Source organism: Mustela putorius, unplaced genomic scaffold (genome assembly GCF_011764305.1).
Source record: "Mustela putorius furo isolate JIRA1106 unplaced genomic scaffold, ASM1176430v1.1 tig00003834_pilon_pilon_pilon, whole genome shotgun sequence".
NCBI classification, from domain to species: Eukaryota; Metazoa; Chordata; class Mammalia; order Carnivora; family Mustelidae; genus Mustela; species Mustela putorius.
Genome location: NW_025421987.1, coordinates 44,033,739 through 44,086,808, shown reverse-complemented (window position 1 = coordinate 44,086,808; position 53,070 = coordinate 44,033,739). Strand labels below are relative to the sequence as shown.

Here is a 53,070-nt window from a genome sequence, read left to right as displayed (position 1 = left end):
TTCCTGTAACCCTTTACCAATCTGCCAGGCGCCTTTTAACACAAAAGGGAGGAGATGGGGGAAGGGAGTGCTGAGGAAAAACATCCCTATAAATAGCCCTCTTGAACAAAATTGTTTTCCCAATACACAGTTGTTGTGAAGCCTTGATGTGCCTTAATCTACCTCTCACTCTCCTCCCAGCTCATTCCAACCTTCCTCCACATGCCCCGTGTTGCTACTCCATCCTCTCTGAGAAGGAGATGCTGTGGAGGCACTGAATGAGAGCCTCAGACCCCCACAGGCCCCTCACCAGCTCTGGGCACATGGGCCGTGGGTTCAGGCTGACTCCATTCCTGCCTCTGCCGCTTCTTTACCCCATGGCCTTGGTTGGGCAAATCTCGTAACCACTCTGAGGCTCAGTTGCCCCATCTGTTAAATGGAGGCGAGGATAGCTTCCTGAAAGGGTTGTTGAGAGGATTCATTCAGGAAAGAGCCCACCACTTTGCCTGGGCATAGCTGAGTGCTCATACATAAACAGTGATTATTATTATCTTACTGAGCAATTCTTCCCTTGCCTTCATCATTATCCAATTTTTCGGGGTCTTTTCCTGTTTCCTATTACAAGGATGTCCCATGTAAAACACATTTATAAGACTTTAAGTTTATTTTATTTTAATTATTTATTTTATCTTTCCTAGTTCCAACATGATTTGAGAGAATTTACCTTTGTTAGAAAAGTGGAAAAATTCTCAGGAACGGTAAAATCGTCTCTTGTCAGTTTTTCTAACAGGGAAGGTATATTGTGGTTTGTGGGCTCTTGGGGAAGTAGTTCTGATGGTGGCTCAGACTGTTAAATAACAAAAATTCAAACAAATAAATTGTAAAGCTCTACCTGGCTTTATTAAATGATTCATGGATCGGGAAGCATCCCCATCTAGCAAATAGAAAGGACCTCCTTCAAGTCGCCTAAAAGGAAAGGTTTTTAAAGGTAGAGAGGGAGCAGAAAAAAGGAAGTGATTAGCAAAGAGGCCATTGTTTTAGGCAGGGTTGCCCTCCTAAGGGAATAGAAGGGGTCTATCAGTACATTTCCTAGTGCTGACCAGGAAGTTCTCCTGTTAACTGGTTAAAGGTTGCATTCCTTGGGGGCTGAAACTGCCATTAGCTGAGTTACTAAGTGTAGGTTTGCTGGCCTGGGTCCTTAACATACGGAGCTCCATTAAGGCCTTGTGGTTTTCTTTTTTGATCGGGTCGTCAGCCTCCTTGAAATGTGATCGAAATTTAAGGCATTGATGCACCCTCACTTATTGCTTCAGAGTTCTCCCAGCTTTTGCTGTTGTGTGTGTGGGTGTGGGTGTGTGTGTGCGCGCACAAGCACACACACACACACGCGCGCACACGTGCATGCACTCATGTCCCTCCCAGGTCATGACCTCGTTGCATCATTGCTGTGATGTTCACAGGTTATGACTTCTAGCTCACAAAGTTTAGGTCCATCACCCTCTCCATTCCTCTTCTGATGTTCCTGTCTTAGGGAGACCATTTGCTTGGATGTTAGCAGCTGCAAACATACATTTAAAGCTTTTGAGAGAATACAGTGCATCCAGGAAATTAACATGACTACTAAAAGCAGGGTAATTCCCAATGTCTGGAGTACATTTTGTAGTCATGGTCTCCAAGACCCAAACCAATCAAAATCAAAGAAGTAAAAGAAAGACCCTGCTGGAGTTTCTTTTTTAAGCCCAGTGGCTTGCTTGGCAATCTTATGTGTTTGAACTTCCCCAGAAGTGTTCATTCAGGTGCAGCCGGTGGTGCTGGCCAGAGCACAGACGCCTCCTTGCTCAGCTAAAAGATAATCAGATGCTCTCCAATATCAAGAACAACTCTGGCCAGAAAAATCTAAGGATCTTTGTCGGGCAGCTAGTGTCTCAGCAATGGATTCTGCAATATCTGTAACTGTGAAGGAGAATTTCCTAACCCTATTCTCATTTATATTTATCCCTCACCAGGGAAATAGGGCCCTTCAGAAAGGGAGCAAATCCCGAAGCATGAATATGTCCTAGTAGGTCTTTTTTTTTTTTTTTTTTAAACAAGACAATGTAAAATCCAGAGGAGTTGACCCATGAGATGTCTTAATTTGCTTGTGACAATTGAGGGTCACAACAGAGGACTCACTGCCGAGTCTGGCCACCAGCAACGGGACATTCAGAGGCCAGAGGGGAACGATACCCAGCAAAGACACAGACAAAACCCTGTCAGGGCACCTTCACTAGCGTGGTTCTGTTAGTGGAGGGAGAGAAGTTTTTGATAACAAACCCAACCGTATGAAAGGCAAACCTCACCCCCTTCAGCAACAGCCTGGAAAATGCGGATGATGGCATTATCTCTCCAGGGCAGGGTCAGAGTAAAAGAAAGAAGGGGAAGGAAGGGTTTCATGTTTAGTTAATATGAAGTTGATTCAGCATCTTGGGCAGAAGCACATTGATGTCAGCTACTTCTCTTCCTAGTCAGTTTGATTTGGAGATTTTCAAATCTTGTGTACTAGCAGAAGTTAGGGGGAGCCTTCTTCAGCTGTGAGGTGTATGGGCAAGTTCAAGTCCCTGAGGTTGGACTGCCATATGTTAGTAAAGAGGACCTAGTAGAGACCCTTCCAAGGAAATTCCAGAGCTGTCTTTGTTGGAGAGTTTCTAAATGCCAGCTCGTTCTATAAGCTTAAGGTGATCAGAAAATCTGTTTTCTAGATTACTTGTCAGATTCCTTTCCATGAATCTTGCTGATAAGGCACATTTGCAAAAGCATTTTAGAAGAAAGCAATAACTGTAAATGATAAGGACTTAAAAGTGGCCATGGCTAAAGATCTACTAGGAGTTTACTATAATGAAATTGACATGGAAATTTGGTTATTTCTATGACACACAACACTTTAAGTTAATCACATATTAGGAAATATCAGGTTTCTAGGAGTTTCATACAATTTCTAGAACACTTATTTTAACAACACAAATATAGTCAAAGAAGGTTTAGCATCATTTCTTTGGCAACATTTCCCGTGTAATTTAACATACTACATAAGCCTATTTAGCTTACTATCTCTCATTTATGATGAAAACAAAACTTGGAAATGTTCCAGGGGCCCTCTGGATCTCCTCAGTTAGACTGTGGTCAAAAGACTTTGCTTTAGAATTTGATTTTTGGAAGTATGTCAAAATAGCAAAAGATCTGAACATTTGATTAAATAGGATCACAGATCGTTATGAAGCAATACCTAAATATCCATTTAATCTAAGTGACAATAAAAGATTTTATTTTATTTTTCTTTAAGATTTTATTTATTTATTTGATAGAAAGAGATCACAAGCAGGATCCCAGCCAAGCAGAGAGCCCCATGCGGGGCCCGATCCCAGGACCCTGAGATCATGACCTGAGCCAAAGGCAGAAGCTTAACCCACTGAGCCACCCAGGCGCCCCACAATAAAAGATTTTAAAGGCAAATGCAGATGGTTATATATTTGTGAACAAAGTTTAATTCTTTTAATATTAAGACTCAATTTTCTTAAGTAATCAAAGACCTGATAAACATAAGAAATTATTTTGACAAAGCATAGAATCCTTGTTTTCTAAGCAGGTAACTTCAAAGGTAAAGAAAAACTATTGTTTACAATTTTTTTTTTTAAAGATTTTATTTATTCATTTGACAGAGAGAGATCACAAGTAAGCAGAGAGGCAGGCAGAGAGAGAGGAAGGGAAGCAGGCTCCTTGCTGAGCAGAGAGCCCCATGCGGGACTTGATCCCAGGACCCTGAGATCATGACCTGAGCTAAAGGCAGCGGCTTAACCCACTGAGCCACCCAGGCGCCCCTGTTTACAATTTCTTATTAAGAGCAGATCAGTAGTTCAAGAAAACTCTGTCCTCTTATCAAAGAGAAAACAAAATTATAATTTTGCATCAGTGTACTTTTGATATTAAAACTCATGTACCTAACTAAATTTAGTTTAATCCTAAATTTTAATTTTTAATCTTAAATCTTAAACTTTTTTTTTATGTTCAGATTTTGTCTTAAGTGTTCCCTCTTCAAACAGCCAGCTTCACTTTAGGACAAAATTACTTTCTTTTTACTCAACAAAAATGCATTTCCATTTCTCATACACTGAAAACACACATCTTACCTTTCTTGCATACAGAGATGTTTCTATCATTATTTCTAATAGCTTTAACCACATGAATTAATTAGAATTCTTAACCCTTAGAAACTAACTTCTAGTGGAAGCTAAGAAGTAAGAAATTGTGAACTGTTATACCAGCATTCTTTGGATAAATTTATGAATACATTTTATAATTTCTAGAAATGTGCTTCTTCATTATACATCTCTGAATAAAGCACAGAACATGTTTATCAACAGATAAAGATTTAACTTTAGTTTCTTTATAATAAGGAAACCAAAAGTAAATAATGTTCAATAATCAATATTTTCACTATATTATCTTTTTGGGAAATTATTTAGATACTTAATGAACTTAACTCATCCCTTAATAAAACTTAGATTTCAGGTTACCAGAAAGATTTGGGGGAAATTATTTAGAAAGTTTATCTAAAATCTTTTTATCTTATTTGTATCTGTTTAGTTTACTTGTTCTTATGTCTAGGTTACTCATAAAAACTTCATGACACATTAGACAAAGTCAACCATTATTCTAAGTTATTTTTTCTGGCAAATTTTCAACATAAATAATATGAACTTTTTATGACTTTCAGTAAATCCAGGCAGAATAAATGTTTTATATTTAAAGCTGATAACTCTAAAGACATGTCAATTGGAGTCAAACCAACAACCTTAAATTTGCTTTGATATGGAATATTTTTCCAGATCATGTAAACCTGAAGAACATTTGGATTAGTTTAGATCTTTCTGAAATTTTTAGAATGCCCAAACCTTCAAGTGCTTGCTTTCAAACCAACTACAAAGGCTGTTTTACAAATTAACTTTATCAATACCACCCAGAGATAGAAAAACATCTCCCCTTTATAACATACATACATTGTACCATGTATGTGTACACACACACACACACACTCACACACAAACAGATTTTTAAGATCTATATTTATCCCTGGAATTAATGTTAAGAGATTGTGGTACATATCAGACACAAGAGCCCATTTAGCAGTTTGTATTTTTAAAAATTTCTATTTTTTCCCTTTTGTCTCAGATGATTGTGGGTTGCGTTTACATTTCAAAGACATAATAAGATATATAACTTTAGGAGACCAAGAAAGAGGGACACCTGGGGGCCTCAGTCAGTTAAGCAGCTGCCTTCTGCTCAGGTCATGATCTCAATGTCCTGGGATCAAGTCCGTCATCAGGCTCCTTGCTCAATCGGGAGTCTGCTTCTCCGTCTCCCTCTGCCTGTCACTCCCCCTGCTTGTGCTCTCTCTCTGACAAGTAAATAAATAAACAAAATCTTAAAAAAAAAAAAAAAAAAGGAGACTGAGAAAGAATATAAATTACCCCACGAAGGACTTTGGTTTCTTAAGGCCAATAATCTACAAGATGTTCTGGGTAAGTAGGGGAAATATGTGGATTGGTAAAAGATAGGTGAACTTTGAATGGCCTTTATGGTCATGTAAAGTCAATTCAGGGGACAGCTTAGAATGAGTATTCAAATAAAGGAGTGTAAAAAGGGACGCATAAAGAGTTACATCCATTTTACAGCTTTTTGTACTTGGTACCTCTTGTGTCTTTTACATTTGATCTTAGCCAAAAGGCTGAGAAGCGAGGCTCTTGTGTCTTTTACATTTTTATTCATCAGCTTTTTGCAGCAAAACTTTCAATGAAGCTATTTTGGAATTTCAAAATCTTTTGGAAGCTTCTGTTTGCTGATTAAAACAGGTATTTCATTCTACCTCCTTTGGGAACACTTGCTTTTAGTGCCCTTCTTAAACATTCTTATCTAATTTCAACATTCCCCATAATGTTTAATGTTTGTTTAAAATTATAATTTTAGGTTGTTTTTAGTAGGATTTTGTCATTTTTGCAGATGATCTTCAACTTCCAGGACTTTAGTTCTTGGACAGAACATAAACAGGGGTGCTGGAGAGTGATAGGCTCAGTTCTTTGGATGTAAAGGAGCCCATTTCTTTTAGGTAGACTTTAGGATTTCTCAGAGCCAAACTAATACCTAGAAGAGGGACAAGCTGTAGGTTGGGAATTGTGGAATGTTTTATAGCATACCTCACTGCATGAGGTTTTCATGAGGTTTTCTTGCAAATCAACTCAACCTGTTTTCTGGCCAAATTATCCTATCATGGGAGTCTTTATGAGGTGGTAAGTACTCTAACAGGCTTTAAATGTTTGACCCTGGCCCACCAACTTTTGCTCCTTTCTGGTTTCTGAGATTCCGTTAGCAATACCTTTTATTTATACAAAACAAGACAAACAAATATATATTTGCAGTAACCAGGAGATGTTAGAGCACCCTGCCCACAGGAAGGCCCTCTGCATACCACTACTGATTCCCGTGGCATGTTGGGCTGCACAAGGGATGGATCCAGCAAACCCCAAGGCATGAGAACTGTAGCTGCCACCAACAGTTCCCAGCATGGAATCCAGGGACAGAGCTATGGAAGGTCTTGGGGTTTTCTACTTGGGGAATTGGGGTCTGAACGTCTGGCTTGGTTTCTGGCTGTCACTTCTGCCAGCTGCACTGGGCTCCAGGGAGAGCCATCTGCCAGCTTGAGCTGCCCTTCCCTGTAAAGGAAAGCCAATTAGATCTAAAGCTCAAAGGCAAATAGAGCAGAGCTCAACCAAGAGGAACTCACCAAGGGTCCTTGGGCTGGTGAGAAAGACAGCAAACTCAGACCTATCCACAGAAGGCCATACCTGGGTTTCCTGATCCTGAATGCTGCCAGGTGAGTTCACTCTGGATCCTGTTACTGCCACCAAATCGGGTAAGTCACAAAAATTCAAACATTAAAATGTAAAGATCTAATGGACTTTATTAAATGATTCATGGATCGGGAAGCATCCCCATCTAGCAAATAGAAAGGACCTCCTTCAAGTCGCCTAAAACGAAAGATTTTTAAAGGTAGAGGGAGAAAAAAAAAAAAAAAAAAAAAAAAAAAGGAAATGATTAGCAAAGAAGCCATTGTTTTAGGCAGGGTTGCCCTCATAAGGGGAATGGAAGGGGTCTATCAGTACATTTCCTAGTGCCGACCAGGAAGTTCCCATGTTGATTGGTTAAAGGTTGCATTCCTTGGGGGTTTGGAACTGCAGTTAGGTTGGGTATTAAGTCTTGGTTTACTAACTTGGGGCTTTAACTTAAGTGGCTCCATTATGGCCCTGCGAGGTGTTTTGTTTTGTTTTTTTTTTTTTTTTTAAACACACTTTTCTTGCATCTCTGGTGTCCCCAGACCTGTTTTTATTTCTATCTTGGGAGCACGATATGCAAAAATTAGTTTGAGGACAGGAGTTATAATAGGTTACAGATATAAGTTATCCTCAGTATATAATTCTACTCCTAAAATTGTGAATATTTGGAAATTGGATAATGTATTTCTTTGTTTATTATGCATGTATTTATATATAATAAAATATAAATTATATATTTATATATATATATATTATGAAGTCATGGGGGTTGTTGGTGGTGGGGAAATGTTACCAATTTGTAACAAAATTCACTTTTGAAAAATCTTATCTTTCTTTCAGGGAACATTCTGCTTTATTCAATCCTTGATACACAAGTAGTTAATTCTCCATACTGATCTTAAAAGAAGCTAGTAGAATGTACACAAATCTCAACGTGTGCACTCTTTCAAAGATGTGTGTGTGTGTGTGTTTGTGTATCTACCTATCTATCATCTATCCATTTTATATTGATTGGATTGCATGGGAATCCTCTCTGATTCCATGGGACCTGATTATTTATAGCAGTTACAGGTGTCTGCTCTAATTCTAGGTCTTTAGCAGAACTTCCTCAATTGGATATCTACTTAGGGATTAAAAAAAAAAGATTTTATTTATTTATTTGACACAGAGAGAGAGAAAGAAAGAGAGAGAGATGACAAGTAGGCAGAGCAGCAGGCAGAGAGAGAGATGGAAGCAGGCTCCCTGCTGAGCAGAGAGCCCAATGTGGGGCTCGATCCCAGGACCCTGGGATCATGACCTGAGCCGAAGGCAGAGACTTTAACCCACTGAGCCACCCAGGCGCCCTGGGATGTTTTAAAACCCTTTAGATTAATATGCACTTGCCTGGATTTACTTTTAAAAAAGAAGCTCCCTAAGCCCCCACATTTCCCAGACAGTTCTGATTTCAAACATTCTGTCCCAATGTCAAACCATATGCTAAAAGAGGGATCCTAATTTTTTGTTGTTGTTTAAAGATTTTATTTATTTGTTTGACAGAGAGAGAGATCACAAGTAGACAGAGAGGCAGGCGGGGCGGGGGGGGGGCAGGCTCCCTGCTGAGCAGAGAGCCCGATGCGGGACCCGATCCCAGGACCCTGAGACCATGACCTGAGCTGAAGACAGAGGCTTAACCCACTGAGCCACCCAGGAGCCCCGGGATCCTAATTTTTGCTTTGGAAAATATGGCCAATGTTCTGAGTTGAATAATGTCCCCTCAAAAATCAGATGTTGAGCTTCTAACTCCCAGGAACTCAGAGGTGACCTTTCTTTGGAAATAGGATGGTTTTGATATAACTAATTAAGTTAAGATGTGGACAGACTGGCGTAAGATGGGTCCCTGATCCAATATGACTGGCATCTCCTACTTGAAAGGCAGAAATGTGGTCACAGACATGCACACAGGGAGAATGCCAAGTGAAAACAGGGCAACAATTGGAGTGATGTTAGGACTGCCAAGGATTGCCAGGGAACCACCAGAAATGAGGGAGAAGCATGGAATAGATTTACTTCGCATCCCTTCCAAAGAACCAACCCTGCCAACACTTTGATCTTGACTTCTAGCCTCCAGGACCCTTAGTAATGTCTGTTGTTTAGTAAATGTCTGCTGTTTCAAGCACCCAGTTTGTGGTATTTTGTTATGGCGGCCCTCCCTGACTAATGTAGCTGACATAGTAAATGAGCAGCGTTAACCCCCAAGTCCTGCCTTGAAACCTGTTCCTCTCGGGGCCAAGTAATCTCAGAGGATGTCTCTTGGTGGAGTCCCAGAAAATATCTGAATCTCTAGCTGGCATTCGTATCAAGCAATGAAGGCTCATTTCAAAGGGGGTCTACAAAAATACCTGCTTGTAGATGACGGTGGAATATAGAAGGTGGGGGGACTTCTTCCCATGAATTTTAATGTTTTTCAAGAACTATTCTTGGAATACCAGAGAAAGGGAGCTCTGTGGGCCCCCCTGTAACAGCACTGCCACCTCCCTGAGCAGGTCTCTCTGGCTCTGGCCCCTTGTTTCCCCATCCCCATCCACACCTCGGCAAGGGATTCAGTGTAGGAGTTACCTCCCCATGACCCAAAGGCTGGAATTTTTAAGAGAGTCTGCAGTCTGACTGTTTACCCTCAACATTTATTCACTTATTCAAGCTGTCAAATTCACTGTGTGTCCTCTCTACTCCAGACATGAGGTTTGGTGCTGAGGACACAAGGCTGGAAAGACACCAACCATGGAGGGCTCACTCTGGTGGTGGGAGAGCCAGGCACACAGGCAGTTGCCAAATCGTGAGATAAATAGCATAATGGGAACATTGAAATGGGAGGGCCTGATTCCTGGTAAAGTCGGAGTAAGCACCTTTGATGAGGTAATCGTGGGGGAGACTTGAAAGCTGACTACTTGTTCTTGCAGATAATAGGGGTGAGGATTTTCAGGATAGCGAGGATAACGTTTCTAGAGACTTGGAGGTGAGTGAACCCAGAACGTGTTTGGGGTATAGAAACAAATTACAGTGCTTGGGTATGGGAGAGACTTGTGGTGTATCCAGGTTGCGCTAGTTCAGAGCTGATCCTGTAAGGGGTGGCCACTGGAGAATTTTGAGCAGGACAGTGTCACCTAAGGTTGGCAGTGATGTGGGAATCGAGGGAGGAACAGAGGGAGGTGGCAAAACTAGGGGGAAGGGCACTAGCATTCCTCTTTGGCTTTTTCCCTTTCATCCTAGAGAAGGATAGAGATGCATCCCAGTTAATGCCTAGCTTCTGGAGTTAAACCACTTGGGGTCAAATCCTGGCCTTGCCACTTGCTTTAGTCCTGCAATTAATTCATACTGCAGCCTCATTATGAAATCAGATGATCTAATAAGGGAATTTAATATACCCGCATTATTATTGTATTTTGGCTGGAAACTAAGTCCGATTTTAGAAACTGTGGACCTATAAATTCAGACTCTATTTCTAGAAAATATTGTAAGACAATCACTACAAAGTCAACTTGTATACTTCTTAACCTGTATATAATATCTTGGCCTTACAGGAATTTGGCTTGCATTATTAAATTGCCCAGAAGGGGCATCACAGTGATCGTTAGCATTTGAAATGTGGGTTTGCCATCTAGTGGGCATCTTTGAGTGTGTATGCATTATATACACACGTACGACATAGACACAAACACAGAGTTTCCATCCGTGGTTCTTCCTCTCAGTGCGTTCTCAACACTGAAGGCCAAACAGTATTTTGGACACATTACTGTTTGTAGAAGTGTCTTAGTTTATATCTGTCAGGTCGTGTGAATGTTTTATTATGTGTGTGCTTATATACAGAGTCAGGAATAATAGCATGATATGGAGGGTTCTTTCAAACTACACGTACTCTTCCACTTGGCTATTTCCAATTTGAAAATTACTGATCCAGAAAAAAAGGTAGAAAGATCTATCGTCACCATAAAGGCTTAGTGCCTGCTCCCTAGTAGATACTCAGTAAACATTAACTTCCTTCCTCTCCTCCCCCTCTCTCTTCCACCATAAAAGCTCAATTCCAAATTACAATTCAACAGTAATATGTGCATTTGGTGGGCAAAGTGTTACTACGCGTGAAGCACGTCATTGTCTACCCCAATACAAAAACGTATAAGACCCAGCTCCTATCTTTAGGATGCCTACAGGAGGAAAAGCAAAGCTTCATGAGAAAATTCCAGCAGAATAGGTTTCAAATGTTTGTTCGAGGCAGATCGTTTAGAAATTAGAATTGGATTTTCTTTTAGGAATTACATTTCAGTGATGCTAGTTTTCCCAGACTAAGAAGAAAGACCCTTGTGGCAAGTTCTGAAATGGATATAGGCGAAGCTTGATTTATATTTGAATGGGCAGATATTTAGAAGAGAACGGACCCACAAAGGAAAGGGGGGAGCGTGGTGAGTAAAGGAGACCAGGAGCAGTGTGGGTTGTGTTTTGTGGAAGTTTCAAGAGAAGGAGGATAGAAATTTGGGAGCAGCTACCATATGGAGTGCGAAATTGAGAGAAGGTCAGAGAAAGAAGATTTTAAGAGGTTTTGTTATGTATTATGAATGGAATCCCCTTTTGATGTTTTCATGACAGTGCTGTAAAAATTTAAATTGCTTTACTGTTATTTTTGGATGCGGGTTAGTGTTTCTTTGGAAAATACCACCGTGTGGCAGGCTGTGAAGTGGCTTAGCTTTATCTGGAAAACATAAATGGTCAGATCATAAAACTTTAAAATAGATACATTATATTTTCCTTATGTGCCTGAAATCTAAAATCAAACAAAGCTAAAATGATGAAATTATATAAAGAATATCTATTATAAAAGTAATACATGTATTTTGTTACCAAATTCAAAAGGTACAGAATGGTATTAAATGGACAAAAAGTAAATGTTTCCTGCTTCATTTCTCAAACCTCTCTTTCACACCCATGTCTTACCACCTTCAAGAGTTTGCTTTTTAATTCTTTCGTTAGTTAGGATTATAACTGTGAACTCTGTGCTCATAACACTTTTTTTTTTTAAGATTTTATTTGTTTATTTGAGAGAGAGAGAGAGTGAGAAAGAGAAAGCACGAGAGGGGGAAGGTCAGAGGGAGAAACAGACTCCCTGCTGAGCAGGGAGCCTGATGCAGACTTGATCCTGGGACTCAATCTTGGGAGTGGATCTTTGGACTCGATCTGGGACTCCCGGGATCATGACCTGAGCCAAAGGCAGATGCTTAACTGACTGAGCCACCCTTCACTCCCCCATCCCCATCCCAGGCACCCCAACACTTTCTTGACTTATTTCCTTTATTCGGTGTTCATTAACCTCATATTATGAATGATGAGAAACACATCTTGTTGAGATATTCCGTTGCTCTCTCCCTCCATGTGCTTTCTTAATTAAATTATTTCCCATTCTTCTATTGTTTATCATTACAATTTTTTTTTTTTTTTTAAGTAGGCTCCATGCCCAATGTGGAGCTTGAACTCACAACCCTGAGATCAAGAGTCTCATGCCCTACGGAGGCCAGCCACATGCCCCAACACTGTAATTTTAAATACTGTGCTTAACCTTTGAATTCTTATTCTATCAATATAGGTTGTAACTCTTGATTCACTCTGAAGTAGTATGAGAAAAATAGCACCCTCAAAGTAGTCTTTACCCCCTCACTGCCACCCAATGCTCCTAGCCACCACCCAGTTTCTCTCTTCTCTACCTTTACATTTACAATGTTAGGGTTTATAGCATTTGCCTTTTTTTCCTGTTAATATAATTAATTTTTTTGCATTTTATCTACTGATCAATTCTAAGGATTGAGATCAATAAATTAGTTTATGATGTATAGTTTATGCTCATGCAAATATTATTTCCTACAGAATACAGGGTGATGTGCTCAGTGGATAACCTACTTCCACATCTCTAAACCACTCAAAAGAGAATGAAAAAAACATCAAGGATGACTGGATTCTTCTTTCCTATACTGCCTAACTTGCTCAAATCGTATCACATAGTTTGCCTCATATTTCATGCTATTTTTTAAAAAACTTTTTGTTTTACTTAGGGTTTGCAATTGATTCTCTTTTTAAATTTTAATTTAAATCTTTTTAAATTTAAAAATTTTTTAAAAACATGCTTTTTTCATTAACTTAGCTAAGAACTTCCAGATTTTAATTATGCGACTTTTTATTTTGTTTGTGGAGAAGTAATAAATGTACATACTACATAGTTTAAAAGGAAATAATAGATATATAGTGAAAAGTTAGTCTTCTTTTTCATACTTGTCCCTCAGCCATTTAGTTCTTCTTTCGAGAAGTAACTACTCTTTTTAGTTTTTATGTATTATCTCCGAGATATTTTATGCATTTACAAGCATACAAGTATATTTGGGTCTTATCAATGGCAATTAGTTTCTGATTCAGCTATGACAAATGATACTTTATTGAATATCTTTGTGGACACATATGCTGGAATATCTGTAGAATAAATCTCTAGGGAAGAATTGTTGGGTCAGAGGTAATGTGCATTTTTTTAAAAAGATTTTATTTATTTATTTGACAGACAGAGATTACAAGTAGACAGAGAGGCAGTCAGAGAGAGGAGGAAGCAGGCTCCCTGCCAAGCAGAGAGCCCGATGCAGGACTCAATCCCAGAACCCTGAGATCTGACCTGAGCCTAAGGCAGAGGCTTAACCCATTGAGCCACCCAGGCGTCCCTGCCCATTTTTTAATTGGATTATTCTTCTGGCTCATGAACAAAGCTTACAATTCTATTCATTTAGGTCTCTTGTTCTTTGGGTATTGAGTTGTACAAGTTCTTTGTATATTTTGGATACTAACCCTGTATTGGACATGTCATTTGCAAATATCTTCTGCCATTCTGTAGGCTGTCTTTTAGTTTTGTTGATTATTTCATTCATTATGTAGAAGCTATTTATTTTGACATAGTTTCAATAGCTTATTTTTGCTTCTGCTTCTCTTGCTCAGGAGACATATCTAGAAAAAAGTTGCTCTAGCCAATGTCGGAGAGATTATGCCTATGCTCTCTTCAAGGATTTTTATGGTTTCAGGTCTCATGTTTAAGTCTTTAATCTTTTTGAGTTTATTATTGCATACGGTGGAAGAGAGTGGTTCAGTTTCATTCTTTTGCATATAGCTGAACATTTTTCCCAATGCCATTTGTCAAAGAGACTGTCTTTTTCCCATTGTGCATTCATTCCTCCTTTGTTGAAAATTAATTGATCATAGAACTGTGGGCTTATTTCTGGGTTTTCTGTTCTATCCCATTTATCTGTGTGTCTATTTTTATACCAGTACTATACAATTTTAATTACTACTTTACAATACCTGAAATCTGGAATTGTGATAACCCCATTTTTCTTATTCAAGGTTGTTTTGGCTACTCAAGGTCTTTGGAGGTTCTATACAAGCTTTAGGATTATTTATTCTACTCCTTTTTAAAAAGTAATCTCTACACGCAATATGTGGCTCAAACTCATCACCCTGAGATCAAGACTGAGCCAGTCAGGCACCCCAGGATTGTTTGTTCTAGTTCTGTGAAATTGATCTTTTTGTTTTGATAGGATTGCATTCAATCTGTAGATTGCTTTAGGTAGTATAGACATTTTAATGATAATCTGTTTTTCCAATCCATGAATTGATTGGAATGTCTTGAAGAAATGTCTTGCCATTTCTTTTTTTTTTCTTCTTCTTTTTTTTTAATAACACATGAGGGTACTGGAGTTATATTCTTGACTCTGATTAAGCCGGAGCATCTTCCACTTTGTACATGCCTTCTTTTTTTTTTTCCTTTTTAGAACACGAGCAAGGGGAGTGGGAGAGAGAGAAGCAGGCTCCCCGCTGGGCAGGGAGCCCAATGTGGGGCTCGATCCCAGGACTCTGGGATCGTGACCTGAGCTGAAGGCAGATGCCCAACCAACTGAGCCACCCAGGCGCCCAATGTCTTGCCATTTCTTAACATCATCTTGAATTTCTTTCGTCAGTGTTTTATAGTTTTCAGAGTGTAAGTCTTTCTCCTCTTTGGTTAAATTTGTTCTTAGCTATCTTAATTGTTTTGGGTACAATTATAAACAGAATTGTTTTTCCTAATTTCACTTTTCGCTATTTCATTAGGAGCGTATAGGAATGCAACTGATTTCTGTACTTTGGTTTTGTATCCTGCTGCTTTACTAAATTCATTTATCTGTTCTAGTAGTGTTTTTTGGTGGAGTCTTTAGGATTTTCTATATATAGTATCATGTCATCTGCAAATTTGTGAGAGTGCTTGTTCCTGACCAATTTGGATGCCTTTTATTTATTTATGTTTTCTAATTGCTGTGCCTAGGACTTCCAGTACTATGTTAAATAAATGTGGTGAGAGTGGACATCCTTGTCTTATTCCTGATCATAGAGGAAAAACTCTCAGTTGCTCCCAATTGAGTATGAGCTTGGCTGTGTTTTTTTCTCATACAAGGCTTTTATTGTATTGAGGTATGTTGTCTCTAGACCTACTTTGCAGAGGGTTTTATAATGAATGGTTGTTGTACTTTGTCAAATGCATTTTCTGGACCTGTTGAAATGATCGTATGTTTTTATCCTTTTTCTTACTGATGTGACGTATTGTGTTAATTGTTTTGTGGATAGTGAGCCATACTTGCATCCTGGGAATAAATCCCAATTGATTGTGGAATATGATTTTTTAAAATTAATTGTGTTGGGTTCAATTTGCTAATATATTGTTGAGATTTTTGCATCTATATTCACGAGAGATGTTGGCCTATAATTCAAAATTTTTTATGGTGACTTTATCTGGTTTTAGTGCTTTTCCATTTTCTAAATAGTGTTTTTCTAAGAGCAGTTTTAATTTTTGAAGTCCACTTCAAAAGGTTTCCTTCTATATTTTCTTTTAGACATTTTATAGATTTAAGTTTTACATTTAGGCTTTTCATTCATTTTGAGTTAATTTTTGTACATGTTAAGATGAAGTTTTTTTTTTTTTTTTGACAGACTAGTTGTTCAAGCACTATTTATTGAAAAGACTATCCTTTCTCTGCTCAATTGCATTTGTGCCCTTGTCAAAAGTCATATTTACATGACTCTTTATCTTTGGAATCATTAAAAAAAAATTTTTTTTGTTAAGTAAAATCTACTCAAACTCATTACCCTGAGATGAAGAGTCACATGTTCCACTGACTGAGCCAGCCAGGTGCTCCTATTCCATTATTCCATTAATCTATCCATCCTTATGCTTGTATTGCACTGTTTTAATGATGGTAGCCTTATGGTAATTCTCAAAATCATATGGCATTCTTTTCCAAAATTGTTTTTAGGAATTCTAGGTCCTTTGCATTTCATTATGATTTTCAGTTTGTCAGTTTCTGGGAAAAGAAAAACATGTTGAGATTTTTGTTAGAAAAGCATTGAACACACTGATCAATTTGGGGAGAGTTGACATAATTTTGAGTCTTCTGACCCATGAACAAAGCTTACAATTCTATTCATTTAGGTCTCTTGAATTTCTTTCAGCAACATTTTGTCATTTTCAGTTTAATAACTTTCACATCTTTTATCACATTTATCCTTAAGTCTTTCATATTTTTTGGTGCTATCTTAAAATTTCAATTTCCAATTTTTCATTGCCAGTACATAGAATTCAACTCTGTTTAATATATTGATGTTGTATCTTGTATCTCTCCAAACTCATTAGTTTTTGTAGGATTTTTTTTATATTACACTGGAATTTCTACAGAGATGATCACGTTATTTACAAAAAAGACCATTTTTCTTCTGGTTTCATCTGGTTTTTCTTTTTTAGTTGACTAATATTTTGAATTACATTGATTTTTGAAGGGTGGAATCCCTCTTGGGATGAATCCCCTTTGGTCATGTTGTAGTATCCTTTTTATATATTGTTTAATTTGTTGAAATTATGTTTAGAGTTTTTCTATCTATATATAATGTTGCATAGAAATGGTGACAGAAGACTCCCCCCATCTTGTTCCTGATTTTACTGCGAAAACATTCAGTCTTTCACCACTGAATATGATGTTAGTTGTCAGTATTTTGTAAATATCTTTTATCATGTTGAAGTTCTCTCATGTCCCTAGCTTGCCAAAAATTTTTATTAGGAATAAATATTAGATTTTGCTGAATGTAGCATTTGCACCTATGGGATGATTGTGTGGTTTTTCTCCTTGGATTTGTTGATATGGTGAATTACTGTTTGATTTTTTTTAAATAACGGTTTTATTTATTTATTTGACAGAGACAGACATAGCAAGAGAGGGAACAAAAGCAGGGGGAGTGGGAGAGGGAGAAGTAGACCTCCTGCCAAGCAGGGAGCTAGATGTGAGGCTCTGTCCCAGGACCCTGGGATCATGACCTGAGCTGAAGGCAGACCCTGAACAACTGAGCCACCCAGGTACCCCTACTCTTTGATTTTTGAACATTAAACCAACTGTGCAATTTTAGGATGAACCCACCCTACTTGGTCATGTTGTGTTATCCTTTTTTATGCCATTGAATTCAGTTTGCTGAAGTTTTGTTTAGTTGTGGTTTTTTTTTTTTTTTTTTGCTTCTATATACATGGGAGATACTAGTCTATAGTTTTGTTTCTGGTAATATCTTTGGCTTTGGGATTAGGGTAATACTGGCCTCATAGAATGAGTTGGGAAGTACTCCCTTTTCTTCAACTTCTTGGGAAAACTTTGTGTAGAATTAAGATTATTTCTTCCATCTATAAAATTAGTACAAATACTAATTTCTAGAGAGTTAGTATTATTTATTTTAGCTATGTAGGCCTGGAATTTTTGTGTGGGAAGGTTTGTAAGTATAATTTAAGCTTTTTAAATAGATATTAGACTTTTTAGGTTATCTACTCTTTTGTGATCTGTGGTAATTTATGTCTTTCAAGGAGTTTGTCCATTTTATCTATGTCATGGAATTTATTGACATGAAGCTATTATTGTTCATAATAATCTATTTTTATCCTTTTTTTCCCACTTCAGACATAATATGTTGTAGTCATAACAAGGTTTGACTTGTCACAAAACATTGTGAATACTCAGTTATCACACTTATGAACTATTAAAAGACCTACTTTTATCCTGTATACCTGTAGAATATGTGGGAATGTCAACGCTGTATTCTTGATAATTGATAATTTGTCTTTTCTTCTTTTTTAACTGATTAATGTAGCTCAAGCTTAGTCCATTCTATTGGTTTTCTGAGAACCAGCCTTTGCTTTATTTGATTCTCTCTATTGTTTTCTTCTTTTCTAGTTCATTGGTTCTTGCCTCAGTCTTTATTACTTTCTTTAGTCTGCTTTATGTTTGCCTTGTTCTTTCATTTCTAGGTTTGTAAGGTAGAAGCTGAGATCACTGATATGAAACCTTTTTTTCTTTTTTATTTTTTTCCTTCTTTTCAAAGATTTTATTTATTCATTTCACAGACAGAGATCACAAGTAGGCAGAGAGACAGACAGAGAAAGGGTAGGAAGCAGGCTCCCCACTTTGCAGAGAGCCCAATGCAGGGCTCAATCCCAGGACCCTGGGATCATGACCTGAACCGAAGGCAGAGGCTTTAACCCACTGAGCCACCCAGGCACCCCGAGACCTTTTTTTCTAATAGAGACATTTAGTGCTATAAGTGTTCCTTTAAGTACTGCATTAATGGCATTACAAATTCTGATAGTGTTGTTTTCATTTTCATTTTCATTAGGTTCAAAGTACTTCTCAATTTTTCTTTTGATTTCTTCTTAAATTTGCCAATTATTTTTTTTTTAAAGATTTTATTTATTTACTTGTCTGAGAGAGAGAGACTGCCCAAGAGGGGCCGGGGGGTGGGAAGCAGGCTCCCCGCTGAACAATTAGCCCAATGGGGGACTCAATTCCAGGACCTGGGATCATGACCTGAGCTGAAGACGGATGCTTAACCCATTGAGCAACCTGGGAGCCCCTAATCTGCCAGTTATTACAGAAAGATGTTGTTAGCTTCTAAATAGTTGGGGACTTTCCAAGGATCTTTTTATTATTGATTGCTAATTTAATTTTTCTGTGGTCAGAACATCGGTTGTATGACTTGAATCCTATTGAATTTTATTGAGACCCAAAAGAGTTCTCTGTGCTTTTGAGAAGAATGTGTATTCTGCTACTGTTGGGTGTTCTATGAATGTCAGGTCAAGTAATTAATAGTATTATTTAAATTTTCTATATCCATACTGATTTTTTGCATACATGATTTAGCAATTATTGAGATAGGAGTGTTAAAATTTCTGACTATAATTCTGGATTCATCTATTTCTTTGTATAGTTTTATCAGTTTTAACTTCATTTATTTTAAAGCACTAGTATTAGGTTCATAAATGTTTAAGACACTTCTTTCCTCTTGATGAATTGTCCCCTTTATAAAATGACCTTTTTGATCCCTGGCTAATATTCTTTGGTCTGAAATTTAGTTTGTTTGATTTTAAAGTAGTTAATCTCATTTTTCTTTTGGCTACTGTTAGCATAGTTTCATTCTTTTCATCCTTTCACTTTTAACTTATTTACTATATTATCTTTTTTAAAGATTTTCTTCATTTTAATTTATTTATTAGACAGAAAGTGAGAGAACACAAGCAGAAGTAGAGGGAGAAGTGGGATCCCCACAGAGCAGGCGGAGCCCAACGTGGGACTCTATCCCAGAACTCTGGGATCATGACCCCAGGTAGAGGCAGTCGCTTAACCACCTGAGACACCCAGGTGCCCCAATATATTGTCTTTATATTTAAAGTGCACTTTTTATAGGCAGCATATGGTTGGGGCTTGCTTTTTTATTCATCCTCACCGTGCTGCTTACACCATTCACATTTAATTTGAGATTAAAGTAGTTAGATTTGGTGTTTGTTTTCTATTTGTCCTGCCTGTTATTTGTTTTCACTTTCCTGGTTTCCTACTTTCTTTTGGACTAATCAAGTTTCTTCTTGACTTGATTTTATCTCCTTTGTTGCTTTAGTAATTATAATTCTTTATTTTGTTATGTTAGTGGTTGCTTAAGGTTTATAGCATATATATTTATCTATCATAGTGTATCTTAAAATGATCTTATGCTATTTCACACATAATATAAGAAGTTTACAATATATACTTTCATGTATCCCTTTCTGGCCTATATGATGTTGTCATGTATTTTATTTTTCATTTCTACAAATTTAATTTGAGTCTTCCTTTATATTTTCTATGTCTCTAACTTTTTGAATGTGTGGAATGCAGTTATAATAATTGTCTTAATGTTCTTTTCTGGATTGCTTTTCACTAATTATTCTTCCTCCTACTGATTGTATTTTCTTGATCTTTGCATAATTAATAATCGTTGTTTGGATGCTAGACATTGTGAATTTTACCTCTTTCAGTATTGATTATTTTTATAACTACAAATCTTTTGCTTTGTTCTAGGAGATACTTAAATTATAGAGTATCTCAAAAACTGTTGTTGTAGATATTTTGTTTATTGTTTTGTTTTGTTTTAGATACTTTAGTTGGGATGATACATCTTGTCCTTATTTGTTCTTCTTGGTTGAAAGGGGAAGTCAGTTCATTGCTTTCTTTCCTCTTTGAGATTTAATCTTTTCTCTTTTATTTTCACTTTTTTGAGAGTAAAATGTCAAGGTTTAGAAAAGTTGTAAAAATTATTCAAGGAACACCTGTATACACTTCATCTAGATTTATCAGTTGTTAGCATTTTGCCACATTTATGCATGTTTTCTCTCCCTTGCTCTCTCACATGTAGACTTTAATTGAACCATTTGAAAGAAATTGCAGACATCATGATAATCATTAAATAATTCTTGAGAATAAAGTCACTTTCCTATATAACTATAATACAGTGATCAAATTCAAGAAAGAGCATAGAGGAAGAAGCAGAAATTGCCTTTTATTTTAAAGATTTTATTTATTAATGTATTTATTTTGAGAGAAAGAGAGCAGGGAGAGGGGCAAAGGGAGAGGGATAGAATCTCAAGCAGACTCTACCCTGAGAATGGAGCCTAATGTAGGGCTCAATCTCATGACCTTGAGATCATGACCTGAGTCAAAATTAAGAGGCAGTAACTGACTGAGCCATCTAGGGACTCCCAGAAATTGCCTTTTAAAGGCTGGGTTCAGAAACAAACAAACAAATAAATGTATGTATATATGTATTATGTATGTAGGTATGCTGGGTTCAGAATTGGCACTCCCTTACTTCCACTCTATTCCATTTGTCAAAGTAGTCATAGGCTAACCCAGATTTACACGGAGGGGAAATATGCACCCATTTTTTACCCAGAGGAATGTCAAAGAATTCCAGGCTACTTTTAATCCTATCACACTGTATATATTCACTTCCTATTGCCTCAGTAACATACTTTGCAGCAACTTTTTTTCAGTCCAGAAATTCAGATATCAAATCTCTTTAGTCTCCTTTATTCTAAAAACAGTTTTTAAAATTTTTCTTGTCTTTTATTACATTGAAATTTTTGAGGTGTGCAGACCAGTTTTTTCATAGAATGCCCCTTAATTTGGGCTTATCTGTTTCCTCATGATTAAATTCCAATTCTGTATTTTTGGCAGGAATACAATAAAGGTGATGTCATGTCCTTAGAATCACCTCACATGTGATGCCAATTTGTACTACTGGTGAACTTAACTTTGAGTACTTGATTAAGGTGGTACCTGCCAGACTTCTCCAAAGTACTGGTACTCTATTTCCATCTTAATTGGTAAGTAATCTCCAAGAATGTCGTTTTATCTTCTTTTCCTTTAAATTAAAAAAAAAAAAAAAGTCCTGTATTCTGTTTTAGAGAATCCCCTTAATCTGTGGTGTATCAGTTCTTCTGACTGTCACTTAAGTGTGACCTCCTACTTGTGGCAATTTTGTTATTGCTGTTACTTTTCATTTGTGTGAATCTTATGAGACTGAATCAAGCCGTTTCTTGTGAATTTCTATTGCTTCTGTTTAGAGCACGGGAGACTTGGAAACTCTTTAAAGGCCCAGTTCTCCTGCTTAGAATTCAATGACTCAGTTCTGGTTCTTCCCATGGTTTGTTCCTTCTAGGATGGGGTAATTCTTGGAGAATCTCTTACTTTCCCGAGCGTAGTAGGGTGCCCTGGAGAATCTGGCCTGCTAGCTTGCCTGCCTAAGCAGAAAAAAACACCATGATTTTTCATTTAAATCTTTAGTTATAAATATGGTTCTGTCTTGACTTTATGTTATGGTATCTTGGAAGAAGTTAGGATTCCTCACAATTTATTCAGTTAATATTCTTAATCGTCCTGCGAAATGGGAAAGACACGTAAATTGGTGCATTATGTAGTTGAGAAAACTGAAAGCTCTCAAGAGTGATGTAAGGTAAGTTTACTAATAACCTCTGAAGCCTCAGTTTCCTCCTCATCTGTAAAACCAGAACTAACCATCTCTTTGAACTAACCGATACTCTATGAGCATTTACCGGGATGAATGTGGGAAGCACCGAGCACCTAGCTCAGTATTATCAGCAACAAGGCTTTAAGAGCACTCAAAAGATAACATGTCCACCCCTCTCTCTCCCTCCCAGTTCTTCCATCGCCCGGGTGGGGTCCGTCTGGCTGGGGGCGGAGCGCCACGCTTGCAGAGACACCGGTAGACCCGCCCCCAGGACCCGGCCGACGCGACTCTCGGGGCGGGCAGGGGGCGGAGCCCGTACTCGGGAACCTCCTCCTGGGCGGCGGGGCGGCCCCCATGGCCCCTCTCGCCTCCTCCCCTTTATCCGGGAGGCGCTCACGGCGGCCGCGTCTGCGGTGAGTACGCGGGGCCTGGGCTCCGCGGCCGCCTGGGACGCGCAGTCCGGGGCGGAATGTGTGTGTTTGTGGGGTGGGGTGGGGTGGGGTGGGGAGCGGGGTGCGGTGGCGGGCGCGGCGTGGGCATCGCCGTGGGGCGCACCGGGCTGGGTCCCGCGCTGGGGCTGGGTGCGTGGGGAGCCGGCGCGGCCCGGCGCGGTGGGGGCCGTCTGGCCTCTGCCCCAGCGGTGGGGCCGGACTGGGGGCCTGCGGAGGCTCAGGTGCCCCGCGCGCTCCCTGTGCTGTCGGCTGGGGTGGGGGTCTAGTCAGGCGAGCTGCTGCCAAGTGGGGAGAGATTCAGGGGTCGCCTCACGAATCTGGGGTCGGCCTCCAGCACCTCTTTTGCCGCGGGCGCATCTACGTGGAAAAGCCCCTTCCTCCTCGGAGTCCTTTTTCCCAGGGTTTCTCCTAGGAAACCGATCAGGTGATCCCAGCCTGGGGCCTGCTGTGGCCCGCGAGTTGTCAGTCACCTGGATTTTAAAGTACTTCAGGGACACCTGCCCGGAGTCGGGCTCTCAGTCCATCCCCCGTCTTTCGGTCGGTGTCAGTAGATCGGTCTTCCGTTAGATAAGGGCGAACTCTAGTTTGAAAAGAATGGAAAAGTCCAGGAAGACTGGGACTGAGAAAAGGCCTTTGGATTGCTAGCTTTAGGAGAACAATTATCAACAAAGTGGGTGTGCGTTGGGTTGCAAAATGATCTAGAGTGGGGGAGGGTTGAGGACCTGGAGGCGCTCGGGGCCCTGGGAGGGTTCTGCAGCCCTTTGGTGATGAAAAGGAGGAGCAAGAAAATAGTAATTTGAGGATTGACGAGAGGGGAGGGAGTATGTGTGTTTTAATTTTGTAATTTCTAAGTTTTTTAAGACAGGAAGATAACATGTTGGAGATGCAAGAAAGTCCAGGAATCTTGGATAGGAATGTATATTATTTAGGGCCCAGGCTGAAATATAGGGCTTAAAAAGAGGGGTGGAGTGCTATCCTAGGAGGGAGGGCTGGGTAGGAGTGCTGGAATGTGTCTCTAGGGGAGCAGATAATGCTCCATTGGACCATAGTTTATCTTTTTTGGAATTTTATCTTCTAGAGCAAGATTAGCCTTTAAACCCCACAAAATTGCAAAAATTTTCAGGTTCCTGTCTGTGTGCCTTGATCAGATTAGAAACATCTGTTAGAGAGAAGTACTGAATTGTTTGACCTTGTAATCTTGGGGGGGGGGGTAAAACGAGCTCTGTTACTGTATTTTATATACCCCTTGATAGAGTAAGTATTTAGCATCTACTTTAAACTGAGCTGATAATAATGGGTGCTTTTTCCAGAGATGCATACAAATAATTTGAGAGCTAACCATCTCTTCGAAGATCTTTTATTCAGAGTGGGAACATCAAAAGCAAGTCAGTCGTGGTTTTGTTCTCTTTTTTAAGCCATCAAGGGACAGTGGTTTCTCAAACATACCTAGGTTCCTGTTGAAAATGAGATTCCCTAACATCACCTCAAACCCTTGAAATAAAAGTGTCTGGCAGTAGAACCTAGGAAAAGGAATTTCAAACTGAGACTGCAGTATTCTCTGGCATTGAAAATTATTGACAGCCTCTGAGGTTTGTTTGGTTTTTTTTTGGCTTTGTGTTTGTGTGTGTGTGTGCGTGTGTGTTTAGATTTGGGCATGTTGGGGCCTCTTTAGAACAGATCTTTAGGACAGATCTTCTTAAAAGTTATATGAATGAATTGCTGCCAAACTTACATAACTGAAAGTTATAATCCTGTCTATTGTGTTATCTCTAAATTTTAATGTATTTTGAAGGGACTCTATATAGTCATTTTATCAGAAAAACCAACAGACAGGGGAAAAAACACAATTTCCCTAATCTTATCATTGACAAACAGCCACCAGTCACGCCTTTTGGCATTTTATATATAAAAGACATATATGCCATACATAGAATAATTGGAACTATATATGTATGTTTTTATATTCTGGGTTGGGTTTTTTTTTTTTCACTTTGCTATCATGAGCACTTTCCCATGTAGTTAAGTTTGTTTGTTTGTTTTTGTTTTTATTTTTTAATTTATTTTATTATTTCTTTATTTATTTTTTTATTTGACAGAGAGAGAGATCACAAGTAGGCAGAGAGGCAGGCAGAGAGAGAGAGAGGAAGGGAAGCAGGCTCCCTGCCGAGCAGAGAGCCCGACGAGGGACTCGATCCCAGGACCCTGAGATCATGACCCGAGCGGAAGGCAGTGGCTTAACCCACTGAGCCACCCAGGCGCCCTGTTTTTGTTTTTAAAGATTTTATTTATTTATTTGAGAGAAAGAGTGAGAGAGGGAAAGAGTGTGTGCACAAATGGTGTGCGGCCAGGGAGAGAGAGAAGCAGACTCACCGCTGAGCAGGGAGCCCTATTAGGGGCTCAATACCAGGACCCTGAGATCATGCCCTGAGCAGAAGACAGAGGCCCAATCAGCTGAGCCACCCAGGTGTCCTCCATGTGGTTAAGTTTTTTAAACTCTTTTTAAATAAAAGCATATGTTCCAGCATATGGAGGTACTGTACTTAATTAAATCAGCTCCATATTGTTAACATTCTGATTCTTTTCAATTTTGGGTTATTTTTATAATGTTGGTTTGAATATTGTGGTCTGCCTTTCTGATTGTTTTCTTAGAATAAGTTACTAAATGATGGAATCAAAAGCTATTCAAATGCATTTTAACAGTCTCATTTTTAAGTAATCTGTACAGCGGTGTGGGCTTGAACTCACAACCCTGAGATTAAGAGTCACATTCTCCCGACGCGGGACTCGATCCCATTTCCTGAGCCAGCCAGGCGCCCCTCACAGATCTTCTTACTGCTTGTCTTCACTAGAAGGAAAATGAACATTTCTGAAGGATCTCTTACATTCTAGGCCCGTTCTCTCATTTCAGTGGTTCTCAAATTTTAATGGGTAGAAGAATCACCTGGGGAGCTTGTTAAAAATTCATTTTTCTGAGTCCCACGCCTAGGTGTTCTGACCCATTAGCTCTGGAGTAGGGCCCAGGAGCCTGCAATTTTAACAGATTTCCCACTGTATTTGCTGGGGGCATACTTGGAACCACATGTTAAACATGCTTTTTAAATAAATGCCAGGGGCCCCTGGGTGGCTCAGTCCATTAAGAGGCTGCCTTTGTCATGGGTGATGGGTCATGGGTCCCCTTGCTCAGCGGGGAGCCTGCTTCTCCTCCTTCCTCTGCCTTCTGCTCTCCCTGCTTGTGCTCTTTCTCTGTCAAGTAAATAAATAAAATCTTTTAAAAAAATTAAATAAATGGCAAAGCGGACTCAGAAATTTTGTTCACTTGCCCAAGCCATTCATGCATCTGGTAACAAAATTTGAACTCAGCTCTTTGTGACTTCAGAGCCTTGTTTTTCCCATTTCCTTAGGCCTTGTCAAGCCTTCTCATTGGCGTGCCCCTAATGACTGCAGAAAGGGAACTCTGACCCACCCCTCCCCCCCAGGCTCTCTGCGGTACCTGAACTTGACTCCCAAGTATACCTTGAATCTCCATTAAACTTCCCCATCAGAAATTCTTTTGGATTCTGTTATGCTGTGTAACATATGCTATATAAGACAACTTTAGTCTTTTGCTACAAATTTACATTTACTTCGTGTTTCTTGACCATTTGGGGGCAACTCTTGCTGCTCTAAAATGGATAATGTGGGATCATCAGGCAGCTCTTGCCTGCAGTTGGGGGCTCTGGTCCAGTGTGCCCACTGATTCCTTTCAGAATTAGGAGGGAGAAGCACTGCTTTTGAATATTCAGCAGAAAGTGGTGGACATGACCAAGAGAAAGTACCATTTATTAGAGAGAAAGCTCTTTACCTTTAGAAAAGCGATGGTATTAGTAAATACAAGGAGCTACCGTGGGGGTGAGCTTTTTTCAGTTTTTAAATGTTCCCATAATGGAATTTTAGACCCATTTAATTTTTTCCCTTTAAAAATTTTTAAAAAGATTTTATTTATTTATTTAACAGAAAGAGAGAGCACACAAGCAGGGGAGAGTCACGCAGAGGGAGAGGGAGAAGCAGGCTTCTTGCTGAGCAAGGAGCCCAACATGTGGGACTGGATTTCAGGACCCTGGGATCATGACCTGAGCCGAAGGCAGCCACCTAACTGACTGAGCCATCCAGGCTCCCCAGTTTTTTCTTCTTTCTTAATGTTTATTTTTTCTGACATCCCACCCCCCACCCAGTCTCATCACTTTTTAGAAGTTGCCTGGAGTGATGGTGAGACCTTTTGTATTTCAACTAGTATATTCTAGATAGTCAGTAGTTATTTACCAAATTCAGCACTGCTATGTGTCAGGTCAGTTTGAGGTCTAGGAATACAAAAAAACAGTGATTCTCTTTGAGAATGAAGTTAATTTTACTGTCCTATGTTGACTTGGGTTATAGTCAGTCTGACTTTTAAAATTTTGACTTTTAATTAAGTTTAGACTTAGAGAAAAGTTTCAAACATGGTACAGAGAAACCCTCAACTTCCCTTAATATTAGACCATTACATAACCATGGTTCAATTATCAATACTATTAACTAAACTCCAGATATTGTTTGAATTTCATTAACTTACCTGCTAATAGTTTTTTTGTTGTTTTACTGATATTCTCTCCAGAATCCTACATTGCATTTAGTTATTTCTCCTTAGTCTCTTCCATCTGAGACAGTTCCTCAGTTTTTCCTTGTCTTTCATTACTTTGACCATTTTGAAGGGTGCTGATTAGTTATTTTGGGGAATTTAAAAGATCATTGATTTGTGAGGTTGATAGGTCATATCATTGGTAATAGTGAGGGTGAAATCTGTGTTTCTGTCTTTCCCTGGGAGACTAGTAATTATCTTGGGCGACATACTTTGAGACTACACAAATTCTGTTTATCCTGTTTATCCTCAGATTTTCAACTACTCATGTTAATACCCATTGACGGATCTTGTCTGCAACAGTTCTTACAGTAGTGTTTGCCTAGTGGTGATTATTTTTCCATTTCCTGCTTCCTTATTAGTTGAGAGGTTCCTGGAAGAACTGCCCTTTTCCTCCCTTTTATTTATTTGATCATTTGTATCAGTATGGACTCAAGGATATTCATTTTTTTTCTGTGGGTTAAAATACAATGCCATCATTATTTTCTTGCTCAAATGCTTCCAGTTTTGATCATTCAGAGCTTAGTCTTTGAGTTTAAATGATTTGTACTTTTAAGTGGCTTTATCCTTACATTCCCCCCCTTACCCCCACCCAGGGAACCATTGGGGTCTGGGCAGTGATCACTCAGAAGCCAGGTAGAAGAGATGAATACCACAGGCCCAAAGAAGGTAGGACAATGTGTGTGCAAACACAGCTCTCAGGAACTCCACAGGAGTAAGAGGAATAGCAAAATATCAGCCTTTCCCCGTTGATGCTCCAGAGGCCCAAAGCAGTAGGATCACTTGCCTGGGGCTGCATTATGCCCACTCTGAGAGGCCTTGTGCTTGCAGATGGATTTGGAAACCACATGGGTTTGGAAGGCTCAGTTGGCACTCTTAGCTGCTAAATGAAGACCACACCCTTTCTTCCTGGTGCATAAATGTGTAGTAGTAAATATTTATGAAGTGACACCTGGTATCCTCCCTCCCTCCCGCATGATACAAAAATGTGTATGTGTGGAGATTCTCCAAAAATGATATTTATTGCTCATGCTGATTTATCTTTTGTTAATGGCTTATCTTCTTTGCTAGATGTATTTGTTTCATTATTAGGGGAAATTTCAAGCATACACGAAAGTAGAGAGAAAAGGAAAATGAACCCTTAGGTACCTATTACCTAGTTTCAATACATCTCAGTATTTTGCCAATCTAATTTCATCTATTCCTCCATTTTCAGGGGATGGGGCTGGCATATTTTAAAACAAACAGTCCTCAAAGTCTAAGAAAGGATTGAAATAAACTCTGTGTGTAAGGACGCTACCTTAACTCCCTTTTTTATCCCCTCGGTGCCTAGTACTATGCCTGTTAATAGCAGATGCCCAGAAAAGACTGGTTGCATTGGGAGTAGGAAAAAGAAAACGTGTGAAAACATCATTTTGAACTATAGGGCTGACTTCTAGGAAATACTTCTTGCCCTAAAATAACTTCTTTCACATTACCTGAATTTACTGTCTACAGTCAGCATTTTCCTATCACCTTTTTCACGGAAAAAGAAAACTCTTTCCAAGGGGAGGTTCAGGATCTCTCAATTACTTATATGTTACTATAAATAAGTCTCATCTAGTGACATTTTCCCAAACATTAGCCAAGAGTTACCGGCCTTCAAAAGAACTTTCTTTCTTTTTCTTTCTTTTTTTTTTTTTTTAATATTTTAGTTATTTATTTGATAGAGAGAGACACAGTGAGAGAGGGAACACAGCAGGGGGAGTGGGAGAGGGAGAAACAGGCTTCCCACTGAGCAGGGAGCCTGATGCGGGGCTGGATCCCAGGACCCTGGGATCATGACCGGAGCCGAAGGCAGATGCCTAGCCCACTGAGCCACCCAGGTGCCCCCAAAAGAACTTTCTTTTGAAAATCATTATTTTTTCAATTGTAAAGGTAATAGAAACCCATTAAAAGAGAAATAGGAAATAACAGAGAAATGGAAAATAAAAATTAGCTGTGTGTCAACATGTAATTCCATGTTAATGTTAATGTAACATTATCATGGTTAGCAGTCTGGTAAAGTTTGCGCATGAATCACATTGGTAAACAGCTGAATGATTACTATGTTCCTGGGAATGTACCAGGTGTGTTTGGGTGTATTCTCTCATTAAATTTTTAACGGCAACATTTTTTTTTAAGATTTTATTTATTTATTCGACAGAGAGCACAGAAGCAGGGGGAGTGGCAGGCAGAGGGAGGGAGAAGCAGGTTCCCCACTGAGTGAGCCCGATGTGGGGCTCGATCCCAGGACCCCGGGATCATGACTTGAGCAGAAGGCAGATGCTTAGCTGACTGAGCCACCCGGGTGCCCCTCTTATGGCAACGTTTTAAGATGTGTGTGTGTATTTATGTTTGACAGCTTGATAAACATGGTGAGAGGGATTGCCTTCAGTCACTTGGCCCATAAGCAGGCTGGGTTCGAGCTCTGTCTTGAAAGACTGTTGGATGGATGTCACAGACCGTTCACACCTCACATTTTTACTCCCAGGAACCAAGGAGACCTCACACATCAGCTTCCTTCATGCTGGCTCCCTGGACAGTCGGTTTTGAGAATGGCACTAAGACTTAGAAAAAGGGGGAAGTGATTATTTTTAACTAGATCCACTCAAGAAGCCACGTTACCAGTGAAGCTCTAATAAGTAATCCTTAAGAATGACCCCTTGCTTTTATAATACATTTCTTTTCTTTGGCCAAATTCCATGGGCTGCAGTTTAGCAATATTTGTCTACGATTTTTCCCAGCTTGCTCCTGGTTGGGTGGAGGTTAAATCTCTCTAAGCCATTCTTCCTCCTACTATAACAGGACAGGGTGCTGGACTTCTGGTCCTTTCTACTTTTAACACTGTATAACCTCTGTGGTCGGAAGTCTCTTCAGCCAGGGGACTGTTCCTCTCTAAGCAGCTCTTAGAAAAACAATGTTCTCAGTCTAAATTTTCCAAGAATGAGATGAAGTGTTGAATCACTGTATTGTAAACCTGAAACTAATATTACACTGTGTGTTAACTAACTGGAATTTAAATAAAGAAGAAAAACACTATTGCTGATTCCAGCAGTTAAGCCCCCTGCAGTTAAGTGCCCAAGAGGTTGTCTGATTGGCCCCAGGAACCTGCAGACTTCCTGGAGGGAAAAGAACAGATGCAGGAAGCTCATGAACATGGTGCCAAGGAAAGGGACAGGGGGTTACAGGAGAGACGGAAGGAAGCCAGAGGGAACTCTGCATATTTCAAGGGTTAGCGTTGGGTGCAGCCAGGACCTAGGTGAGGAGAGAGATTGGAATGCCCATGTGAAGGTAATCGTAGAAAGCTTTGGGCCCTGCCTCGCAGACTCAGACCCCAGCTCCACCACTTACTAGTTGTGTGGTGGAGGGTAAGTTCCTTAATCTCTCTAAACCTTCGTTTTTCTCCTCTGTAAAATGAAGAGATTAATGATTCTTACCTCGCAAGGTTGAGAATGAGAATTAGGTAAATTAATACAAGCGATTTAACCCCAGTGCATGCCACAGAGTAAATGCACCAATAAATCACTCTTCTTACTAGCCGTTATTACTGCCTTCAGCATCAATTTCTTGTGATACTTTCGCAAGACCCTAAACACGGGCCATACTGTTTAATTGCTTCCTGAGTCAAATCTTCTCTTATGTGGCTTGACCCAGGTACCTGACCTCCCTTTATAACATTGAATCTGGTGAGATATGCTTTCTAGGTATCCTTTGAACTAACCTAGAGCTAAATTTTTGGAATACAACCATTCAGTAAGTAGGGGACTATCTTGAGAGGTGCAAAGCTTGTTTTGTTTTTGTTTTGCACAGTGAATTACCACATCCTTATGTCTAATTTGAAAAAGCAAACACTGGCACCTGGGTGGCTCAGTGGATAAAGTGTCTGCCTTGGCCTCAGGTCATGATCACGGGGTCCTGGGATCCAGCCCCATGTTGGTCTCCCTGTTCAATGGGGGAGTTTGCTTTGTCCTCTGCTACCACCACCCTGGCTTCTGCTCTGTGTGTTCTCTCTCTCTCTCATTCTCTCCCTCTCAAATAAATAAAATCTTAAAACAAAACTCAACAAAAAACCAGTTTAAAAACTGTTTTAGGGCGCCTGGGTGGCTCAGTGGGTTAAGCCGCTGCCTTCGGCTCAGGTCATGATCTCAGGGTCCTGGGATCGAGTCCCGCATCGGGCTCTCTGCTCAGCAGGGAGCCTGCTTCCTCCTCTCTCTCTGCCTACTTGTGATCTCTCTCTGTCAAATAAATAAATAAAATCTTTAAAAATAAATAAATAAATAAAATAAAAACTGTTTTAATTATGAAAAGACTGAAGTACACTGTACAAAAATTCCAAAAATAAAAGAAAATTACTGTTGGCTAATCCCATACTCCTAATGCAATTATTGTTAGCTTTGGGCTATATTTTTATATATTTTATTTCTGTAATTTTAGTGGTAGTCATATACACATACAGCGTTTATTTCTGTTTTCCTTTTTATTATTTAAGATTTAATCATACCTGTTTTCATGTCATTGCTTGGCACAGAAAATATTTTGGTCTCCCTTCTATCCGTTTAACTAAGGATATGTTTGGCTATGAAGACGGTCACTGCCCTGGCTTTCTTTAGCATTTTCTGCACCCTTGTGATAACACGCTTAGAATTTGAGAAGAGAGGTGATTTTGGCAATGAAGGGAGGATGTGGGGGGAATTGCTGGCTGTCCCCACGGGGGGGTGCTTGCCAAGTATCCTTCATCATCTTTGTGCCTTCACTGTGGCCCAGGGTGGGCCCTCTCCTTTGTGGCCTCTGAAACTGGATTTATGTCAATAATTAAGTACATAGCTGCCTCGCAGAGGTGAATTCATACGATCTCACCACACGCTTGCACAGTATGAAATCAGAATGGCAGTTCGTCAGCTGACAGAATAGTACAATAGCATGATGCTTGTGGTAGCCACCTGGTGTGTCCACCTGTTGGCCAGCCTTGGTCTCGAATCACTTAATGGACGTAATATGCCAACAACAGCAGTGATGTTGTGACCACTTAGTTGGTGCTCACTGCATCAGAGGGGGGCTGACACTGCATGTTTATACATGAGGTCTTTCAGTCTCACCATAACCTCTCCGGGGAGGTACTATTTTTATCCCCATTTTACAGGTGAGGAGACTAAGGCTCAGTTAAGTGACAGGCTTGAGGTGTCATGGCTGATATGTGATGGAGCTGTCGTTTCTGTCTAAATTCAAACCCCTTATCATAAACGCTGCACTGTAGTCTGCCTGTTAGTCATACGGATTACCGAGCCCCTATGTCAACATCCTCTTATGTTTCTTGCCCTCGCCCGCAACCTGTTGGGATGTGCCCTGTGCCAGTGCCTCGTTGTGAATATAACATTTATAGCTGAAGCAGCTTTGGTTTTTATTGCCTGTTGTTGAGGAACAAGATTTTCTAGCTGTCACAGAGAAGAGCTTTTGTCTTTTTCCTTATTTTCTCTTTGGGTCAAAATAAAAGATTTTACATGTTATTAACCTTTTCTTCCTTTTTCTTTTTTTAAGATTTTGTTTATTTGTCAGAGAGAGAGAGAGAGCACAGTCAAGGGAAATGGTGGAGGGAGAGGGAGAATCTGGTTCCCTGCTGAGAGTGTAAGCCCGATTTGGGGCTCGATCCCAGTACCCTGGGATTATGACCTGGGCCGAATCGAAGGTAGAGGCTTAACTGACTGAGCCACTCAGACATCCCTGTCAACCTTATCTTAAAGTTGTGCTAGGAAGGGGCCATTAAAGAAAAAATGGGGGGGCAATATTTTGGGCTGTGCCCCCCTCAGAGCTGAGGAGGCATTTGGGGTCTCTTCTTTACCTTCATCTCCTGTGTAACATCTGGAAACGCCTTTCTTCTTGGGAGACAGACAGCCTGGGTGGTAACCTGGAGAGGATTCCTGGGGTATATAGATGGTCGGAACCCTCTAGCCCTGAAATCTCTGATTTTCTGACCTCCGAGCCCCCGTTGGAGTGTTCCCATTATTGTTAGTCAAGACCCACTGGGGGATAGGTTTTCAGTCTGTGCTGGTGTGTATCATTGAGGATAGGATTTCCATGTGAAACAACATGTCTTTGTGATTGCCTTTCAGAGGCTGCTGGAACAGAACTACTGAGCAAAAGCGGGCGTCCTGTCCCTGGTTGTTGCCAAATTTGCCATCGGCTTGGAAAAATAGAGCTTGAAGCTTCCTGCCTGCAGTGAAGCCGAGAGAGATACATACTGCTCACAGTATAACAGACATGGGCTACCTGCTGACTTTCCACCTCTCCTACAAAGTCCGGTTACTGTTGCTTTTTCTCCTGTGCCTGACAGTGGTGGGTTGGGCCACCAGTAACTACTTTGTGGGGGCTATTCAAGACATTCCTAAAGCAAAGGACTTCATGGCTAATTTCAACAAGGTCCTGGTTTGGGGGAAGGAAGAAACTCTGACTAAAGAAAACTCTGTGGAAAAAGCAGACTTGGATGACTGCCCTTCTGTGTCTCCGTACCTCAGTAAGGCTTTGCGTGTTTTCTTTTTTACAAGTGCTGTGTAGACTTTTTAGTTAAAGTAACGTTTCTACAGAAATACACAAAAATCAGCAGTGTGCAGCTTGGTGAAGTTATGCAAAATGAACCTATGTGTATGATAGGTGTATAAATTAAGAAATGGAATCCTCTAAAACCCTGGAAATTCTCATGCTTCTTTCAGTCATGACCCTTACTTCAAGATTCCAACACCAGGCATTTTCCTGTTTTTTAAACTTTACATCATCAGAAACATGCACTGTGGTCTCTCCTGTGTCTGGCTTCTGTTGTTCAGTGTTGTGTATGTGAGGTGTATCCATAGTGCTGTGTGCACGCCATCTTCCATTATATGAATATGCCCAGTTTTACTACCAAGCTGCTGGAGCCTCAGACCCACATGTGAGTGGACTGTATTTAGTTTACAAGTCTGCCAGATGAACTGGGGGTCCGTTGATCTAGGCTGGTGGCTCTGCTCCATGGGTCTCACGTTCTCCTCCTGGGAAAATAGAGCTATTTTCCAGTGAGCTAGCTTGGGTCTCTCCTTCTCCTGGCATCCACAGAGCACAGGTGGAGAAATCCACTCCTGTCACATCTGTGAACATTCCCTTGGCCAAAAGTATAGAGTCAAGGGAAGGACCGAGTGGGTTTTTCATGGTTGTCTTTAGTGTTTCTTTCTTTCTTTAATAACGTTCTGATTCCCCTTGGTGTCTTGCCTTTATATTTAAATTAACAGCAAGTTGGTGTTATTGAACACGTTGATTAGAGAGGGAAAACTCCACAGAGATATTAGAAATAACCCACAGAGATTCTATGAGGCCTCTTGATTCTCCAGACTGTCAAAGTGCTTGTAGTTCTCCAGATACTCCTCCGAGCCTTAAATTGTTTCCTCTTTCCAGAATGCCTTTTCTCAATCTATGATTGCCTGGTGGATTTCTCTTTGATCATCAAAAATCCAATTTAGATGACTTCTCTCTCAGAGAAGTCCATACACTAAAGCAGCCCTCCGTGGGGTGGCTTCTTGCTCTTAGTTGCAGAAACACCTGTAGACCTTCTTTCCTAATTGAATCCCAGTCTTGTACCATGTTCCTGTTGTCATACTGCTTCCCTTTAACTCAGTCTTGGAAAAAACAAATATTATTTCTGATCATGGGGTCCTGATCGTGCTGTGAGGGAGATTATTTTGCTCATAAGTGATACAAGTTTAGATGGGAGAATGGGTTGTTAAAAGGCAGATCTGACTGTGTTATCTCCCTTGTTCAAAATTCTCACAACATATTTAAACAATAAAAGTATTCCTAAAAAGAGATGGGCAGTGACCCAGTACGGAGGAAGTACCTGGATTGAGAGGGTGACAGAAGTAGTGATGAATTACGATGGACCGAGAAGGGACAGAATTTGAGAAGATGCTATGCGCAGGGCGGGGAGGCTGATAGAGCAGAAGCCGGCCCCGTAGGAGGTTAGGGCACCTACAAAGTTAAGACAGGGAGAAAGTGAGCAAGGGGACTAAGTTGGTATCAGACCTGTTGCAGGGGGCTCTTTCAGGGGTCAAGAATGGAGGTTTCGGTTGACTCAGATGGTGGGTTTGTTCACAGGCCACCTAGGAAGCCTTCTCAACAGCATCCCCTCCCAGCAGCTCTGGTAGCTTGCCTTTCACGCCACTCATTTTCTTTTCTTTTTTCTTTTTTTTTAAGATTTTATTTATTTATTTGTCAGAAAGAGAGCCCACTCACACAAGCAGGGGGAGGAGCAGAGGCAGAGAGAGAAGCAGTCTTCCTGACGAGCAAGGAGCCCCGGGACTCAATCCCAAGACCCTGGGATCATGACCTGAGCCGAAAGCATCAGCTTAACTGACTGAGCCATCCAGGCGTCCCCATGCAACTCATTTTCCTACTGGTGGCTTTTCAGGCATCGCTGCCTGCCAGCTCTGCGCCTCACACCTTCAGGAAAGGCTCTTCCTTACGGGACAGTTAGTCTCTCTAGGCAGCTGGAAGCAGTTATTTGCCCTTGGTGCTGCTGGGCTGAGCCTTTGAACTGCTTCAGGGACCCTGGCGCCTCGTCTAAGCAGTCATGGCCAGGCAGGGGTGGTCCCACGGAACAAGGCATGGGGGCTCACACATTGGGAGGGCCAGTGACTGCCTTGCTCCAGAGAGGAGTGCACAACATGCCAGCATCTAGAGCCTGAGATGTTAGAGCCTGAGTGGTGTATATGGAGTTTCAAAAATGCCAGGCTGAGTTCTCTGACCGGAGTTCTGTCTCCTCTCTCACCAGTCAGTATTTGCTCTTAATTCAGATTGAGGATGAGGGCTGGTGGCTTTGGCCTAATCTGTAAAGCCTTGCACGAGGTTGGTTACCATGCACTTTCATCCACTCAGGTTGTGTCCAGACTCAGTGGGCAAATGCGGTATTGGGGGCATCTGTTACCATGGCCCAGGGAGAGTTAGGGTGTTGTGTCTACATGCTGCTGTTGGGTGAGGCGTGAGGCTGGTTGCTGTTTGCTTTCGTGGTTTTACCTTCAGTGAGCTAGGATAGCTTCCTGGAGCTCAGGGACAGAGTGGGAGAATGGCCTTGCCCATGAGCTTGATCCCATGGAGTGCTCCTGATGTGTAAGGGACTTTACCCTCCTTTGGAATTTTGAGAAGGAAACAAGGATTTGAGCAATTTGAAGTTACATAGTCTAGCCCTGACCTCTGCTCTTTACCAGAGCCGTGGGGACAGAATGCTATCTCCCCCTCACACATGAGTCACAGACCCAGAGTCGGTTACCCAGCTGCAAGAGAATGCTCTTATGTGTCATTTACTTCCTTTTGCAGCTGGGAACCTGGGTCACATGACTCTGGTTATAGTTCATGACCGAACGAGCCTTTAAAGTAATAATAATAAAAGCCAGCACTCCTCTGGTCCTCACGGTGTGGCCAGATAGTGTTCTAAGTGCATTATGTAAGTGCTCATGTTACCTCTATCAGCCCTTGATGAGATAGCCACGGTTATTTCCTGTGTTGTGTTTCTACTGCAGAGGGCCCAAACAAGCTCGTTTTCAAACCAGACCTCACTCTGGAGGAAGTGGCGGCAAAAAATCCCCAAGTGCACAGAGGCCGGCATCACCCTGAGGAATGTAAGGCCTTACAGCGGGTTGCCATCCTCATTCCTCACCGGAACAGAGAGAAACACCTGATGTACCTGCTCGAACATCTTCACCCCTTCCTGCAGAGACAGCAGCTGGACTATGGTGTCTATGTCATCCACCAGGTGAGTGGTCTGGTCAGCTCTCCCCCCCACATCCTTCTCTCTCTGGGGTGAGACTGAGGGACTTGGCCATTTGTGCCTCTTGGGTAAAAGGAGCGACAAACTCATCAAAGAACAGGTCTCCTACCTCACTTATCCATGAAAGGTGTAAGGGAAATTCTTGTCTCCGAGTGTGGAATAATCAGACTAGATGCTGGGACATTTTACTGCTTCTTAAATGAACCTCTGGAGGAGGTCTGTTTTGTTTAGTTTTGTTTTGTCTCATTTTGTTTTTGTGTGTGAGCCCTTCTATGTTGGCCAATGACTGCCCGAAGATTTTCCCTGGAGTTTGCCTTATATTTCCTCCTGTCTTTGCTATATACTACACGATGAGATATTGGAATTAGTTTTCATTATTGAGCATGGCTAATCAGTGGGAATCTAGGCAGAGGATCTCACAGGTTACTGTGTTAATAGCCATGGGGTTCTATAACTGTCTCCATCTTTCTGCCTATAACTCTCATTATATATAACAGATATGTTTAGTTTTCACTTTCTTGACTCCCTTATTTGGCTTCCAGAAGCATGATTCAGTAGCAGCACAGTAAGTGATAAGCTAGGCTGCTTTTGAAGAATTTAGCTCTAAGTAGAGAGGCCAATGAAGATGCCTGTATTTGGTATTAATGTTTATTGAAATAAGAGGCATCAACTTAAATGCCCATTTCTAGCTTTCCCAGATTGTCCCACACCATTCAAATAATTCCCTTTAAAACCTCATAAATGCCAAAAGTGTAAGCAAAATCATTCACTACATATTTAATATTTCATAGCTGGTTGTATTTGTTTTAGGAAACCTTTGACCAAAGTCAGAGGATATAATTTTGCAATATATACTTTAAAGTAAATGGGGGCTCTTGAAATCAATGTGCATATATAATATGACCATTTTTTTAGGATTTGAAACAAAATTTTACTATTAGTGGATTATAATTTTTTAAAAAGATTTTATTTATTTATTTGTTTGTTTTTTGAGAGAGGAGAGCAAGCTCACTCATGGGAGGTAGGTAGAGAGGGGGAGGAGGAAGAGAGAATCTCCAGCAGACCCCTTGCTGAACACGGAGCCTGAAGTCCAACTCAGTCTCAGGACCCTGAGATCATGACCTGAGCTGAAGCCAATAATTGGACATTTAACTGACTGAGCCACCCAAGCGCCCCATAATTATTTTTCTTTTTAACGCTGTTGTTCATTCTCAGGTCCTACTCAGGACAGCAACCCCCAATGTACAGTATATTTGTGACTAGAAAAATATGTCTGCTTGGTGTTACTCTTTTCAGGAAAATACTTTAGTCACTTTTGAGAAATGCCTGGATTTTCTTTATGATAAACCGTTTATTAAAGTGGAATTTATTCTTAAGGGTTATGATCCACACAGCCATGAGAAAATTAATCCTGTAGGGGCGCCTGGGTGGCTCAGTGGGTTAAAGCCTCTGCCTTCGGCTCAGGTCATGATCTCAGGGTCCTGGGATTGAGCCCTGCATGGGGCCCTCTGCTCACTGGGGAACCTGCTTCCTCCTCTCTGCCTACTGTGATCTCTGCCTGTCAAATAAATAAAAAAATCTTTAAAAAAAAAGAAAAGAAAATTAATCCTGTAAAATCTTCTTCATGCTATAGCTTTGTTCATATTGCTGTTTGAATTGTATTCTCTTCTTACCCAGTGATGAATCCCTTTTATGAGGTCACTATGAGGATTGCCTTTTTTTTTTTTTTTTAAGATTTTATTTATTTATTTGAGAAAGAGAGAGAGAGAGAGGGAGAGCAAGCTGGGGGGTGGGAAGTAAAGGGAGAGGGTCAAGCAGGCTCAGGGCAGGGCTCCACGTGGGGCTTGATCCCAGGATCTTGACATCATGACCGGGGCCAAAATCAATGGACTGACACAACTGACTGAGCCACCCAGGTGCCCTGAGGATAATCTTCTGCAATTAAGGATTAAAACAGGCTTCTCTTACAGTGATTCCAGGAAACTTCTAAGTAGCTTAGAAATACTAGCGATAACCTCTGTTTATAGGTCTGGATTTCTTGGTCTTTTCTGGTAAGCAACTTCTCTTGTTAGTGTAAATTTGTTACGTACGGGTACGGTAAGATTGGGATCAGCTGGAAGTTAGTAAAGCAGTGATACTAATTGGCATGACTTATATATAAAAAAGGTTTATACTTTTATGTGGAATAAATAAATGAATGTTTAAAAATTTTTTTTGAGTTATTTTTATTTGTAGTTTAAAACATGACCTTTTTTAAAATTATGAAATATACATAAAATTTAGTATCTTAACTTTTTTTTCCCCCCTGATCAGATGATTTTAGTGAGGGGCTTCAGAGCAAGGTCAGTGGGCTGGGAGAATGGTGAGATCCTATGTCTTCAGCCCTGTCAGGATCTCACCCCGGTTCACAGTCACTAAAAGTGCATCTTAACTATTTTTCAATATATTAGTTGAGTCGTGTGAAGTATATTCACATTATCATGTAACCACTCTAAACATTTCTCACATTGCAAAACTGAAACTACGTACCCATTCAACAACAATTCTCCACTTTAAGGCATGTTTGTCACTTTGGGGATATAAGCATATATGACAAAATGAAAAAAAATAAAAAAAAGAAACAAATGGTCTTTATTGTTACTGCATCAGATCTTTACTTGGGAAAAATAATTCCAGCTCCTGCCTCAGAGCTGGAGAGGGGCACAGTGTGAAACCTTAATCTCTTCCGCTTTCCAAGTTTTAATTTCTGCATCTGTAGGCTGGAAGTAAAAAGTTTAATCGAGCCAAACTCTTGAATGTGGGCTATCTAGAAGCTCTCAAGGATGAAAATTGGGACTGCTTTATATTCCACGATGTGGACCTGGTGCCCGAGAACGACTTGAACCTCTATAAATGTGAGGAGCAGCCCAAGCATCTGGTGGTCGGCAGGAACAGCACAGGGTACAGGTAAGCAGGAAGGTGGCGCTGCCCATGGCTTACTCGGGCCAAGAAGCTCGCTCTGTTGTCATCAGGGTTGTGTGGGACATCGCGTCCGGACTGTTGCAGGAAAACGAAGAATAGGAAAAATGACCCATGACCCATCACTTAAGTTCAGAACAGGAATCACAAGGGTCTTGGCAGAGGATGAAAGACAGCAGGGAAAGAACAGGAGAGGGAAAGCTATCCAAGCATTGCAAATGACAGCCAGCCTCACCCACAGCACTCCCATTGTGGAACTTCTGCCAGCAAGTCCACGCTAAGTGGCACTCAAGGTACTTGTGTGGCTGTCCCTGACTTGCCCTCCCAGGAGGCGACAAGAGTGTGCCCCTTACGTCAACTTTTAGGCCTCTGTTGTGAGACTGTGACGTTTCTTTTTCAGACTGTGGCATCTTCCCAGGGTTCTGAGGGAGAACGGGGCGGGGCATGGCCACAGAGTAGTCTGTTCAAGGGCCAGGACTCCTAGGATAAGTTTCTGACTCTCAAAGCCATTGTGAGAATTGCTTAGGTCATGTTTTTCTTCTTTTTTGGGGCAAGATTTATTTATTTATTTGACAGATAGTGAGCACAAGCAGGGGGAGCAGCAGGCCAGAGAGAGAGAAGCAGGCTCTCCGATGAGCAAGCAGCCCATTGGGATTCGATCCCAGGACCCTGGGATCATGACCTGAGCTGAAGGCAGACGCTTAACCAACTGAGCCTCCTGGACACTGCAGCTGCGATCATTCCTGTCTTTACTTCTGCCCACTGTCTTCCAGCAGAGGCTTAGCTGTTTTTCATCTTACTTCATACCAGTTCCTATTCAAGCACAACCAAGAAGAAACGATGACCAAAAAAATTCCCCATGAATGAAACTGTATGTTTGCTTATGTGTGTGCATGTTTCCCCATCTGCTTGCCCCAGGCCCTGCCATTCCAGTGTGCTCATGTCTGTGGTGCTTACTGTGCTGGGGGGCATGAGACCAGTTTGAATAAGGCTGGTGCCTGCCCTCAGAGAGCTCGCTATGGCGCACCGGTGTGGGGGACCAGCTGCCATGGAGATGCATCAGTTTTGCACTTCTGCCTATCCAGCTGTAAACAGTTGGTCATGATGGGGAGAGAGGAGGAGGCAGGGAGAGAGTTACACAATTACAACCCAGGAGATTGCACCATTGTCTACTCCGGGAAGGGAGCAAAGGGAGCAAGAGATGGAAATCACGAAATCCATTGATAACACACTTAATCTGAGTTTCCATGCTGCTCAAATTGTGTAGGTCACTTTGGACTCTAAGAGATTTCTAAGTGTAACATCGCAAGTAATTTTTGCCTTAGGTGCTGACTTCACACCGAGTCCCTGTGTGAACTGTGGGATAGAAACAAATACCTAGAACAAGCTACAGTGGGTGAGCACCGCAAGGTCTTTAAAGAAACACCTACAGAAGGGTTTAAAAGCTCTTCCCCAGGGAATGTGTCCCCTTCATTGTGTGTGACAATGGGAGCTTCCTAGCGGAGTTCTAAGACCTGGAAAAGAGAGCACATGGCATGGTTTTGGGGGAAATGCAGGTATTTATGAGTGCTCAAACATGAATGTCTGGGATGGTAGAGGGAGGAGGGGCAAAGATGGGGGCAGGGAGGGGCTGGATTAGGCAGGCCTGGTTCAGGCAGCTAAGGAATTTGAGTTTCTAATGGAGGGGACTGAGGGGCTTCTGATACCTGGATCCAGCTGAAGAATGAGCGAGGAGCTCTGTGCAGCTGGCCTTTAGTGTATTGGGTGGAGCAAGGCAGAGGGGAGAAGCTGAGAGAGGAGATGCCATGCTTGTAAGAGAATTGCAGGAGTTTTTCCCTTGAGGAATTTTATCATGATTCTTACCTGGAGATTTTGCTTTCTGGTCTTCTTGAGCCACTTGTGCATGAAAGAAAGCAGCCTATTATATCGGGGACCTTGGTGCTTTCAGAAGCGTGTCAACAGTCTACAAAAAATTAGTAAGATCATCACCGTGTAGAACACAGAACACCTGTACTTTGGACCTTCCATAGATAACTTCCTGTGGCCCAGTTCTTTCTACACATTTGTGTCAAGAAATTACAACCACACAGCATTGTTTTTGTTGTTGTTTATTTTTGGAGTGCAGATACACAGGATTGTTTAAAGGATTTTTATTGGGATTCTAGATTTTTTTTTTTTTTTTTTTAAATGCAGCTGGACCACAAGAAGCTGAGTTCTTGGGTCTCCTGCGGGAAGTTAATTTTGAGTAAAACTTTAGTTGCCACAGTCAGCAGTTTCATCAGATGTTGCTCACTCTAAAAACAGCCTCTGCATGAATCTTGGTATTTGATTTGCTACCGTCACTGGCCAGACATTTCCTTTGTAACTAGATATCAGAAAGCCTTTCTGTTCTTTGAATAACTGGCAGGGTTTTCTTAATATGAATCAGGTGATTGAGTGTGTCTTCTCTTTTGATCTGGACGTAGGAAGCTCTGAACCAAAGCCATGGCCGCCTTTTAGAAGCTGAAAAAAAATCTTATTTGTAGGTCAGAGTTCTAATATATTTCCTGTTTTAATCTTAGATTCTGTTTGAACTTCTCCTGTCCCGGGTGTTTGTCATTTCTGTTTTTCTACTTTATCGTATGTATCGTGTAAACCACCTCATCCTGTGTGGCCCAAGTAATGGAGGAGTTGCCCTTACCCCCCTCCCCTACTCCTTACCTTGCTATTTGGGGCAAAATCCCTCTGGTTGCAGGCCGGAGGGCAGGTGGGGTTACAGGCAGCTAAATGTCTGCTCTCTTGGCCACTATGTACCACTGGGTCACAGAGCTTGAAACACGTGATTTAATCTTGGCAACGGCCACCCCATGAGTGTGATGAGAAGTGCAAGAAAAGTTTTCACTTCACCCACACACAGAGGAAAGAACTTACAGGAACCTGCCCCTACTGGTCTCTGATGAGACCAGACGTAAATCTTATTTATCTCACTGACTGTGGATCACTGATGAGGCCTTGAACCAGCCTGCCACACATTTGACTGCAAAGAATTGCTTTGGTACCTGACTGCTTTGTGCAAGGATGCTGCTGTTATTTTAGGGCTATATTTTCCCCACCTTTGGGCCTTATAGCCCTTTAAAAATAAATACAACTTCTGGGCCAGTTAAGTGGTTATGCTTTTCCCGATAAGAAGAAAAACCAAAAGCAGAGATTGACAAACACATAGATATTTGCCATTTAGGAAACAGTTGAGAAACTGAGAGTTCCTCACCCTTCTTTCAGGCTGGTGTCCCTGTTTGCCTCCCACTGTGGCTAACGGCTCTCTGGGTGCTCCCAGACAGCCCGCGTTCGTCCCTCGCTTCACTCATCCTTGTGGCGTTCTGGCCGTAGGAGTTTCCCCATGTTCCTGCCCGTTGAACCCTCACTGGCCCACCTGCCGCTGCATGGCATCACCTTCCTCAGGACCCTGATGACCCTCGTGTCTTATGTTAGACTGGAAGCTCTTTCAGGGCAGGGCCCCGCTGTTCCTGTGTCTAGCTTACCGTCTTGCACACAGTGGCTGGTGGTTACTTAATCAATCACAGTCAGGTCAGTAATGGTTGTTTGCTCCTGGTGACCCATCGTGGGTGCCTGGCAGACTGTGTCTGGGCAGTGCTGTTCCTCAGTGTCCCGATGAAGCTGCTGGTCTGCAGGGCGTTGAGGATGCCTTCCCAGGGGCGCCAGGGTGGCTCAGTCCGCTGAACGTGGGCCTTCAGCTCAGGTCATGATCCCCCGCATTGGGCTCCCTGCTCAGTGGGGAGCCTGCTTCTCCCTCTCCTTCCTGCTCATGCTCTCTCTTGCTATCTCTCTCTCTCTCCCTCCTCAAATAAATAAATAAAATCTTAAAAAAAAAAAAGAACACCTTCCCAGTCAGAGGCCGGCAGCCATGGCAACAAGTCACAGCAGCCTATGTCTTAGCCAGTAACAGCTGCCTTCTGAGCACTTTATTCCTGTTGCTTATTTTAAGTTGTGATACCATTTTCTAGGATTTTAGGTTGCGGGGTTACAAGTAAATCTATTCCCATTGTGGGTTAAGCAGACCCTCCCCATTTATACTCAGAACACAGAAGCCAACAGCCGAACGACAGATGAGACTTTGAGACTCACACCTGTTCCATAGCAAGTGTCTGTCTCTGTGCTTATTGATCTTTCCTTTTGGTTTTTCTTATCTGGGAAAACAAATATTTAATTGGTCCTGGCACACTTTGAACTGAAGCTAATTCAAATTAGATATCCTCTATATGTTTGTATCTTTTTATTCGGTAACAGCCACATTACTAAGGTGCCTACATTTGGCACCTTAACATTTGGTGCCTACATTTGGCACTTGTAACATCTGGATTGTTACAGTGTTACATTCACATGTTGCCTTTTTGCTCAGGTTTGCTCATTTGTCCACCAGTCATCCGTCAGAAACCCGTATGCCTGGGAGGTGCTCTGCCCTGTTACTCCTGGTCTCTTCCCCTCCCCTTTCTCTTACTGGTCTCTGCACAACTCTACCCTTGGCCCTCTCCCCCTCTTACCTACTTGTAGTCTTTAGACAATTTCTCTTGCTCCTATAGCTTCACCCACCACCTCTGGACATCTTAGTTCCAAAGCCATATCTGTAGCCACTCTTCTCTTTTGGACTTGGATCCTATATCCTTTTGCCCACTAGCAAAAGCACCAGGGGTCTCTCAAATTCAAATTCAGCTTACCCAAAACATAATCTACTGTCTTCCTCTTACTGTTCCATACACTCTATTTCTGTTGAAAAGCGGTATCCTCAGTCTTGTAGCCCAAGCCAGAAACCTCAAGATGGCTGAGGTGTGTTGGCTTCTCCAGGACTCGGAGATGGAATTTCGCATGCACAGAAGTGGAGTTTGCACACAAAGTGTGTGTAGGAGCTGTCTCCTCTCCACCCGACCCAGCCAAAAAAAGTTAAAGTGAAAAGCCAGTATATTCATTAGGGCATTCATTCATGCTGAACCTGGAGGCAGCCTCAGGATCCTTCCTGACCCAGTGCCCTTGACCACCATTACTCCCTACTGGTTTGGCATATGAGATGAAATCTGTCATTCAGCTCTGATGATGTGCGTGTTTACAGGTACCTCTGCAGAGCTCTGCACACAAACATTCACAGTCACAGGAGGGAAGCCCTTTGCTTAGTGAGCAGACGGGAGCAGAGGAAAGAAGGGCTGGCAGGAAGGCCAGGAACGCTGGGGGGTGGAGGTCAAGAAGGCGTGGATGGGTGAAAATGTGTGGTCTTTAGCCTGTTCCTGGGATGCTAGCCCTGACACGAGAGACTTCTGAAGAGTGTGTGGAGAACAAAAAGGCCTTGTGCTAATGTTACCGTTATTTCTCCTCTCTTCTGCTCCAGGTTACGTTACAGCGGATATTTTGGGGGTGTCACTGCCCTCAGCAGAGAGCAATTTTTCAAGGTGAATGGATTCTCTAACAACTACTGGGGATGGGGAGGCGAAGACGATGACCTCAGACTCAGGTGAACAACATGGGCAGGTCCCCTTCACGGGGCTCTGCTATCACTGGTGGCTCTAGAAACCTACGTTTACAGAGAATTCCTATAGGTGCCAGTCCGGGAGGCCATGAGGCCGCAGAATCGGGCATAAAGTGGGGGTAGGGGAGGGCAGCCTGGCCCAAATTGCTGTTTGCCACTGGCAGTTCAGAAATGATGGAGGGTCGTTTGTTTTTGGTTCCTGGGAGTGTTTAGGGGCCAGAAACGTTGATGGAGGTTTCTGGACTTCTGAGACAGAGTCCAAGATTCCGCCAAACTGTAATTTGAGGAAAATGGCCAGAGAGCCTGTTGTAAGCCATGCTTTCCCCCAGACCCTAGGGAATCCTGGCACAGTTCTCCATTTCCAGAGCAGAGAGTGCCAAACAGCTTGTGAGGAGTGGCACCCCCAGGCGCAGGCCAAGATGTCCTTTCGTGCTTAGCCCTGAGCCAGCCCCATGCACCTGGACAAGCTGCTGGCCTCACCCTCAGATTTTCTTGGACTACTTTCTGCCCTGGGGGGCTCAAGGGAACATGTCTGGCCTCTTCTCTTAGCTTACCCACCCCCTTGTCGCGGGTGTAGTGATTAGATAGTTATGGGTATCCCTAGCTCCCAACTTAAGTACACAAGAGCCCGAGGCTAGTATCTTCAGACTTCTAATGAAAGGCCTTTAGGGCTATTAGGAGACCCCCCTTTCTCCTACTGTTGCCTCTTAGAAAGGAAATTTCTTAGCTGGGGTTCTGAATTAATAGATGTGTGACTGCCAGAAACTTTCCATAGCTTTAGTATAAAGAAACCATGGTTCCATGTTGGTCTTGTTTCCATGACTAGCCTGAGAACCTCTGGAATGTTTCTGACGGGAGAGAATGGGTTTCCCTCACGAAAGGCTTTGTAGGAATAGCCTTCGGGATGGGCAGCAGGACTTTATGGCCCAGCCCATCAGCAGCCTGGATGGCCTTGGCTTATGAAGTAGACAGAGGGCACCTGATGGGTTTCAGGGCAAGAGTAGTAGCAAGGACTAGAGACAGAAAGTATCCACCATGTTCCCCAGACCCACTTCACTGTCCAGATGGGATGCGTAATAGACTTTTGCACATTTCATGTAATTTCACTATCTTCTTGATCCTCCTCAGCTGCAAGGTAGAGGGGAGACCCCAGTTTTGCTTTCATTTGGGGAAAATATCCTGACCTCCAGAGTGGTTCTTGACTAATGTTATGAATAAACACCAATGATTTGAACTGAAAGTTGGCTAAGATTTATTTACTAAACATTAATTTACTCACCCAGACAACAGGCACCAGCCTTCTTTGCACTTCTGTATCACATTACTGTTTGCAAAGCGTGTTCCATGGAGACTATTTGATTTGGGTCTGTCACAACACCCTTATCACACCATTGCCGTTTTCCAGAGAAGCAGTTGAGACCCGGAGTCATGAACTGACTTACCCAGATTGAAAAAACAAATTTTAGATTTATACCTGCGTTTGTTGGCTTATAAACCTGGGACCCTAAATGGTCATTACTTTCTTTGCTAAAAAAGGAAACACTAAGTAAATTAGGCATCCAGAAAGACTGGATTCTCCTATTTGTTATGATGTTTTAAAAAAAACTAGAATGAGTACTTTCTCAGGTGTTTTGGAAAATGACAAACTATAAATTGGCACATCCCCTTTGTATCCCAGTAGTAAATGTTAAATGTGATTCTTTATGGACTTTACTGCCCGAGGCCCAAAATTGTAAGAAGTCTTTTTTTTTTTTTTTTTTTTTAATCAGAGTGATCAAACTCTGTGTGACTGTGTGTGTGTGCTTATGTGTAAATTTTATAAGTGATTTTTGTTAAGTGTCTGGTGATAGATAAGTAGGATAGACTTAAAAAAAAAATTCTGCTATTCTTCTAGGGTTGAGCTTCATAAAATGAAAATAATCCGGCCAATGCCTGAAGTGGGTAAATATACCATGATCTTCCACACGAGAGACAGAGGCAATGAGGTGAATATAGGACGGTAAGTCCTGCAATCACATGCCTGTCAGGCACCTGGTTAGTGTCTTTTGTTGATAAGGACTCGCTAAATTCGATCAGATGAGTCCGTGTATTTTGTTCAAAGCTTTTTTACTAAGGTTATTTTGAACAGACACAAAAGTGGCGGGAGTGGTATATTGAACCTTCGCGGACCACATACTGGTTCTCTTCCTTGTTCTCTCTTCCTTTTCTGACCTTCTTCTCCCCCACTAGATTTTTTATTTATTTATTTATTTTTAAAAGATTATTTATTTATTTATTTGAGAGAGAGAGTGAGAGAGAGAGAGCATGAGAGGGGAGAAGGTCAGAGGGAGAAGCAGACTCCCCATGGAGCTGGGAGCCTGACATGGGACTCGATCCTGGGACTCTGGGATCATGACCTGAGCCGAAGGCAGTCGCCCAACCAACTGAGCCACCCAGGCGCCCCCCCCACTAGATTTTTTAAAGCAAATCTAATATCACAGTATTTTATGTGTAAATACTTTGGTGTACATCCTTCAGTGTAAGAAGTCTTAAAGAAAGAACCACTGTAGCATTATCATACCTAAAATAAGATTAACAGTACTTCCTCAAGATCATTGAATATCCAGTTAGTGTTTGGATTTCCCTGATTACCTCATAAAATTTTTCCCCCTTAATGGTTGGTTCATTCAGATCAGGATCTAGACAAGGTCCACATAGTGCATTTGGATGATCTCTCTGAAATCTCTTAATCTGTAGATTACCTCTCCCCTACTTTTTTGCCCTTGCATTTTATTTGTTGAACAGACCAGGTCATTTGTCAGATGGAATTTGCTTCCTTGTGGATCTTGTGAATGGCATCCCAGCAGTCAAACGTCATATGTGCCTCTGACTTCCACATTCCCTTGTAAACTGCGAGTTAGATCCTGGAGACTTGAGTGGAATTCAGTACTATTTCAGGCCAAGAACACTTCACTAATGGTGCCATGTAGCTAGCTCCTCTTGTATCACCACAGGAAGACGGAATGTCTGGTCAGGTCTTTGTGATATAGCATTGATCTCTGGGTTTAAGTGTTGTCAGCCCTATCCAGGTTCCCCATTGGCACCCAAAGATCTTAGCAGCCATTGGTGCTCATTGCATAAACTTATTATTTAATTAGGATTGCAAAATTCTGATATTCTGTCATGCCTTCTGCATTGATTAGATAGATTTTTCTGCAAAAAAGGACTTCCCTTCTTCACCTGTTTGACTACACCAGCGTATGGTTTTCAAAGAAAAGGCAGAATGAAGGGGAAGAATCAGTACTGATTTTTCAGTTTTCAAAATGATGAGTTGCTCTTCCCAGCATCCTTCAGGATGTAGTTAATATGATTTTCAATGCCTGGTTTGTCTCATCTTTGGCGAGTGGAATCTTTTTTGAGCTGACTCCTCAATCCTTTGACAAATACACTAGTTTTGAGAGCTCCCTTCCCTGTGCTCCTGTGTGATGAGCTGTTCTAGGCTTATCCTGTACTTCTCATGCTCCAGGAATTGGCCCTTTGACAGAAGAATCCTGGCAGATAAGCCATTTCTTTTTGGGACAATAGTTGAAGAATCTACAGTTCTTTGTTCTGATTTTTAATTCTTTTTTTATATATATATTTTTAAATTTTATTTATTTATTTGAGAGAGAGAAAGAGATCACAAGTAGGCAGAGAGGCAGGCAGAGAGAGAGGGAGAAGCAGACTTCCTGCCCGGCAGAGAGCCTGATGCAGGGCTCGATCCCAGGACCCCAAGACCATGACCTGGGCCGAAGGCAGAGGCTTAATCCACTGAGCCACCCAGGCACCCCTGATTTTTAATTCTAAATTTTAAAACTACAAAGTGCTTTTAGCCCTTTTGTTGGAATCTACATTTTAAAACTGTATTAAAATATCATAGCGCTTTGTTAGAGTTTATATTTTAAAACAACATTAAAAAGGTTCTTAGCCCTTTTTTTAGAATCTGTGACTTTAACAAAACTTCCGTTTTTCCATGTGTCTTTCTAGTGTTTGTCCATAGGGGTGGACAAACCTTTTAAATTAAAAAAATTAATTCTTTTAAATCAATTAAATTAAATTAATTTAAAATTCTTTTAAATTAAAAAAATAATAATTATTGTGGAATAGATCTGAAACAATACTTAAAATTGTTTGAAAAGTGTGAAGATTCTTGATGCAATGAGCAGCGTAATGTCCTCCATCCAATTTATTTATTTTTAAAAAATATATTTATTTATTTATTTGACAGAGAGATAGAGAGTACAAGTAGGCAGAGCATCAGGCAAAGGGAGAAAGAGAAGCAGGCTCTCTGCTGAGCAGGGAGCCTGATGGAGGACTCAATCCCAGGACCCTGAGATCATGACCTGAACCGAAGGCAGAAGTTTAACCCACTGAGCCACCCAGGCCTGACCACCCCCCCCAACCCAATACATGTTTGTTACCCGTGTAACCTCCCCAATCCCTTTTGCTCTTCTTACCCCCAAAAGTCATATTTTCCTGAATTTTTGTGATAAATACTTGTGATAATGATAATTACTTCTGCTGTTTCTTTGTTGTTGTTTTCCCATAGGTGTGTATCCCTCTACAAAAGATTGTTTAATTTTTTGTTTTCCAGTGTTATGTATGTGGAATCACACTGTATTAGTTTTCTCTGACCCTATTGAGTTCAACACTGTGTTTCTGATCTCCGACCACATTGATACTGTAACCGGAATGTATTGCTTTTCATCCAGAATTCCCGGAGACCAATTCAGTTGACCTCCTGCTCCACTCCCGGCACCCGGGGGCTTCAGCCATGCAATTGCTGCTGCTCCATGAAATGCAGCCTGCTACTTTGCATGTCTCTGCGTCTTGCACAGGGTGGTGTTCCTGCCTGCATGTCCTTTCCCTCACCTTTCTCCTCTTCTAAGCCTCGGTCATACGTCCTTTCTGTGCACCCGTCCCTAGACTCCCTTATGAAGTCAGGTGCCGCTTCTTTCATCGTCCTCTGCATATATTCTAACTTTGTTAGAGACTCTTAGGAAAGCTGTGTACCCTCCTGCCTACAGACAACAACATGGGAGGATTCCTAGATACCCTGAAGCTTAGCAGAGGGCCTCTTAGCAGTGGCTGGCACGTATCGCGTTCATCAGTGTTACCTGTGTGTCCTCTGTCCTGTAGACTGGGTGCAATGGTCCCTAGGGTCTTCACATGGGATCTGACACATGACCACACAGTTATCATTGGGGTCCGTTACTTTAGATGGGGAAAATGAACTTTTTGCAGTAGGAAACGCAGTAGGTGCAATAATTTACAATGATGATTTTGTCAAATTTGGGGGCAAGGCAAAAAGCAATGGAATACCTGTTAAATTCTTGCATTACCATTTACATTGTTCTTTTTATCTTCAGGATGAAGCTCTTACATCAGGTATCACGAGTCTGGAGAATAGATGGGTTGACTAGTTGTATTTACAAATTACTCTCTGTGGATTATAATCCTTTGTATACCAACATCACAGTGGATTTCTGGTCTGGTGCATGACCCTGGATCTTCTGGTGACGTTTGGAAGAACTGGATATTTTATTGCAATAATTTTGGACTAGAGACTTTCCCTAGTAGCACACATTAAGAACTGGTCACAGCTAATGACTGAGCTGAATTTTTCCTTTTTGTATTTTCTTAGCAGAGTTCCAAGTAACAGGGACTATAGAACAGTTGTAAGAAGACAGCTTTCTTGGTTGGTTTGCTCCTGGGGGTTATTAAAGACTGTAATACACATACGTGAAGGGCTGAGTCTGCAAAGATTGCTCGAGGGATAACATGAAGTCTACTTGAAAACTTGGACTGAAAGAAATTTAAGTTTGAAGTGATCCGTGACGGGATCAGAAAAGCCCACAGGAAATAGGATTGCTGAGTGGTCCAGAGAACTGGAATTGTTCTCATCTGAGGTAGAAAGGTACGAAGTCTATCTGTTTACTCATTTATCCTGCATGGTCCTCTGAGAAGAGTTGGGTCCCAGGTGAGAAGAAGGCCCCAGAAGAGAGGAGAAAGGCGAAGAATCAAGATGCTGTGAACTTGGGCACGAATGGCGCGGGAGGCCAGTGTCAGAGGAGTGGCCGCCGCTGCTGCTGGTCTGTGGCGAGCGTCCCCTGCCCACATATGCCTCCCTGGAATCGCCCAGCAGGACATACGTTATTTACTACTTTCTAAAGTATTTTTGTAAAATGATTTTGTACATGCAGGATATGAATTAGCAGTTTACAAATCACCTATTAACTAGTCATAGATCGAAAATACCTCTGTAGTAAAATCTGAAAAAAAGCTGTGGATGCCCCATCTTGTTTTTTTTCTGTTGTTTGAGGCCCATAGACATGTTCGTTTCAGTATCCTTGATCCTCAGTGGTTTAGAAACACACAAATTGGACTGACACCCTCCCCCCATCCCACTCACTCTCTTCTTTATCTTTCTGCCCCTTTCTTCTGCTCTTCCTGTGTGCAGTCCCTTTGTATAAATGGGTCCAGGCCTGTGGCTGGTGCATCTGCATCCCATTTCCTGGGCCACATCATACATTTATCCTCCTCATTCTCTTCTGCCTGCTCCTTTCCTGGTCATCGATGCCAGCTGCAGCAGGGCTGGCCTCCAGAGGCCACACCTGGTTGGGTATAGGATAGGAAGGGGCGGAGGCCGGGGCTCGGAAGCCTTTGATTTGGGGGGAAGATGGGGTCGTGGCGCCGACTGGGGCTATGGCAATGATTTGGGAGAAAAGCAGCCAGTACTGCTGAGCTTCCTGGGGTGAGGGGCAGGGGCATGGGAGGATCATCTCAGGAAGGTAATAGGAGGTGGGTACTGGAATACAGAAATACTCAGAGGTGGATACTTGGATACAGAACTAATATTATGTTTGCATGGGTGAACGGACACATAAATAACGTAGATGTGGATGTTCTTCAGCAAGCACTGTGGCTCTGTGCCCCAGGCTCTCCCGATCCATCATTACAATATGACACTTTAATTGTTCAACTTGAACATGAATGAGTGCCAGCCGATGAGTGTAAATAATGTCCTTCCCGAACAAGGCGAGGGAGGGGAGGAAGGGCATGGGGCTCCCAGGAAAGGCAGCGGTCGCCTCCCAAGTGGGGAAGGAGAATTGGAAAGGAAAATACATTTTATAGACCAGGACAGGTTTACCTAGGGCTGGCCTGGTTTACCTTTAACTCAGAAAGGACAAGTAAAAGCTGTTTTTGTTTTTTTCAATTAGCAAAGAAATAATGTTGGTTTTCCATCATTTTTCCCCATGCTGTTTTCTCTCTTTTCTGCCAGATCTTGAGCACTCTGCCCCAAATTCTCTTAATTACAATCATATACCAACTGAACTGTTGTGATTGCCAACAGCCCATGCCGGGGATCCCCAGTTCAGAGCTGTGGGTCCCTGGTCATGGTTGGCAGGGTAAAGGAAGAGAATATACTGTGCGAAAGGAATTTG

General features: G+C 41.5%; 1 protein-coding gene and 1 pseudogene across 4 annotated transcripts; one reads left to right on the top strand and one right to left on the bottom strand.

Annotated features, from left to right (window-relative positions):
- Positions 1 to 17,848: 17,848 nt before the first annotated feature.
- On the bottom strand, positions 17,849 to 17,942 carry LOC123394651 (annotated as a pseudogene).
- Positions 17,943 to 22,533: 4,591 nt separating this feature from the next.
- Positions 22,534 to 51,930, top strand: B4GALT4 (beta-1,4-galactosyltransferase 4). Of its 4 annotated transcripts, none has more exons than XR_006609099.1 (7): positions 22,534 to 22,642; positions 33,464 to 33,864; positions 36,890 to 37,122; positions 39,896 to 40,083; positions 45,470 to 45,530; positions 47,502 to 47,606; positions 50,995 to 51,040. XR_006609099.1 is itself a non-coding variant. In XM_004761379.3 (7 exons), the coding sequence occupies exons 2-7, from the start codon at positions 33,612 to 33,614 to the stop codon at positions 51,125 to 51,127; spliced, it is 1,035 nt and encodes a 344-aa protein (XP_004761436.1). In that variant the 5' UTR covers positions 22,534 to 22,642; positions 33,464 to 33,611; the 3' UTR covers positions 51,128 to 51,930. The 4 variants fall into 4 exon arrangements, 3 of the variants coding, with proteins under 3 accessions (XP_004761436.1, XP_012916397.1, XP_004761437.1); XM_004761379.3 differs by having other exon boundaries at positions 45,470 to 45,592; positions 50,995 to 51,930; XM_004761380.3 differs by lacking the exon at positions 22,534 to 22,642 and adding an exon at positions 22,677 to 22,700 and having other exon boundaries at positions 45,470 to 45,592; positions 50,995 to 51,930.
- Positions 51,931 to 53,070: the final 1,140 nt, after the last annotated feature.

What these genes read in the sequence shown, in the direction of transcription:
- B4GALT4 (XM_004761379.3), top strand. Translation starts at nt 33,612, where the DNA reads ATGGGCTACCTGCTGACTTTCCACCTCTCCTACAAAGTCCGGTTACTG. An exon ending in AGGAACAGCACAGGGTACAG is followed by an intron (nt 40,084 to 45,469) that starts GTAAGCAGGAAG and finishes CTTCTGCTCCAG; the next exon opens with GTTACGTTACAGCGGATATT. An exon ending in AATGAGGTGAATATAGGACG is followed by an intron (nt 47,607 to 50,994) that starts GTAAGTCCTGCA and finishes TTTTATCTTCAG; the next exon opens with GATGAAGCTCTTACATCAGG.